General features: G+C 46.8%; 1 protein-coding gene across 1 annotated transcript; it reads right to left on the bottom strand.

Annotated features, from left to right (window-relative positions):
• Positions 1-21,926: 21,926 nt before the first annotated feature.
• On the bottom strand, positions 21,927-45,207 carry LOC144952856 (elastase-1-like). The gene is made up of 8 exons (XM_078883327.1): positions 45,175-45,207; positions 38,428-38,537; positions 32,450-32,578; positions 30,599-30,735; positions 29,385-29,527; positions 28,274-28,450; positions 22,876-22,996; positions 21,927-21,934 (listed from the first exon to the last, which is right to left on the bottom strand). Exons 1-8 carry the CDS (start codon positions 45,205-45,207, stop codon positions 21,927-21,929), a joined length of 858 nt encoding a protein of 285 aa, XP_078739453.1.
• Positions 45,208-72,089: the final 26,882 nt, after the last annotated feature.

The following is a 72,089-nucleotide window of genomic DNA, read 5'->3' as shown; positions in this document are numbered from 1 at the left end:
TTCGCTGTTAAGTCAGTAAGGATCGACAAGGCAGGCCTACACTATCGCCCAAGGGTCTGTACCCGTTTTATCTAATTTGATAGGCTCTAAGCGGATTTGGTTTTTCTATCTCTAATCCCAATACTCCTTCACCTCTTACTCATGGTTAGATGCGCATGGCGTTATGTTGGTCTCGTCCTCGCCGCTCACCTCGACGCGTCGCACGGACGTTGGAGTGGCCGAGCTGGAACCCGTCAAGAGCGCTGACTTTTTGGAGCAAGAGAGCGTTTTACCTCTCTGCGCCCTCTTTTTATCCTCAACCTACATCAAAGAACGCCGACCCGAGCGCCTTCTTGGCCAATCAGGTCGCCACGCCCATTCAGCTGCATTCCCGGTTTCTCTAACAATGGGTCCCCCCGCCGATTGCGGCGCCGGCGGTGATCCACGGGCGCCTTTGTTATGCTAATCAGCCGCGGTTTCCGTAACAAAGGCTCGCCGCGGCTGCTGCGCGGCGGCGGCCCCTGCGCACACCTGCCACGCTAATCAGCCATCCCCCCCCTCCTTGGCTTCCCCTTTGTTCGTGGCTGTGGACCCCTGCTGGCCTTGTCGATACGTGTGTGTGGGGAGTGCGTTTCAACCGTGGTGGCTGGACAGCCCCCGCTGTGACCATGCAATCTCAACCCGGGTCACAGCGCCGCGGTGCGAACCAGCATCGGGGGAGGTCGCCCAATTCCCTGCCCGCAGGAAACCGTGAAGATTATCCCTATGAGGGCTTTCGGGTAAAAACCTGCCGGCCAGGAGACTTCCCCTTGGAGCTCTATGTGGGAAAATGTGTGAGGGTGTGTTTACGTGGGGGGCGGTGAGGGGAAAGCGGAGTCGGCCCCGTCGCTTGGTGGTGGCGAGGCCGTAGATGGGGCGCCCGCCGAGCGGCTTCGCGGCGGCGGCATCACAAGCGCGCCCGCGTTACCATGACGGGAACATCAAACGAGAACTCCTGTAAAGTCTCCAACCATCGCGACAGCTGTCCCGAGGGCTGGTCGACTTTCAAAGAGTATTGCAAGGCCGCATGGTCCGTGCGCACCATGAACTTCCTGCCGTATAGGTAAGGCCGATATTGGCGAACAAAATGAATGATAGCCAATAATTCCCGGCAATAGGGGAGGCAGTCTCATTTCAAGTTCAATCAAGTAAACTCAGGGTCTCTGGAGTGGCATTCACGTGGGGGACCAAGATCTGGGTGAACTCCCCTTCCCTATTCATCAGTTTTAGACTCAGATGTTCTAAAGCTGCTAGGGCGAATAGGGAGTTATATGCAAGAGGGTGAATGATTCTTCCAGGAGCTCTGGATGGTCTTTATAACCAAAATGTAGACCTGATTGGGGAGTAATAGCGGGATATTGTCCCAAACAACTAGGGAGGCTTCAATCTCCAGAAGAACGGGGGGGGGGAGTTTTGTTTGAAGAAGCATAATTTCTGCCTTTGAGATGTTGAGTTTATAGCTTGAGACTGCACCATACTCCGCAATAAGCTTCAGGAGGGCAGGCATTGAGGTGTCCTGTTTTATGATGGTAAGCAGAATATCATCTGCGTAAAAACTTACTTTATCTTCGACTTACCCATAGCGTATACCTAGTATCTCCTGGCTAATTCATATTCTGGCTGCCAGAGGCTCAATTGCAATTGCAAAGAGGAGGGATAGGGAGCATCCCTGTCTCGTGCCTCTAGTGAGGGGGAACCTCTCTGAAACAACCCCATTCATAGTAACTGTCGCAGTCGAATGGGCATGAAGTAGTGCACATTTAGATGAATCGGGAGAGGGTAGGCTAGCCTCGGCATGGTGCCAAAAATAAACCCTCCTCGACCCAATCGACAGCGTTCTCCCAGTCCAGTGCAATGGCGTATGCTTTAATGCTTAACCTGGAGGCAATTTTAAACTGATTTGACCAGGGTTCAGATGTAGTCTGAGGGAACCCTGCCTTTCATGAACCCCATCTTGGCCGGGCCTATGACATATTCAAGAGAGAGATGGACAGGTAGCTCTTGGTTTGGTCTACGAGAGATCCTAGTTTATGTTTGACGGTGATTGTCACCTCTTTCATGGAATCCAGGAGTTCCCCTTATCTAACAGACTCATTTAAAGTGTCAAGGAGGTGTGTTAGAATTGGGGGGCACAAGCGTCTGTAGAACTCCAATGGGAAGCCGTCAGGGACTGGTGCCTTCCCTGTGGGGGAGAAACCCAGGCTCTCCAGGAGTTCGGGGAGATAGATCGGCCCCTCATAGCTTTCCTCCAATCCAGGTGAATATAGGGTAGGGGAGTCTCAAGTAGGAATTTCGCTATGTCGCGGTTCTATGGAAGGTCTGAACGGTACAGGTCCTTGTAGAAGCTGCATAACTTCTCATTAACCTCTGTTGCCCTCGTCACGAGGCGCACACCAGCTTCTTTGATCCCATAAATGTGGTTACGAGTTTGCTTGCGCCTGACCAGCCAGGCTAAGTGCTTGGTCGTGGAGGGGGAGTGGTTGTAAAACATAATCTTTGCCCTCATAAAGAGGAGGGAGGTTTGGTCATTTAATACCTTGTCTAGTTCTAGCTTTAGTTAATTGACCTGCCCTTGGACCGCAAGCGATTGGGTTGTACTGAATAGGCTATGTTTCTCATTCAGTTTCTCCTCCAGCTGTAGGATGGTTCTCGCCCTTTCTTTCTTCCTCCAGGCCCATTCTGGAATTAAAATTCCCCTGAAGATAGCATTAAGGGCATCCAAAACCACCATGGGGGAGGTTCGGGAGGATGGTCTCAAGTTTATTTCCATGAAACTAGTGGCCTCATTTTTGATTATCGTTAATAGGCCCGCATCCTTCACTAATATGGTGTCCAGGGACCATGTGCTATGGGATTCTTGAGTGGGGTCCAGAATAAACTGTGTAAGAATAGGACAGTGGTCAAAACGCTGTTGGTCAAGTATCCTTACGTTTGAGACCGAAGGGAGGAGGGTCTTGAAGATTAATAAGTAACAGATTATAGACGGGGTCCTGTGGGCCCGATATACATGAGCATAGTCCCTTTCCAGGAGATTAAGGGTTCGCACAGGGTCAATGAGGTGGTGGAGAATCGATCATTTCTCTGATAACCAGTTGCGATCATGCTACGCCGTCCCTTGTGGGGGAGTTGGACCTGTCTAGGGCTGGGTCAGACGTAATATTCCAGTTCCCTCCAACAGTTATCTCATGCTCTCTCTGTCCTACCAGTGCTGCTATTGAGAAGAGTGTCCTAGACTTTACCGAGGGGGGAGGGGGGAGTTGTAGATGTTCAGAAAGGTAAGATCCCTCCTTGCAAAGGAGTCAGCTTCCAGGATAAATCTCCCCTGAGGGTATTTTTTTAGAGGAGGGGTGGAAGTTCACTCTCTCATGGATCAGAATGGCTACTCCCATGCTAACCTGGGAATGGGAAGAGTAGAAAACTCAGTAACATGGGTTTCCTGTATGAAGGCGATGTCAGTATTCTGCCTCTGGAGGAAAGACAGGTTCCTCTGTCTTTTTATAGGGTGGTTAAGGCCGTTGACATTAGGGTGATGGGGGCCAATGCGAATTAACCAAACTTACTGAGCTGACCGTTAAGGTTACAATCCCATACCGCAAATACAAAACCCCTTGCATCCCCCTTACAGAGTGCTCCCCCAACACAAGGATCTAATAAAACACTGCTACGAAAATTAATGGAGATGGGTCATGCTCTCTCCCCTGGTCTCTGCGTGGTCCCTGCAGCATGTCCTGGACCTCCCTGTTGCTCATTGCCTCTCTGGGATTGGCAAAGTCTAGGTCCTTCATGTTCAGGTGGAACCAAAGCCACTAGGAAGATGGCTGCGACGTCGAGGTCTCGGGGAAGAGAGGGGGGCCTACATGGCTGAGGTGCATGAGGTGAGGGGACGACGTGCTGTCTACACTGCCTTGCTCTTCGTGTCGTGCCTAGGTGTGTCCCGGCGGGACACAACTCTGGGGTTGGTGACGTCTAGGTGCCTCCCTTTCAGGTCGACCCTTAGCTTGGCAGGGTATAGGAGCTGCGTCCTCACCCTCTCCTCTCTCTTCCCCAGGTCTTTATATAGGGGGGCAACAGTGCCCGCCACTTAAAGTCTAGCTGGGTGAGGTCTGAGGAAATGAAGGCCTGGGAACCCTGGATTTGTATGCCTCGGACTTTCATGTTCTTGGCAGTGGCAAGGATGTTGTTAGCCTCGGTTCTTTGTATCAGGTGAATGAGGAGGGGGTGAGTTTTTGCGGCTTGATTTGTCTCAATGTCGGTCGTGCTTTCCCTGCAATATGGCTCCAGGTGCCGTAAGGGGAGTGTCTTGTAGTTTGATGTTCTTCAGTGCAGATGGGAGATGCTTCCTAACATATATGAGGGCCCAATTCCTTGCTTTGTCCTGAATTTCTTCAATAGACTTTCCCTGTTTTTCGCTTCTAAATTATTGAAAGCCTTTTCCAGAGCCTGGAGTTGGTCTCCCCTCCTAATTGTCCATCGTGACCTGTAAGGTCATGGTATGCGCCTCTTCTCCACCCATTCATTCATCTGATCGAACGTACCATTGAGGGAGATTAGGATGGAAGTATTTTCTCCTAATTTAGAACGTGGTTCTTGGAGGAGCTGAATGACATCTTGGTTTGGACGGAGGTCTTGGTTTGGACGGAGATGAGAGGGGGGAGGAGGCTTTAGCCTTCTTCCACGGGATGCGCTCCGCCATTAGGCTCAAGGAGGAGCGAGTAGACTCAGGCTGCTGACACAGCAATTACCGTGTTGGGCCTGCTCTGGGGGTAGGGATCTTTCCCTCACGTCGGAGGCGCCAGTGGAAGAGAGAGGGAGGAAGAGGAGGGAGGAGGAGGCACCAAATAACTACAGTTTAGGAGTAGAGTGGAGAGTTGGGGTGTAATAAAACGTGACGCTGCAAGGCAGGCCAAAGCCTATCATGTTTCCTGCTCCTTTACCGTCTATGATGTTTAACGGGTAAAGGGAGGGTTTAATTATCTATTTCTTGGAACCCATCCCATGGGTCTGAGGTCGAGAGTAAAATATTTTTTAGTAAAAGTGAAAAGGTGCTTAAAAACACTCTCATTAAGTGGTTGGTGAAGAGGTCGCTCAAGGAAACAGCTCACTCCGGCATGACGTCACCGGAAGTCAGGGTGAGGCTGCAGTTTAAATTGACGATCACGTTGTTCCTCAATGAAAGCACATCGCCAGCGCGGACACTTTGGGCGAGCAAAACACAGATTCATTGTCGTCTGTCACTCGTCTGTTATTCAAGATGGTCATAAGGTTTGCGATCTCGCTGTAGATGTTGATGAATGCAGAACTGCTCTGAGTGCATCCTTTAAATGGACCGGTACAAAAATAAAAAGTACCATACATTGAAAACAAAGCTTTACATTGGTTTTTTTTGGCAGAGGAGGGGGAAAGTGAAGAGAAAGTATTGACGTGGATTTGTGTTTGACACCGGATATGCATTTTCACTCCCATGAAACAAATTATCGTACAGATCGTGGTACTTGCTCAATCTCACTTTCAAGGCTCCCATTGCCGTTCACTTCAAGAATGTCATAACCCTGGCTGTCAAGAGGTTCAGCTACATCAGATTCGCAGCAGCGTCTAGCAAGACTTAGGCATGCATGTGTAATGGGTTCAAATGAGTCGCAGACGTAGACTTTGGAGATAACGCATTTTATTTAGTTCCAACACACAGGGTAACTTCCCCTGAACAAAATAACAACCTAAGTTGGTGACCACCAGGCTAACTACACTAGTTACTATACTAGTAACTACACTACACTAGTTACTACGTAACTGTTACTACGGACCCGTTGAACGGAGATCATAGACGAAAGGTTTCTTTCCCGGGATGAACAACCCTGGTCCCTCTCGAGACTCGGCTTATATTCTCTGTGGCGTGGCCGGCTCCACCCTTGGCCACGTCCACCTTCCAGAACCCTCGGGAAGAATCTGGGTCCCAATCATGTGACCCCCCCTAGCCCCCTCTTGGGGCCTCTCTGTCAACTTAACAGGTCACGTGTCCTTCCGGGTCAATCTGAGTGCCATGTCCAAACACAACCTTACCATTCGGTCGGCACCCACACACCCTGTCCTGTATGGCCGGTACTGCACTTACAGCATGGTACCATCCAGCACTATAATCCAGCGAACACAGTGCCCCTCGAAGGCTGGGACTACACCCACGACATGGTGGTATCCAGCGACGTCGTTACATCGCACACCATGCCCCTCTAGGGCCGGTACTGGACCCACAGCATGGTGACATCCAGCGATGTCATGACACGTGCACACATGGGCACAGCGGCTATCAGACACGACAAGCATTCCAGTACAGATGCACAATGAAGCCTCCGTATTTTACAGCCCACGGACATTCCCATTGCATGAAATGAAGTCTTTTTAAAAACCAAGCTAAGAATACTAATGCCAATATTGTGAGATTTAATTATATAGGAATGCCTAAATGAGTCGCAGGAATATTTTTTTAGGAGGGTCCTGCCAAATATTTTTTAATCATTTATATTAAGTTCACTTGCTTGCTTGCGCGCTTACGACCGTGCAAATCTTTCGGTCGTTTTTTAACCCACTTCCCGTGATCCAATCGAGCTGACATTTTGCACACAGACTCGTTGTGCGTGACAATTTATTTTCATGAAAAAAATTCAAAAAATTTCCACTTTTTATGATTTTTTTTTTCATATTTAATTTAAAATACCAATGTGATAAAAATGAAACTCTTACTCAAGAAAAACAGAAATGAATAATACAATAAAACCGATGCCACGCATATAAAGGATTTATAGTGAAAAACTTTGTTTTTACGGGTTAATTTTTTTGTAGGATAAAATGTTTCTGGTATGTACGATTCCAATTAAGTACATTTCCAGTTTATTTTCCAGCATTGGGATGTTCGGTCAACAGCAGTTACATTTTATGTTTTTTTCGCGTATTATTTTTTCTACTTTTGTAAAAAGTACTTTATAATATGTTTACTTGTAAAGTGCCAACACAACATATTCACTCAAATTTGTTATTGGCCAACATGTTTCAGAAAACCAGAGCGCCTGGAGAAATCCTAGGCGTGACAGAGTGCAACACCATATCCTACACAAACGTAACAGGTGGAGTCCATATTTTGCCGTACAGCCTTCTGCTAGTGAAATAGGGTATGGTACCTCCTCTACGCCCACGGGACAATAGTTTTTAATAATTTGTGCAGTGATCCACAAACCCTCACTGCCTCAACAGTGCTGGATTACAGGCCACACGCATAACCACCACCATCCAGCTAATGCGGAGTGACACATACGAGAAAGAGGCGTTGTCTATTTTTCCTGCTGAGAGGATTTGCGTGACCATAACTTGTTACAGGAGTCCTACCTCTTCGCGGCGCTAGCGTGGACATCTGTAATGTTTCCTGAGACGAAGGTTGATGATATCTTGAGAAAACTTCTGAACATCAGAGCTGCTCCCCTTCTCAGCGAGCGATGAAACATGAGACAAACCTCGGCGCGAATGAGAAATCCGAGAATTATTGCAAAGTGAGATTCTGAACGAAGAAATGGTCCATCTGAACCGTTACAAACCTCACAATTCGTTATTTATAAACGTCATCAGATATTAATGCACACGTACAGACATTTTGTCAATCCACTGCTGAATAAGAACATGCTCACGTTGTTGTAATCCGCGAGGCTTATTTCACCAAGTTCACCAGGCTGTAAAGTGCTGTTTGGTGAAGGTGGGGGAGCATACACACAGGAGCATAGAAGCACAGCCCAACAATGGATATTTTGCTCCACTGCCATTTGCTGCTCACTATGTAATCCCATAGCCTATAACCAATAGGGTTCGATGGTGACAAGATATTTACTACCTTTCCTGGTATACAGGAGGTCACGGGTTCAATCCTGAACCTGACGCTTGTATATTTTGAATTTGCTTGTTTTCGCCGTGGTCGTGTCGACTTTTATGCGGGTCCTCCGTCTTTTCCCTCCACATTTAGAAACATGCGTTTAGTGTTTTTGATGTAAATGTCCACGTGATAAGCAACTTAGTTGAGTTATCTTTGGTGGCCAGGACGCTTCTGAAAAATAGCTATATCGCTCAGTGGGCCTTACCTGGTAACATATAAATAGTTAATAGTTAGTTATAACACCCATGATGCATGGTGTTCACCCATTCAAGCACTATACAGGCTCAAGTCTGCTGAGCTTGCCACATATGGCTGTCGTTACAGACAGGTATTCTCTACAAAAAAAATATTGCTAACAAGTGGAGTAAATTTGCGGATAACCCAGCTGTTTAAAGAATGCACGATGATCGTCCCCCACATAACCGCAGATGACGAGCACTCCATCATGACTGTGGGGCCCCGTGCAACTCAAGGAGCAAATCTGCAATATACAAACGCATGCGTTGCCACCGGATATAACGAAGAAGCCAAACCAACCAAACCAGTCTTGCAACGGCAATCTCCGGGGTATGGTCCTCGAAAGCAACCAAGGGTGTAGAGTCTTGCGGAGGAGAGGGGGGCATGTGTTGCTAAGTGTTGAGTTCGGCGCTGACAGACGGAGTATCACTGAAAGTTTAATTTTACATTCATCCTTATGCTTTGAGTCGCTGGCAGAGTCAAGGACTACGATTAGTTATATTGTACTAAGCTATAAGAGTTGTGAGAAGCTAAGAGGTGTGCACGATGTTCGTCCCCCACATAGAGTCAAGGACTACGAGAAATTGTATTGTACTAAGCCTATAAGAGTTGTGAGAAGCTAAGAGGTGTGCGAATACATTTTATGAGTTTTGGAGAGTGAGTGAGGAGCAACGACGAGCAGCTCATAGCTGGAGCCCTCCTGGGGGAAGGGGAGGGCGCCAAGGGTGCTCGCGTGAAGCAAGCTGCTGAGAGAGGGGGAGCGGCGTGGCCACAGGGATTCTGACTGCTAATCGACCCGAGTGCGCAGATAATCTGTGGACGTGGTGACTCGGAAGCCCCGAGCACACTCCAGCAAAGGTCGAGCTCAAGGCACAATCAACCGTGTCTGGTGCCAAGGGGGGTGATGCACTGCCGCCCAGCGGACGAGCTGCGAGCGCTATCTGGCGACGTGACCATCGTGCTCACCAACACAGACGGAGCCGGACCCATCATCCCTGCCAGCACGGGCACCGCCGCCAGCGTGAGCAGTGTGCCGACTCAACAACCACTCCAGCGGTGGACAGAGCCTGACAGCGCAGCCAAGAACACCGTGTGTTCGACACACACACCCGCCGACCCAGCGCCCCCCGCTGGAGACTTGTGGTATTTTATGTAAAAGGGAACGCTGCACAACAGTGGCGCAATCTGGGCCCCAGAACCATAGTTAGCAGAGATAGTACGTGGACAACTCAAACCATAATGTCCCCTATAATTATTAGACCTCGTGGTGACTGCCCTCCAACACACACACAACGCGCATATCGGTACAAAAAAGATTGTTCCAAGAGGTTTTTTCTTTCCTCCGAAAAGGGTTGCCATTCCAATGTGGTATGTTAACTTCTTGTTCAGCAGTTCTACTGCTGTATCTTTCTACCTGATGACGATTGCTTGTATTGCGATCAAAACGTCGTGATTTATATTTATTTTTATACCTACGTGACTTTACTGAAAGATCCAAAGAGTATGGATTCCTGCAGTCACGTAAACTTCAAATCAAGATTGGTATGTTAACTATTAGCTGATCGTGGGAAAACATTGTTATGTCCCTTGTGTTGCATGAATACGGTCGTTTAGAAGTATTTAAGTCGTCGATTTTCTTTTCATCACATAATCGTACCAATGAATGCATTTAATGTCACACTACAAATTTATAAGCATCTATGTTACGAATCTATACACTCGCATGAATTGTATTGTCATCTGCGTAGACAAATCGGTGTAGGTAAGTTGTTGATGTAAATGTTGGAAAGTGTTGGTGGCAAGAACAGACACCTGAGGCAGTCCATTCTTTGTTATCTTCATGGAGCTGACCTTGTTGTTCATGTGCACTTTCAAGGAGAGATTTCTCAGAAAAAGCTCGATGGTGTTCACTTCTGAGTGTGGTAGGACTCGTGACAGCTTTAGCAGAAGTCCAGCGTGCCAGACTGTGGCATATGCTAATGTGAGGTCCAGGAACACAGCATATGTTCTGAGACGTCGCTGGAAGACATTTTTATCTTACGTTGTCAGTTATTTTGCCTGGTCGCAGGTACTTTGGCCCCAGCAGAAACGAGCCTGGTCGATTCTAAAGATGTTGTTGACATTAGGAAAGATGCATTCTAGCTCCACTCGCTCCAAAAGCTTTAAGCACACACTAGCAGTGACAATTGGGTCCTTCTCTGTCTTTGGGAGTGCAAAGACTTTGGCCCTTCTTTAAATTTTGCGCAGCTGGTATTCTGACATTATTCGGGTGAAGAAACTGGCTAGCCAGTCCTGTTCATGGAATCCAAGATGTTTCAATAGTTCAGGTGATATGTTGTCTAAACCATGACTTTTTCCAGGTTTCAGTTATTGAAGTGCTAAATGCACTTCAGCAGTGAAAGGCTTGTGATGGTGTTTTGTTTCACTATGCAGGTATTTTCGCCACTCATGGCGTACATGACGCTCATGTGCCATGACCTGACTTGATTAGGTGTAATGAGTCGGTGCTTGCATGCTGGAGGTTTCTGGGCTGCACCGAGCTTGCGGACAAGTGTCCAGGCCCTTTTCTTGACTTAGAGAAGTCTGTACTGGTGTAAAGAGAAATGCTAGAGGGTACACGTCGAGATAATTAGGAACACGTTTGCTCATGATTTTGGAAATATTTTTGGTTACCCCTGCTATGTATGGCAGGGTGATGGTTTTGATTGGATCCTCAGATGGCTCCTTCCTCACGGTTGGGGTGATGGTTTTGCGGATTGTGTAGTCAGAATATTCGTTCGGCTTGAGATCTTGGTGTACGTGTTTGAGTTCAATGGTTAGGTGTTCATGGTCGGAAATAGGTTGAGCTCTATGGTGTAGCGTTTTGATGAGGGAATTATTCTGGGATGGATGGTGATGGGAATCAGGTTATAGGTAGGCGTATGTATGGGTTACTTTCCTGCAGACAGAATGGCTCATTGAGCCATCTAGTCTCTTTTTTATTAGGACATCCAAGAAAGGTAGCATGCAATCCTTTTCTACTCCCATAGTTAATTTGATGGCTGGGTGTATGGAATTGATGTGGTTGAGGAATTGGTTTTGAACCGGTCGGCCATGTGGCCAGTTGACAAACGTGTCATCTACGTACCTCTTCCACAGGAACGGGCGCAGAGTGGATGCATGGATGGAGTCCATCTCAAAATTTCCTGTGAAAATATTGCCTACAACCGGAGATAAGGGAGAACCCATTGGGATGCCTTCAGTTTATTTGTAAAATGTTCCATTCCAGGTGAATAATGTGTTGGTGAGGGAGTGTCTCACCAGGGCCAGTACATCAGCATTCAATCCCTGTTGCACCAGGTCTTCAATGATTGCAATGGTATCGGGCTCAGGAACTTTGGTGAACAAAGAAACTACATCAAAAGAAACGAGCAAATCATCTGGCGACACTGAGATGTCTTTAATTTACGATACCAGGTGAGCTGAGTTAAGTACAGAAGAGGTGGTCTTACCAATGAATGGCTGTAATGTCTCAGACAGAAACCGGGCCAGTTTGTAGGTGGGTGAGGCAATGGTGGAGACGATGGTAAGCCATATAACCTGGGTGGTCTAGCAGCAGAAGGTTTTAAGGAAAACCGTTTGGTCTATTCAATTAATGAGGCTGAATCAGTGATGATATAGTTCGTTTATGTAACATGGTTATTGGTGGGATTTCTCTTAATTATTGTGTAGCTACCATCATTAAATGGTCCTGAATTTTGTTATTGTACACGGTTTTGTCCAGGATGACAGTGGCATTGCCCTTGTCGGCTGAGAGGATGACGATATCATCCCTCTTTTTCAATTGAGAACTCAAATCGCTCATCCTTACTGATGTTGCTGCTGGTATCTTAGCGCTGTTGAGGGTAATGATGCGCGAGTGTGCTTCATCTTTTTAGATGGTGCTCGGGATGCAGATGATGTTGCGCTCAACTGCTGCAGTGTAGTCGGTCCACTGTACATTGTCGAAGTTCCAGCGCGGTTTTAAGGAGCTCGTGATGATTGGTAGCTGAAGTCCATTGTGGATTAATTAATGGGCAGTGCTGACTCCTGGGGAAGTTGTTGAGAACACTGCATGGCGCTTGCATTTGATGGCTGTGAGCTGCACTGACCCAACAGAGGTGCGGTGAATAGTCACGTTTCCACCTGGCTGAGTGGAAGGTGCCACGCTGTTTAGGGTCGTGTACCAAGTTAAAATCGCACCGCGCCATTGTCATCACATACTGCATATCCCACTCAGTATGGTGGCTATTAAAATCTCCAACGTATATTGCAGGATGCTGAAACCTGAGTATACTAAATGGTATGCCCCATGAGTCAGCTGGTGGTTTATATACATTGTAGACAGTATAAGCGGCAATGCGCACAGCATCGCAGGCAACAGAGGGTGGCTCGACGTCAACCAGTTCACATTTTAAATACATTGCACGACCTTATTTTGGGTGAGTGAGTAACAGACAAGGTCATATTTAGCTATCTAAAAACGCCCTGCTTGATCGTAAGAAACATATGTCTAGTGTAAGAAAACGACATTGAAATTGTGGGAAGTGGCTATTTTATGAATGACGTAACGTTTAGTCGCAGATAGTCTTTCCACATTAAGCTTAAGAACACAAAGTGCTGGCCCCACAGCCCTAGAGCCTTGAGGCCTGGGCGGGGGGTGTAACTAGTGTGACAATAGTCACGTGTTGGCCGGGATCATAACGATTAGGCCAGCTAGCTGCAGCTTTGGTTTCCTCAGACTTGGCTAACATAACTGTGTTTTTGTACGGGACATGACGAGGACGTAGCTGAATGTGCCTCAAACCTGTTCTTGAGGTTAAGAAATCGGAATACCGTTCTTTCACTAAAGGATGGTTATAGCTGTAGTGCTGAAATAACTTATGGTGCTAAACATGACTTAGTTAACACGTGCTCCTGAAGCAGTCTGCATTGCCTTAGCAACTCGTGAGCACGACTCATATATGCAGCACGGCAGCGGCTCTTAAAACCTCCAAGCGAAGGCTGCCTTAAACTGCTCGTTCTTGGACATTGGATGTGATAATGGGAGTGCGCCTGCTGCTTACTTTCAACTCGCATTAACAACTCCGTTAACCAGGGTTTTGGGGGAGGTTTGAACTGCGTAACCAATGCAACAATCGCAGCTGCATGAGTCGCTGGCTTGAAACTCACCTATTTTCCCTAAGTGTTAGAAGGAGGAGAGAGGATGTCAACCCCATTAGCAGGCAACGTTAACTCGCAGCTTTCATTAGCTAGACTAGACGAGGATATTGTGTGTTTGAGGGGGGCTGCTTGATGGATTATTGCCACCACAGTAAAAGTATCGTAGAGACATCTTACAGATGATAAGCCAATAGATAGCAGGAAGATTAGCTCCACGGAAAGTTCTGATGTCACGGACATAGGCCAGCATTCGCTGTTCTGTAGCTATGTAGTCCAGCAGATGTTCCTGCTTGGATCCACAATGCATCCACTATGTTGTTTGACTGCTCCAATGCCGGAACAGCATGCTGGTGATTAGAAGACCATGGGCTCTACAGACGTTTATGAGCCTCCTACCGTTGATTGTTAGTTGAACTGGTACAGCCTTCAAATCATTACAGCTGTCTGAATCATAACTCACTCGGGCCTTAAAGTCACACAAGAAGATGAATATCCTGATGGGCAACTTTAGCCATCGTTGTCTACATCCCTCCATTGCATTTCATCGTCGTTGGGGGCGTAACCCACAACCACTCCTTGTATATCATTGAAGAGTAGGAGAGCCTACAATATACCATTGAACTCGCGGCTTCTACACTTCACCAACGCGCTCCCACTCCATGTTGTTTCATAGTTTATTGCCCTGAATGGAGTGCTATTCACCCCTGAGGTTGACCCGAACGAGTCCACCAGACCTTCTGCATATAAAACGTGTTCGAGCGTTGCAGGTCCAACCCCGACAGAGGAAGGCAAGTGTCTGCTGCAGAGTGAGCATTCGAACATTCCATGTGGCGACCTCAGTGTTTTCTTGGTGTTAATTGAAAAAAACCCGAGAGAAGGGGTTGAATCTGTAACCGCAAATGGGAATTTGTCCGAAGGTATCATAGATTTCTTTCATGTCCAGATGTATTCGCACATGCGTAATTGGGTGTTTCCATCATGGTTACTGATTTGAAGTAGTGTTGAGATTGAAAGTCAAATGCATTAAAGAAGTGAATGGTTTCCAGATCGGAACATAAATACGATGAGCGGTTCTACAGTAAAACACAATCCTTATGAAAATGGAACGTCATGAATTAAGGAAATGAGGAGCTATAAGGTAAAATGATGGGTTACCATAACGTCGCCTAAACTTTACTCTACATAACGAGTAAGGGAAGACAATCGTGTAATTTTTTTCCCCAAAATGGGTAACATAATTTAATAAAATATATTACTTCACAGTTGTAACAATAGATAACTTGTTGTTTACACTCAGATACTAATTTATCCTATAACTTCCTATAGAGATCTCGCAATCTAGCCAGGGATACATTCTCCCAACTGCTATTCCAATCGAATTTTAATATTCTACACTCCTATCGTTTCAAATTGCCCCAACTGACAGCCACGCGGCTGTCCGTTAACTACCCTACACTCTGCCTCACACCCTACAACTGCAGGAGCGAGGATTCGTCCACTCAGTGGCGCTGATAACACTCACAATCTGTACAACAAGTCGGGAGTCCCATCCCCGTAGCTCCCTGCCGTGGTGCCACCACCCACATCATATAGCCCCTAACTTTTTTATACATAAGGATCGTGCTTCATGACATTACTACAGGAATTATTCTTTGGTTCTTTTCGGTTAAGTCACGTCTAAAAATAAAATAATAAATTAAAATAACATATTACGACGTTTCGATTGCAACACAAGAAATCATCATCAGGCATAAAAGAAATAGCAACAAAAATCTAACTAGAAAACTATAGACAGACATACAAGCAGACAGACATCACAACGGCACACAGAGAGAGGACACAAATCGGCACAAAGAGAGGGGTCGTTTCTGTGACGGTCCCTTAAATATAGAGAGGAGGGGGCGGGGACGGAGAGAGGGAGATGGCAGAGAGAATTAGCATATCAATGAGTGTACGCCAACGTACTACTGTTGTAAGTAAGCTGACAACGTGGAACGGGCACGCAAGCTTGAAAATTAGGAGACAGGCACACGGAAATTAAATAACCTAGTAAAATATCGAAATGTGATGTAATACAACACAGAGTCGGTTAACACACAATTAACGCATAGCCTGGTTGATTACGTGTTTCAAAATTTGCTAAGTTAGAATTTTAAGTGTGAAAATTCCAAAGAGAGGACACAGGCAGAGAGAACAAATAGCCTGAAAGAAAAAAGGATAAGCTTAAAACTTCCCCGTAGAAGATTGACATTACTACAACCAAAAACTACAGGGATGAGACTCCCAATTGATGGTGCTAAATGGGAATCGTAAGATTACCAATGAGTGGATAGAATTCTGCAACCACATCACGTGGGTGTGATATGCGCATGATCAACAGACAAACACGAGGAATGTCAGTTGAGGGTAGTTAAGGGCAGTTAAGGCAGTTTAAATGTATTTAAGATAGTTAACTAATTTAAATGGCAGATGAAAAGGGGTGTAAGGGAGGTCTAAATTCACTTAAGCCTGGCGAGGAATTAAGAGGGACTAGGTTTTTAGAGCTCTACAAGAAGATGTATAATAATAATAAAAGTGTCAGAGTGAAAGCATACATCCTACCGGTTGTTCCAATTGTGGAACAGTGTATTTTTAAATCCTTTACATTAAGTTCGCATGCTTGCTTGCTTGCGTGCTTGCTTGCGTGCTTGCTTGCTTACGACCGTGCAAATCTTTCGGTCGTTTTTTAACCCACTTACCGTGATCCAATCGAGCTGACATTTTCCACACAGACTCGTTGTGTGTGACAATTAATTTTAGTGAAAATTTTTTTCCAAAATTTTACACTGTTTAGGGAAAACAAATTAAATATTTAATTACCAATTGCTTAATACTGGCAGACAATCATCTGACCCATAGATTGCAGCCTTCTCAAGCCAGAGGACGAGAGGACTCTAGCCGCCACGCATATAAAGGATTTAGAGTGAAAAACTTTGTTTTTACGGGTTTACTTGTTAAATCCTTTATATTAAGTTCACTTGCTTGCGTGTTTGCTTGCTTGCTTACGACCGTGCAAATCTTTCGGTCGTTTTTTTACCCACTTCCCGTGATCCAATCGAGCTGACATTTTCCACACAGACTCGTTGTGCGTGACAATTAATGGTGGTGAAATTTTTTTTCCAAAATTTTACACTTTTTAGAACAAAAATATTAAATTAAATTACCAATTGCTTAATGGTGCCATGCAATCATCTGACCCATAGGTGGCAGCCATCTCAAGCCAGAGGACGAGATGACTCTAGCCGCCACGCATATAAAGGATTTAAAGTGAAAAACTTTGTTTTTACGGGTTATACTTTTTTATGAATTGTGTTAACCATTTGGTTTCAAACGTACACGATTATCGGAGTCTTCTATTACTTTTTAGTCATCGTAAAATATGGGCGATATTTACCATTCATGCAAACACACATTTGATTGTGATGTCAGGCCCCGGATGTACACCGTGTGATGCAGAGCACTTCACATTCCTGCCATCCTGGATTGTTACATCATCGCTTCCTGTCAACCAGAGCCACTGCTCAGACGTTCACCAATTCACACATTTACATCCACCATAACTAAAATTACATTGTGATTTCACAGCTGAGATGCACGCCACGTGATACAGTGGGTGTCATGTTTGAGATATCACCTGCGTTTGTGACATCATCACTTCCTGGCAACCAGAACAGGAGCTGAAGCCATTTGAACAGCGAATCCTCAAGAATGTACAACTTTCTGAGATGGCGAGCATGGACCTAACGTGGAGCACGCTGTCTCACTCAGTGAATGGAACATTTTGAGCGAATCCCCTCAAGACATCCTGGTGCTTTACTGGGATCACCTCACGAGCTTCCAGAAAAGGGAAGTCTTCTGTGAGCATGATATCTGCTCTTTCAGCCTCTACAACGAGGCCACCGACACCTGCAACAATGATTATGACAGCGAAAGCGACCATTTTATTAATGTCAAACATGATCACCTCAACTTCAGATAAGAGGTGCTGAAGTGTATTGGCGCTGGAGGTCAAGGCCAAGTCTTCCAGTGCCTGGACCACAAGACCAACACTTTTGTAGCAGTGAAGGTGGCAGAAAATGTATTATGTAATGAGGACGAAACTCTTCAGGATATCGAGATGGATATCCTCCTCAATATTTCAGAATCATGATGATGATGATGATAACTGCAACGTCATCAGAGCCCTTGGACCGGTTCATCTTCTTGAATCACAATTTCATAGTGATGGAGCACATGAGTGGCAGTTTCTGCAATGCTATCGCCAATCTAGCGTGGAGGGGCATGGACATTGGATTTTTTAGAAGAATCACCAAGTTAATTCCGAAAGGACTTCTCAAAGCCAATAATGTAATTCATGCAGACTTAAACCCAGACAACATCTTGAGTAAACACTGTGTATGTCAGCGCTTCTAGCAGACGTTTAAGCTTTGTCAAAGGTTGTGACATTTTTTAAGATGAGCAGCAACTCCCATATACGAGCCCAGAGCTACTTCTGGGATAAAATTCCTCAATCTCAGTGGACGTATGGGTGCTGGGTTGCACAATGGTGGAGCTGACCATCGGAATGCTCCTATTCAGAAGCTTCCACTAAAAATGTAGTGACATCAGGGATGTGACATCAGGGATGTCCCTGTATGGTGCCAGTCCGGGAGGGCCGTGGCGTGCGATGTTCCTACATCGCGGACAGCACCGGGGTGGGTTGCTGTGAGATGTCGGCTTAGCATAGCACGGCGTGTGATGCACCGTCATCGCGTACACCCCGTAGGCGGGTGTAGTACCAGCCCTAGCGGGGCTTGGTGAGCGCTGGGATAGCGCGGGCACCACACGTAGCGTGTAGTGCGTGCTCCCACAAGGGGGAGCGGGAGAGTGTCAGCCAAGGGGCAGGGTTGCCCCGGGCCATGGCACTCTGGGTGATCACGTGTCCAGGGAGAGCTCTCGAGGGGGATCGAGAGGAAGCTAGAACGCTGTCCCTAACCAGGAGGATATAAGGTGGGTCCCTGAGAGGGACCGGGGTCTCTTCGTTCGACAAGATGGAAGCTCTACGTCCTACGAGGCATCAACACGTGGCTGGGGACCCGAGTGAGGGTCCGACCCTTGTTGTTGTAACTTCTACGTATAGTGTAGTGCGCTGGGTGGTCACCACCCCAGGCTGTATCTGGTAAAGGGGTAGTTACTCCTTTGTGTTTAACGTGTTGATGTTAAATACATGTGTTGCCTCTAAAGAACAACGTCTGCGACTCATTTGGACTCACTACACAAAGACCACCTAATATGCCATATGGAGGTGCTGGAACTGCCTCCTCTATCCCTGATTGATGCTGTTCCCAGGAGGAATACATATTTTGACTGCCACGCTATGCCTGTGATGTCGGGCATGATTAGGTTCCCAGAGAGTCTCCCACTAAAAAAGCAGCTTGTTTTCTCGGATGCAGAATTCGTGGATTCTTGGATTCCATCAGCAGCTGCCTACGATGAGATCTGGCTGAGTGCCTGACACCTGAACAGGCGCTGACACACGTCTGGCTGCAAGATAGGGTGGAGCCAGAGATTAGCTGTCTCTGCTTCCACCACCGCTACCACCTCCGCCACCACCGACATTGCCACCACCACTGTTGCCCTCCTCAGTCTACCCGGTTTTAGGCAGGGAGTAGTAAATTATGGAAGTGGTAGAAGATGACGTTTCCTCTCCTATGAAGGAATCTTCTTCTGGAGGCTGTCTCATTCCCGGCCCTTCCAGGAGATCCTCCCGCCCACCCCGACCCCTAAATTGCTGTAAATCGTGGTTATAGGATCCAAGGAACAGGTAGGGCTATTTTAATAAACACAATAGAGAGGAAGAACAAGTTCAAAGAGCTCGTATAATGCACGTGCATAATGTACGTTGCCTCAGTAATCCCCACCCCCACATTATGCAAGAGCGCAGGAGCGTGGTCACCACATCTATGCCTCTATATTAGCAACGAAACAGTAGGAATTCTCCACAAATCTGGCTGTCGCCTGATGAAGCTAGTTGTAATTACTGGAGAAACGTCGTACTCCGTTTGTAAATCGTGTGGCTTGGCTCTCCAACACACCGGTGTGCTGTACTAGTGACGAATTGGCCACGTTCTGTTTACGTGACAACCCTTACTAGTTGGCTGTGTCGGGTGGTGGCGAGTTTTAACGACACTTTTATATATTTACGCGATCTAACCCAATAACCTTTGTTATGAATTAGTTCAAGCTGCCTAAGTGGATACATATCTGCATTTTACTGAGATGGCAACAAGAGGCTGCAAGCATCTGGCAGACGCATTTTGCTATGTCTGTGTAATGTAGTAACTCGGCGGGAGACGACTTCACGGGTAACACACTCTTTATTTTATCAAACTCGTTCACAGGTGACTAACACCTACTTTGTATCTCGGGTGATAAACACCCACTTAGTATCTCGGGTGACAAACACCCACTTAGTATCTCGGGTGACAAACACCCACTTAGCTACTTGGCGACTAACGCCCACTGAGCTACTCGGATGACCAACATCCACTTAGTATCTCGGGTGACAAACACCCACTTAGCTACTCGGCGACTAACGCCACTGAGCTACTCGGATGACCAACATCCACTTAGCTACTCGGCGACTAACGCCACTGAGCTACTCGGGACACTCCCTGCCCGGGGTATCCGTCTCGACTGTGGGTCCCCAGCCCGACCCACGGGGGCGTCGGACCCCGGGTCCCACAGCCTCGCCTCCGAGCCACACAGGGCCCCGGTCCCCACAAGGACGGCGGGACTAGGGGTCTCGTGGCACTAGGTCTTCAGCTCCGTCTTCGGGTCTTCAACTGGGTAACTCTCCCCGAGTGCTCTCGCGCGTCCCCCTTTATACCCCACCTGCGGACGTCGCTGCGAGCACCCACTTATTCGACCAATCGCCGGGCGCTGGCTACGATCCTCTTTTCCCACATCTCATCGTGCCTCACCACTCACGCCGCGCCGCCCCGTCATCTGTCACTCCCGGCGCGCGCGTCCACACCACGCCCACAACGCGTGCCCAACCCCGCACCCCGCGCCGCCCCGTGATCCATCACTGTCACAGTCGGCGCACGTCAATACCACCACTACATCTGCAGCCAATTTATCAAGACAAGAGCGACAAAGTACTCTGTGGAAGCATCTGCTAAGATGTGTGAGGCCTACAAGGCATATTTCGGCATGCCTGTTGGGGATCAAGACAAACCCTGGGCACCCCATTTAACCTGCGAGCAATGCAAAATAGCTCTGGAAGGTAAGATGGACAATTGTTGCTCAGAATTGTACGTTATAAAAGTTGTTTACATTTTTTTTATTGTAAAAAAATTTACTTTTAAAATGTTTCACAATTTTCAATGTTATTGAAAAAATATACCATATATAAAAAAATGTTTGCGAGAATCTCTTACACATTAGTCATGGGTGAAATAAATGTATTTTTGTAGGACGGTACAGAGAAGAAAAGACAGCCATTAAGTTCGCTATCCAAAGAATTTGGCTGGAACCCACTGAACACTCAAGCAACTGCTATTTCTGCATGATGGGCTTAAGGTCCCTGTATTTATACTACTATTTATATTACTGAAAGTTCTAGAATGTTCTAGAAGCTACTCCAATTTTACTCGGCACTGAATAAATCTGAAATATCCTAGAAAACAAAGTTTGTGGGAAATAATAGCCATTTTCTGTACTTTTGAGGCATAAGCAATTAGAAAATAACACTTAATACCCAGGAACAAAAAAATTGTAACAAAGTGTTAATTATGTATTTAGTGTAGTAATAGTCCACCGGCAAGTGCCTTGTAGCCATTGGTTGAGTGTAATAGGCGCACCCTCATCACAGCAATCATGTCCACGTGATGCGAGCACATCCGATGGACTCCCTCACAATCATCATCATCACTCTCATTCAATCTTTAAATCTTTTATTAAAACAGAATTTATATACCATCACTGAACTCAAGCAAATGTTATAAAAGCAATCATAGGACTTACAAAACTCTGGAAATAGTTAATTCCTTCAATAAACAACAACGTAATATGTAGCATCATTGTGGAGAATATATGGAATAAAAACAAGTCTGTATCTGCTTATGAGTCTCTGAACGTCGAAAAGGTCCAGAGTTTTGCTTGTACTGACCCAATGGCAAACATTGACTTTGCTGCTGATGTCACTAAATGTGGAAACTGGTGTGTAATTTGTGGTGAAGAGAGTTGATTTGCTCACAGAGCTCGGCCAATACTTGGTTCTATGTTATTGTAATAGTGACTTTAATGTAAATGAGTGTTTATATATATAAGTATGTTCATATAATAATAGTGTATATTTGTTATTTCTGTTAATGTTTGAATATTGATAATTGTTACACGTTTAACTCCCCAATTCCGAGCTCATTTGAATCAACCTTACTGAATTTCCCAAAACACATGTGTTTAGTAGGTATATCTTTTAATCTGGTACTTGTGTATGAGGTGACTGTATTTGCTGTGTTTAATCCTTGCGTACATTGCAAACACAAGCAGCATCACTTCATATGCCTGCAAAACACAGACAGCAGTTACACAAGGCTCATCGAGAGCCACAGCCTCGCACAAAAACACACAGACTCACTGACACATGCACTCGCAGGGAGAGAATGAAATTAACAGAGACATGCAGATTCACAGAGAGACGCACAAACTCACAACAAGACGCAATTACTCACAAAGACACATATTCCCATACATAAACACACAAACTCCCACAAATACATATTGACTCACACAGGGACTCATATATCCCCACAGTGACACAATTACAATCCTCATTAGAGTGTCTCCATTGTATGGTCCAAATTTCCAGAAATAGAAAATTATGACGTAATTTACTCCATTGCGATTAAAACAACATCAATCATTGCCCATTACTGGCAGCAGACAAATACACGAGGACAGCTGCCACTGGGGGCGCTATAAGCTGAACCACATTAGAGGATTTTGGGTTAGAGCGCATGAATATAAATGCGTCGTTAAAGCTGCAACCACCTGACACAGCCATTTAGTAAAGTTTATCACGTTAACAGAATGTGTCAATTCGTTACGAGTATAGCACAATGGTGTGTTGGAGAGTAAATTCACAACATTTACAATTCAAACACGACGTTTTGCCAGTAATTACAACTAGCATCATCAGGCGACAGCCAGGTTTGTGGAGAAATCCCCCCGTTTAGTTTTTAATCACGCAACAACATTTAGCGCCCCGTACTGTCAAACTAATGCATAGACACAGCTGCCACTTGGGGTGCCATACGCTGACCCCACAGCTTGCAATCATCGCCCCCTACTGACAACAGACGAATGCCCCAGGTCACTTTTGCAAATTCGACTATATCATGATCTCTCACGTTGAGCTCTGACCTGGTCACACATTCAACTTGACACTTAAACCCTCAGCATTACTATGATGGTTGTAGTGATGCGTGTGGTTGTTTACCACTCACAGAACATCAGTGCGATACTGATGAGGATTGATGCGGTGAACTCCCACATCATCACACTGCGAGGAGGGGAGGACGAATTCTTGGTCGTGGGGGACGATTTACTGGTCGTTGTTGGTGATACCTGTACATCATCAACAGCATTATTAATATCATCATTAACATCATGAGCAAGATTGATATTATCATCAACATCATTCTGATCATCAGCAAAAGAAGAACATCATCAAGAAAATCATCATCACCAACATGAATAATATCATCATCCGCAACATTAATAAAACATGTATTATCAATATCACCTGCAACTTGAAGAACATGACCATCGCGCATGCGTTTTGTGAGTTTGCGTTCGGGTGCTTCTTAAATAACAAAGTATTTGCGTGTTTACGTGTCTATATTAGTGTATATTTTGGATCTGTGCGTCTGTTTGCATGTTGATATGCGCATGCTATTATATTTAATGTGGGAGCACTGTACACTGCAGGAATATATAGCAGGATGTAGATGGGTAAAGTGGTGGAAAATTCAATATTATGTACAGTAGTGTAAGAGAGATGGTATAGTCTGTGTGATATAGTGTGTGCATAGTGTAGTATATAGGGTAGTATGTGGTGTAAATTGGCATGTATGAGTGTGAGGCATGGTGTGAAGGTGAATGCCGTGAGGTTGACCTGAGTAATGGTGAATAGTGAATAAGAGGTGTGTGGTAAGGCTGAGTTGAAGTAAGTGTGAGCAGGGACTGTGTGTGTCTATATATGTGTATTTAGCGGTCCTGCTCCTCTCCTAAGTCGACTCAGCCTCAAATGAGTGCATGGTGTGGTATGTTAAAACATCGCCACTGGAGAGAAGAATGCGATCGGGCGTGGTGTTGATCACCCACCCCTCTTGTGCCATGCCGGCCTTCATAGGTGCTGCTAACTGCACTTGCCCTGATGTCTGTTTAGGCTATACGGGGGATCAGTATTTGTGAGGGGTGGTAACTGCTCCATCTGGAACTATTTCTTACCATTACCCACGGTGGGAATTAAGCTTGTGCTGAAGGCCCCAGGGATATAGGCGCCTTCGGGCCAAACCCCATTTGGCAAAGCTAGATTCTACCCCTCCCTTCGGATATAAAAAATAATAATGAAGTTGTCAATGTGGAATGTCCGAGCGCTCACTGTGGAGGTGAAGCTTCTATTCATCTCTCGCGAGCTGTAACCTCTGTATACAGGAGGTAGACTGGTTCTAATTCCAGTCACCATGACAGGTGGACAATTCTCCACTTGGGGATGAAAACTTTAAACAACATTGAGTGGTTTTGCTTCATAACCAATAAATGAAGTGGGCATAGGAGTGTGGAGACGATGTGTGGGAAGCTGTAAGTTCCCAACTGTTGTGGACTCGCCTCTCCATTAAAAGGAGGTGAGAAATGGTATTGGTGGTAGCTTACACACCCAAAGAAGATGACCATCAGTGGAGGTGTACAAGGAAGGCGTATAAGTCCGATGTCTTCGATGGCCTCCTTTCCCAGGAGCTGGATAAAGTGGCCCCTCGGGATAGAGTTATCTTGATAGGTGACTTTAATTCCCGAATGAGTCACGTCACATGCACTTAGACCAAAGGGATTCGAAACATGGTCCAGTTTAGCACAATCACAACGGTATGAGGCTGTGCGACTTATGTGTAACCCATGGCCTCGTAATCAGCAACACACTGTTCCAGCATTAGAATATCCACACGACACCATATATCCATGCTAGGCCCAAACAAGAATATTTACTGGACTACATCGTGACAGATCAGAGAATGCATTCCCATGTTCTTGACACTAGGACCTACCGTGGTCTCTCCAATGACCATTGGCTTGTTATCTGTAAAATATGCCCGCCTTACTTTAACTGGGGTGGCAAGCATCCATCTAGGATCCCACTCACACCCACAATACCCTGGTACACCGAACTAAGAAAAATTGCAAGCGAGAATTGCATCATTGCTTGCAACTAGGATTGGGATCATGCCCCCCTCTTCCTAATCACACCTCACTCTTTCACTCTATAAAAAAGTTGTTTGCAGCACAATACCTATCACCGTCCTTAAGATAAACAATGGTAATCTGGCAGCATAATTTTAGTGTATGACAGCACGAAGGGCCTGGGTTTATTTACCAACTCAGACGCCCTTTTTATGGATGTGTTTATATGTAGAGCTTTACTGTGAGTGTGTGTAAGTCTGTCTGGTTCACGGAACAGGTTCCAAAGGATTGGGAGGATGCCCTGGTGGTCCCCATCTTTAAAAAAAGGTGGGGGGGGGGATCTCCTTCCTAAGTGTGCCAGGAAAGATCCTGGAAAGGATTATTCAACAACACCTTGTCAGACATACATACTAATGAGAGCGTTGTGGAGCCTCAGTGTGGTTTTCGACCGTGGTCGTCCTGCTCAGATGCCGTTTTCTCTGTCTGTCTACTACAGTAGAGGTTTACGGAAGTTCAACAGCACCTATATCTCTGCTTTATTGACCTGGTCAAGGCCGATTATATCATCAATATGCCAGGACTCCAGATTATTTTTCCTGATTTTGCAGTCCCAGACCCTCTGCTCAAAATCATTAAACATTTGCATGATGGTGACAAGGAGTTAGAGCCAGTGTTCACTATTTCACTATTTAATATCTTCATTGACCACGTAGTTCGAGAAACTTTCCATGGTAGTACTGGTATATATATATATATACATTTGGGGGTTGATAGATGCTCAGGTATGGTCAAGAGATGGCTCCCTATTGGTAAACCATGTTAGGTAATTGCTGCCCACTCTGAGGTGTTGGACATGCCGCTGCACCTGAAGAATCCTACTAAGAGATGGGGCCTTACCATCAGCCCCACAAAAAAGGCACCTACCTGAGTATTTTATGTCATTGAATGTTCCCTCCCCCCTTTCACTCTCTATGAGGGAAGGGGCAGTTGTAGAATGAGTGGAGAAGAGTTCGTACCTGGGTAGTGTGCTTATGACCAGCTCTGGTGTGGCAGGGGAGGTCTCACACTAAATCCGTCAAGTGTAAGTATCTTTTCATCAGCTGAATAATGCTGTGTGGAAGCTACCTGGTCTATTTCTCCATATGATGCTGCGAGTGTTCTTGGTCACAGTGATGCCTTCACTTCTCTGAGCTTACAAAACATGGAGCCCTCCAAGGGAATGGCTGCACTGTCTTTAAACATGCAGGCTTGCCTGCCTATGATCTTTCTTGGATTTGTATCAAAGTGCATTGTGTGACAGAGCTAAACAGGGCTAAACAGACGCGACCAGGGCTAGAGAAGAGATGGATTGACGTGTTACAGAAGGATATGGAGCTGATTGGACTTACCAATGACTGGTACTAGCGATGTCCAGATTGGCCTCTGTGGAGGAGGTTCATGAAGGACGCTACTGGCCAGCTGGAGGCAGTCGCCATCCAGCAATAAAGGAGAATGCAGGAGCGACGCTCGTAACAATAAGCTGGTGCCTTGGCAGTTAACGTCATATGTCAGTCAAACCATGGCATCTGGGTCTGTCCTGTGACCTGCCAATAAGCCTTCGATACGCCACGTGGCCACAAAGTGGACCTAGCATATTCTTAGGTTTTTTCGGTAAAGTCACGTAGGTGAAACATCAAAATTTATAAAAATAAAATAAAAAATCACGACGTTTCGGAGGCAACACAAGTCTCCGTCATCAGGTGGGACCGTCACAGCCGGATTAGCTGCATCAAGTGAGGCAATGATTCAAGATGTAATCCCTTAAAAGCAAGTTGAGGGGGGGAGGAGAGGGGGGGGGGGGAGCTCATCAGAATGTGGTAGCCAATGAATGGAACGTATCGGGAGGGAGGGGGGCGGGGCTCAAAGACGGCACGGAGTGCCAACGTACAACGCATCGGGAGGGGGAGGGGGGCGGGGCCAAAAGGATGGACGTCGGCCCCGCCCCCCTCCCCCTCCCGATGCGTTGTACGTTGGCACTCCATGCCGTCTTTGAGCCCCGCCCCCCTTCCTCCCGATACGTTCCATTCATTGGCTACCACATTCTGATGAGCTCCCCCCCCCCCTCTCCTCCCCCCCTCAACTTGCTTTTAAGGGATTACATCTTGAATCATTGCCTCACTTGATGCAGCTAATCCGGCTGTGATGGTCCCACCTGATGACGGAGACTTGTGTTGCCTCCGAAACGTCGTGATTTTTTATTTTATTTTATTTTTATTAATTTTGATGTTTCACCTACGTGACTTTACCGAAAAAACCTAAGAATATGATTCCTTGCAGTCACGAAAGCTTCAAATCTAGAATGGACCTAGCATGGCACAAGCGCCGTGGTGACATCACTGCCATGTAGTGGTGAATGGTGGCTGTTGTTGTTGGTTCCACTTTCTGTGTGGCTCTCTCTATCTATGAGCGCTGTGGACAATTATACATTGCGCTTTGTGCTCAAATCGTACGTCCGGCTTGAGGAGTTTGCTATCTTCTTCCACCTCCATTGGCATGTCTCCTCCATGGGCTGGGCCACGTTTCTTCCATGGACTGGGTCACGTCATCTGCTTGGGCTGGGCCAGGGCTCCTCCATAGAATGGGCCACATATCCTCTATGAGTTAAGCCATGTATTATCCAAGTACTAGAGCAGTGCTTCACAATTTTCTTCATTCCATGGCACTCACGTTCGAGCTCACTCAATTTTCACGGCGCACAAAAACTCACTTTGGGCCCAGATGAGTGCGTGGGGATGCATTGTAGCTGAGAAATCTACATACCCTTCTTCTACTGACCTCACCAAAAGCAAGAAAATCAAGTGGCGCTGCAAAAATTCCCCAACTGGGTAAGGACATTTCCTGCCTGTGTGATTCTCTTTGACTGTGTGTGCCTCTGTGCGTGTCTGCCTTGTGCTTCCACTTCTCTGGGTATAGCTGTGTGTATCTCCACGTCTCTTTGTGTGTATTCATGTTTGTGTGACTATCTATGTCGGTGTGTCTTTATCTTGTATATGTTTACATGTGTCTCCGTGTCTTTGTGTGTCTCACCAATCCTCTTTTGTCTGTTTCTCTGTTTGTCTCCGTGTGTGTGGATGTCTCTGCATGTATCTCCATGTCTGCGTGTCTACCGTATGTCTCAGTGTTTGTTTGCCCAACTGTGCATGCGCGTCTGAAGGAGTTGAGAGGGCTGGGGTGGGGGCTGACGGCTTTCCGTTGTACATCGCCGCCACTAATGCAGAGGGGAGTGCGGGAGATGGAGAGTGGGGGCTAGAGTTGAGTGAGTGAGTCACTCTTCGTATGAATCAGCGGGTGAGTGATAATTATCTGTGTGAGTGATTTTCTGTATGCGTGAGTGAGCAGGAGAGTGAGACAAAAGAGATGCACAGACTCGTACGGAGACGTGCATGCTCGTTATGAGTTACACACCGTCGTGGAGAACTGCATCCCCGTGATGGAGGTGATCCAGGGATTGTAGTCGGACACGCGGGTGAAGACGCTCGGCTTTGTGTGAAAGTTACAGCCTAAAGAAGACACGAAGCTCGCGATGCCGTGCACCTCCCACCCTCTGTCCGTCTTACAGTTCAGGGGGCCCCCCGAGTCTCCCTGCATATAAGGACAATTGTAATAATAGTAACAATGACTTCGTTTTATACAGCATCATTCATGACGATTGGCATCTTGTAGCGCATAGCAATATACAAGGTGCGGAGGCACGAGAAGGATCCGCAGACATGGCAATTAAACGAGTGATTCCATGTGGGAGGAAACGAGAACACCGACAAAAACAAAGCGTGTGCGAGGTGGCAACACTATCCGATACATCACAGCCGGATGGAACAGATGGGGATTAGCAGCCTACATCACGCGCCAAGGAAACTGTACAGCATTATAGGAAGCAACTGCACAGCATTTGTGAGTAGCACTCACGGGGCTCCGAAAATAGGGGCCTGAGCACAGCGTGAAGCCAGGGAGACAGGCCGGGCTTAGATGCCCTCGTGCCGAGCCACCAGAGCCCCAATGAGTTGGGCGAGTCTCATTACCCAACACGCCTAACATTACAAAAACATATCAAATGCATTGTCATGCATACCAAACGCATTCTACCGTAAACACTGTGAAATGTTGTCAAAGAAAGTCATGCAACCTACGGTGATATACTGTGTTGTGTTTATTTTGTACTGTGTGACATAGTGTGGTTATGCACAGTAATCACCATTTAAGTGTGTTGCCCTGCAAGTCATGAATCTCACAGTGCAAACATATGGAGCTTGACATTCTAAGACGATCACAAACAGGGAGCTGCAATTCACTGGACACACGTAGCAAGCATAGTGTCAGATAGGGATGGCTTCCTCGTATGGAGACTGTGTGGAATTATAATATAATTTAGCCAACCTGGTGCAGATAAATGCGATATCCGACTTGCAAGTGTTTTGCTGCATTGGAATTGCAATGGCCTCTGATGACTGACACAAAGTCAGCTTTCTCTTGTTAATAATGTATTTGCATGAAAGGTGTGTATAACAATTACACTCACGTTGCAAACAGAGTGAAGTTTGTCCCCTGCACAGACCATGCTGGGCTTCACTGTGGTTCCCCAATACTCGCTGCTGCTGCATTTGGCGTAGCTGATAAAGGGAAGCTTCACTTGTTGAAGAGTGGAGGGTGATGGGCCATTGGCTGATGAAATGCAATCAATGTGACAAATACAAAATAATAATTAGTGTTGTTGTGGTGTATACATTAAAAGAAGTAGGGGCGGTGACATGGCCCAGCCGTAGCATGCTAGCATCTTATTGAAGAGGTTTGTGGTCCGACATCATCAGTACCCCTTGGTTATGACTGCAGGTGTATTTACCATACCATTCTAGGTATGGTAAATACACACCTGTGGCACAGTGCACATTAACCATCCCATGGCATAATTTGAAAACAGTAGGCCAGTATGTGCCAGCGTCATGGTCCCTTATTAAAAGAAAAATTGCTGAAAATTGCTCAATTGGGATTACACATAGCACTGTGGCCCCTACTGTGAAACTACTGCAGACTTTCTTAAAACAACACCTTCATGATATCCTCGTCTCATAATAATAACGTGAATATCAAATGTACTTAAACAATATTTTAGATCAGCAGACAATATGCCTCCCTCCACACATATAAAATGTATTCGTGGTATTTTTATACATCTCATCAGCCACATATCCTTCTTGCAATCTATAATTTGACCAGCATTGGTTTAAGCAAGCATGACTGCTGATAAGACACTGAATATCGACAATGTTCCAGAGTTTTGATTGTGTGGAACTAATGCTGATGAAATTATGCACTCTCAGAGTTTTTGTTTTCACGAATGTGAAAACCACATTTTACGTGGGAATCAAGTCAGATACAGAGGTATTTATAAGGATGAACAACATTTGTAATTGACGAACTGCAAAGAGTTAATAAAGTGTGCTTGATGATTTTGGAAATTTAGGCATTTCATGTAAGTTGCCTTTAATAATAAGAGTATTAATGCCATTAGGTTATGTAGGATAATAATGAAATAATATTGCAGTTTCCTTTGTAAATTGAGGACGGAAGATTCAGGATAATATACGGTGATATCACAAGCATAGAAATGTATTTATGAACGCAATTGCTTTGTGCTGGCATTATTTACACAAAAAGAGAACCACGATGGACCTTTGTTTATCCTGGAAAAGACAGACGTTACCAAATATAATGTTTTGTTTGTTTGGTCCTTACTTGACAGACTTCCCCAGCCGGTCGCAACACACTCGGGGTTGTTGGACAGGATGTGTCCCGGGTAGGGCAGGGTCGCAGGTTGGGTCGTGTTGGTGATCGGCACAGATTCATTGAGCTCAATGAGTGCAAGGTCAAACCTGGCATGGGGTGGTGGGGGCACGGTGAGTGGACAATGGACGAAGAGGAAGTGGAGTTTACGGTAACAGTGCATGAGGAATTATACACGGGTCATCGCTTTCAGAATCATTTAAGTCTGCATGGTGCATACGACTCCAGCCACGGCAAGGCACCAATCTAAGCCACCTCGTGATATATTTTCCCTTTATTTCCAAATTAAGGGTTTGCCCTAAAAGGTCTTGCTCACGCCACTACTTGTGGAAGGGTCGCCATTAGAAGGAACTCTATAGGATATTTGGTTCACTTTACTACGCTGAACAGATATATAAGGTGGAAAGAGGTGGATATACCCATATTTAATGTCATCACATAGGACCTGCCGATCGATTGCGCTGTTTTCATTTTTGCTGCGAGGTGGGTAGAGGTGAGAACATTAAGCAATATGTCAATTTCTACAACTGCCGCGCCAGGAGATCGAATACAACTGCGGTTTTCTGGATTGCATGTCGAATGCGTAGCGATTCGCGCGCTGCGTTACAAACCCGGCCACCCGAGTTCGATTCCCGCTCACGGCCACCACCGGTGACGATTATTTTAACCGGTCCTGGGCCTCCCCTAGGTCGATGCAGCCTCGAACGAGTAACTAATGTGGTGTGTGAACATCGCCATTGGGGAGAAAAAGGCGGCCGGGCGTGGTGAATCCAAGTGCCGGGCGAAGCCGGGTAGTACAGCTAGTTAGTTAATAAAATATAAAACATGTGATTATTGCTCTATACAATCCTATACGTTTGGCAAACGTGTAACTTCTTCTGCTTCTTTCGTATGGATTCATAGCAGCAGATTCAAGATGTACTTTTATATTTATTATCCACTCAATTGTTTGTTCAGATACAGACTGGATATTGTCCGCTCGACCTTCAAAGGAGTGAAGACAGCAGCTATTTACAATGTGGTCGATCATTTGGGAGTTGGTGGCCAAACTCGCAGGCCGCCGAATCTTTAATGCACCATTTGTGCATCAGATGTCCGCATCGGGCATGCCTGGTCCTGATTCGATTCATGGTCGACTATTGGCGACGTGGAAGGTTGAAACCGGGAGGTTCGATGGTAGGGTCCTGTATGTGATGTCTATTTTTGACACCGGCCACAGTCCATACTTGCTTCCATCTCTTTCCTTCATTGGTATGTGTGGAGTGGAGTGAGGCTGCTCGTGATCCAGAAGGGGTGGCATGACTTTTGGCACTGGGTTTATGTCCCTATGTGTTCGAAGATGTTTCACGACAGATTTGCAATGGAGCAATGTGGGTAAGCACTGGGAGCGACTGGGTCGGCGTCGACCTCAGCATACCTAAGATGGCACGCATTGCAATGTTCAGTTGCGTGTCGATAACTCGAGTGTGAGCGCTGCGTCCCCACACAGGTGAGCAATACTCTCCCAGTCGATTACACAAGGGCGAGTGTGGCAGTCCGTAGTGTTTGCGCATCACTGCGCCAACTAGTTCCCGGTAGTTGTAACTGATTATTTTTTTTCGTGTTGTTGCACATGGGTACCAGTAACACAAAATAAACTATTTTAAAACTTAAAAAGTGGAAGAAAATATGTTCCTCACCTCCACGGACCCACGCTGGACAGCGTGGTAGTGTATGCCCATATCACCTGCACATACCGCAGAGGTGTGAGAAGCCCTCATACAACAGTGAATTGACCAATGGGCTATACATGTATATACGTACCCATATGCTGCATCGTCTGCATTCCATTTCGGATGGACGTGTATATTCTTGATTTGCAGATGAAATTGTCCCTCTTCAAACATTTGCAAATTGTGTTTTCCAAGAAGCACGGACTGAGAATAATTAGTGCTGTGGGAGATAAAGGGCAGCAAGAGATTAGAAGGATTAATGAGGTACAATGATCGGACGCTCACTTAATAACAGTTCTTGGTTTTGAACAAAAAACACATTCACTCCGGCCCTACCATGTGGCCGAAATGTCTGATGCGTGACAGTCAACCCATTTGTTTTCATTATGAGAGCTGGAATTCATCGAAATTAAGTAAAAATCCAAAATGTATTTCATGATTTTTTTCGTACAGTTGATCGCATTGAGACCATGAATTCATCACACTTGAGAACTGCGTTTAATCACGCCTCTGTGTAAGTTCATGGGTCTCTAGGTAAGACATGGGGTGACCAGGTGGCTAAGTGTCCACACGCCTGCCTTTGTATGTATGTATGTTGAACTTATTTCTGACTGTGCGTAGTCAACCATTCTAATCGGAGGAGCGGGGGAAGGACACAAACTAATCACTCAAAGCAGTGATGAATAAATGGGTTTCCAATCTACAGGGAGTTTTAAAACAGATGGAGCCGATTTGAAATCGCAATATCTCTGCAACCACGAACCGCCCATGAATGAAACTCTTATCACTTGAAAGGGCGGGGCATAGAGTTTCAAATGATTACTGCTAGATGCCTCTCCCAGCGCACAAACAACCCCTAGCCTCAGTCATTCGCAAGATGGTGACCCCGCAGAACAAGGCGTTTTGCGTTCTGAAGTTCAGCAAGACTGAATCCGTAATTGCGGTGCAGCGTGCGTTTCAACGGCGTTTTGGCATTGATCCACCAATGTCAAAGAACATTCGTTGTTGGTACCGACAATTTGAGGAAACAGGCTGTTTATGTAAGGGGAAGAGCACACGGGGTGATATTGAGTTGCTGGGGAGATTGATCCTGCCTTAGCAGCAAGCAATCAAGAATCGCTCATTAATTCTAGAAATCATAACTGACAGTACCACATCCAATAAAATAATTCAAGGAAAAAAGTGATGATCTGATCTTTAATCCACAGAAACAGGTTTGCAGGTTTGCAAAGCATTTTTTAAGTCTTGAAGGGAGCTCAGATAAAATCATGGGGTAAGATGTACTTTACCCTGCTGGGACTATGTTACCTCAAATATTGGAGTAAAGAACCACACCCTCTATGAGTGGTTAGCTGATGTGTCGTCTGTTGAGGAAGAGCCAATAGCAATCTGAAGTCTGAGACCAAGTAAAGCACTGTGCAATGATGACATCGCAAGAAATCTCTGAAGTAGGGTGGCAATTGTGGGCACGGTGCCACATGACATTCTTACAATCGTCTGATTCACAGTATGAGTTTAATAGGATTGAAAGGATGTGATGTAGGTTCAAGAAAGAGAACCTCACTAATTGCAACCACAACTGGGGCATCTCCCTTATTAGTGTGAGCCTAGAATTGGCCTCACCAAGCATGATAAGGAGAGGCTTGAATAGCTCCAAAGTAGTTTCAGACTGGGTAGGTCCTGCACATATACCAAATTCTCTATTCATCTGCTACAGCAGAGGCGTAATGAATTTTATCAAGACCTATATTTCATCATGGGACCTACTTTGCCAGTCCCAAAATATGAGAATAGGTTTTCCCCTTTTTTTCTGGCAACAAAACAGGTGTTGAGATGTTAAAACTCCAAATTAAACCTTTTACGAGGAATTATTTCCGCATTAACCACAATACTTGTGGTGAGAATGCAAACAAAAAACATACTCTGAAAATATATGCATTGTCTTTGAAATTGATCGGTCCACACCAGACCTATATTCCTGCTTTAATGACCTGGTCTTGGCCTGTGATGCCACTAAAAGGACAGAACTGAGTAAATCTGAATGTTTTCTGGATCTTTAACCCTTTGCTCATATTAATAAAGGACCGTTTTAATGGTGGGCATGCCGAGGAAAAACTGAGTGGCTCGGAGTCAGAACCATTTTATGTTCACCTTGTTGTGCGACAGAGATGTCCTTTGGCCCCTGCACAATTTAACATGTTATTTTCCTATGTGTTTTAAGACGATTTCTATCTCTATACCAGAGGAAGCTCCATCTGGTACAAATACAATGAGAGGCTGATTGTTATGCATACTGATGTTTGCGTAATTGCTGCTCACTGAAAATGAGTTTGAGATTCTACTGCTGAACATGGATCATGCCACAAATAAATAGAGCCTTTCTATCATCACCACCAAAAAAAATGCACCAACTTGGGTATTTTATGTCAGCTAATCCACCCCTCCTTTCTTCATGAGAGATGGGGCAGATTGTGGAGATAATCGTGGAGTTACTATACTTGCACAGTGTGCTATTAACCAGTTAAATTGGCATCAGTGGCCTCCCCCTGAATCAGTCAAACGGCATTACATTTTCATCAGCTATATAATGATTTGTGGTAGCTATATTATCGTATGTTATATATATAGTACCTTCAACCAAGGTGCTTTACGACAGTTATAAATAGTACGCAAGATGATTGAGGTTAAAATAAGGAGTGGAGTTATTAAAAGTGGTGGTGTAGTTATGGTGACAGGTGTACAGATGGGAGTGGTAAAGGAGGGTTTTCGGTAGCATTAGGGGTAATGATAGTGTTGGTGTCGACCTGGTGGGAGTTGGGGGGCGAGGGCCGGGCGTTGCAGTGGGATGGGCAAAGAAAAAGAGATGGATATTATTGGAGGAATGGAAGCAAGTGGTGAATATGATTATTTTATGTGCAGTTGCTTCCAGTGAAGGGCAGAAAGAAGGGAAAGGTATGAGAGCGTAACTGGGAGCAGGGTGAGAGAAACAGAGGGACAGTCGAGATTAGGAGCAGATAGGGAGGGATAGGACATCATAAGATATGAGGAAAGCAAGATAACGTTGTTTTGCTGTTTTTTCCTGGATTTTTTTGTTTGCGCATAGTCGCTTTGAGATGTTCATGTTTTTGTTTTTTTGTTTGTTGCGGTTGCACCCGATTCAAGAGCCGAATGGCTCACAGGGCTATACCAAATAAATGAAATGAAACTGAAAACTGAAACGTGGGAACAAGACAATGGAGGGGTTTATAAACTACAGTCGACCCTTCCACGTCGCGGGGGTTAGGGGCGCAGGCCCCCCGCGATCTGGAAGAACCATATAAAATGTTGTGGTCCCCTTGGTTCCCTTGGCGAGCGAAGCGAGGGGGGAGGGGGCGCTGTGAGCCTTTGCGTGTCGTCTGCTGGCTTTCGCGTTATTCTTCCCAAACTTTAACTTTTAACAAAATGCAACATTAAAGGAAATGTGTATATTTTTGGTATTAAAAGATACAAGACATTAATATAATACATTACTGTACATATATTTATGCATTTATGAGTTACTAAACTTGTTGCGTGTCGTCTGCTGGCCTTCGCGTGTTGTCTGCAGCTTTCGCAAAACTCCCAAAAATTCATATTTCATTTCTTATGCCGACCCCGCGATATATCGAAACCGTGATGCAAAAGGGTCCATTGTAGAATGAGAAATTTAAAAAGACGGTGACAGTAGACAGGGAAAAAAAACCTATTATGGATGATATTGGTCGCAAAAGCCTACGTGTTCAAAAGCCTACGTGTTCAAAAATAGACAGATAGCCAGTTGAGTTGGAAAAGTAGAGCAGAAATGTGAGAATTGTCGGGGAGGTAAAAAATTATACAGGATGCGGCATTTTGTAACTGTTGGAGAGGAGTGAAGGCGGATGCATGAAGGCCGAGGAGAAGAGAATTGCAATAGTCAAGGTGAGCGAAAACGAGGGAGTAAATCAGAATCTTGATTCATCCTTGATAAGTCCGATGAGCTATGAATCTCTTTTTCACGGATGTTCAGTAGGAGTTTAGCAGCAGAGAGCGAGATGAGGAGATGGATTTTACGAATATTGAACAGATGAAAGTGGCAAGTGGGGGTAGTGGCATAGATGCGGACTATTGCTCGATACAGGGCACCGAGTCATCTCAGCCATAGTTATGCCCTCCCTTCTCTATGCTTATGAAATTTGGATCCCTTCTAAGGAACATCTACACTAGTTCTATACATTGAGGCTATAATGAGACTAGATTGTTTGAGAAGCTCACATATACTTGAGAGATATGTGCACAGTTCCATCAGTGAGCTCCTCCAGAAGACGAGGCTGCATTGGCTGGGCCATGTAGCTCACATGCCCAGCCACCACATGCCCAAGCTGCTTCTGTTTGGCCGGGCAGAGGGGGATAAATGGGCACCACACGGGATGGAGTGGAGATTCACTGATTTGGTACTGGAGGATATGAAGCTGAGTGGACTTGCCGACAACTGGTGCCAGCGATATCAAGATCGGCCTCTATGGGGGAGACACACAGAAGATGCTAACAAGACTTTTAGGCAGTCACCCAGCAACAACAATGCAGGCAGACAATACTACTGGTTGGCACAGTCGGGAGCACAGGCAGTGCATCTGTCAGTCATCTCAGGCAGTCATTTATCACACCTACTGTAGGTTTGACCCGTGACCTTCCAGTAAGAGTGCAACTACCCTGGCACAAGCACCGTGGTGTCATTACCACCATATAGTGATGAATGGCGACTAGTGTTCTTTTTTAGGGTCTGTCTGCATAGTTTTCTCCAGGTTCTCCGGTTTCATTCCATGGTTAAATGCATACACTGTCATTGATGCTAGCCAGACATTCCGATGTATCAGGACCCTCTTGGAAGTGTGTATTTAGACACAGTGTGTCACGGGTACGCTTGAACCATATTCACTGTTGTGATAAACTGTCGGGTGGTGAATTCTCTCTGTGTGAGCTGGAGGATGAAGGGAGTTCCCTGATGCTTAGAGAATTCTTGCTCGACTGGTTGGCCAATCACCTTTCGACGCCCGACTGAAGCAGCAGCTCGTTTCAACTACATCTGGCTCAATTGATATAAACATGAGAGAAAACGGGACTGGATGAGAGGCATGGCAGAGGCTTGGTGAATAAAAGGCAGCGGATAGGAGAAAAGATCCAGCCTAGGCCTCTCATCCCTGCTCATAGAGATTGCCGGCATGAAGCCAGTGTTGTTCTCCAAACTTAATTGGTGTGAGGAGAATGCACTCTGAAGTTTACCTGAGTCTGTGTTGATTGTATGTGTAATCTGAGACAGCTTAACTGCACTGAGCATTTGAATGACCAGGAGTGTGAAAGGTTAAACTGAACTAAACATTTGTTTATTTTACCAGGTAAAACCAACTTAGCCATATTGCTCTGTTTTCAGAAGCGACATGGCCACAAATGATATATCAATAAAGTGGCTTATTGTGTGGACATTTATAGCAGCCAAATACTCTCTGGGCATGTTTCTAAATGTAGAGGGAAAACCGGAGACCCTGGAGAAAAATCCACGTGACCACGGGGAGAACACGATACTCCAAATAAACAGGGTTCAGGGTCAGGATCGAACCCACGACCTTTGTATACCCAGAGAGGGATGTAACATCAGGCCACCCTTAAGCTGTCTTGTGTATTAATAGACTGGTGTTGAGAAGATATACTCTTCAATGCCATGGTATAACTGAGTTTATAGTTTTAAGCAGAGCTATTCAAGCATAAAGTAAAACTGCTTAAAACCACAACGAAGCTTTCACATTGCTTTATCGTGCTCATACGTGTCATCACGTGTGCCATGCTGCCAATTTCCCTGCACCGTACTTTGCCGTTGTGGAAGAAATCAGTGAATGATGCTGGAAACGGACCGGCCACCATGCAGTCCATCTTTCTTGGATAAGTAATTTATATTGGTCACTGGGTTGAGATTTTGCCAGGTGGTAGACGTAACGTCTTAGCATTCCAGGGTCACTCGTGAAAAAACATGGACGGAAATGTGTGGTGTCTGCTATAGGCATTGAATGGGTCACTCACTCTATGCAATGGGCAGCAGTCAGCACCCAATCACTGTTGAGGAGGACGCCTCCGCACGTGTGGTAGAGAGCATCAGGACGTTCGAGATCCCATGCGGTCACGAGTGAGATCTGCAATGACATCACAATATACGTGAGAAGCTGTTTCATATCACAAAACAACAGCAAGCATTTATTTGTCTGTCATAATGATGTTCAGTATGATACAGTATAGATTGATTTTCACCCTTGCTGTGTTCAGCCACCAGACTGCTGGGTGGAGCAGCAAGGGCCCAGGGAAACCACGTGGAGCATCTCTCGTGTTCCAGAGAGATACATTTTAGATCTGATTATCTATGCAGCTTGATGAATTACTGAGATGATCCCGTTTAGCGAGTTAATTGGTAAATTTCCCTTAGAGATTTATATATATATGTAGAAATTAATATGGATACATAGAGGCTCATAAATACATTGAGACACATAAAGATACCTAGAGGCACATAGAGATATATAAAGACTCACATAAATACAACGAGACTTAAATATGCATAGAGACCCACAAAGACTAATAGAGATACATACAGATTAAGTGTTGCATTGATTTAATTGTTTATATGGGTGGTCCTGTTTAGCCAGTTTCCTGGCAATTTTACACGGGAGATACGTGGTGCGTGAGTACATCAACAACAACTAAACAAAGAAAAATACATCAATAATCCTTACGAATTATTTCTCAATATACTAGAAATGTAACGGTCATCAACAAAAACATGTCAACAAAAACGAGTGAAAATATAATGGCAGCAAGAGGCGACAAAAAAGTGAGGTATAGGTGCAATAAAGCTCTGCGTTTTGGATTTATCAACAAGTAAAGAGGGGGGGGGGGTGAAGGGAGGGGTCCCGAGCTGTACATTAGCGGCAAGGCAATTCCAGAATTGTGGAGCAGCAATGCGAAAAAACTCTTTCACCAAACAAAGTGTTAACAAATAAAATGTTTAGTCGGGATGAGGAGGCACATCTGAGGTTGCGGGGAGTTAGAGGAACTAAGCGATCCATTTGGTAATCTATGGATTTGTTTAAGAAGATCTTGAGGATGAAGACAGCCCAGTTGGTTGTCTCCACAGATTTCCAGGGTAGACAGATTTTAATTAATGTCGAGCGTTGCAATGTTGAGTTCTATAGGCTGTGTCAAGGGTCGAAAATGAAGAGCTGAGTGGTTTATGTATTTCCAGTCAGTGATCGCATCAATCTTGGAGCGTTACACGTAATATTATTAACGTCGGAGAATTTGACGTTGTAAGAGTGAATGTGACAATACTGGAGAAAATCAAGCCACTGGACGCGCTACTCGGTAGTCTGTCGTCTTTAACTGCTTGAGTGTCTTTCGACACAAGCAGTGTACCAATCATGCAATTACCACATCAGTTCACATTCGCAATTTTATCAAATTTAATGTTGGACTGACACTAGCATGTGGCACAAAAGGATCACAGGTATCCGACTGCAATACTATCCTCTACAGAACATCAAGTAAAACTTTCCTTTTGGTGACTGCGTAACTGCGTAACAGTCACCAAAGTGATTATCGCATTAACATATCTCACGTAATTTATGATAATGTAATATTGCCATGACGCACAGCCAATTGTACTTGTTTCATCACGTTATACTTCCATATCTAACATGAGATATTGTAAAATAACATAGTTCATGCAATTACATTAACCTCTCAGCATCAATTCCTGCCACTCCATGCTCCCTTTTGGCCGCACATTAATGACTCCACACTGTCTGTTGAAGGTTCAAGATTGGAGGACTTTTTCACAGTTCTGGCTTCATGACATTTAGTCCATGGGCCCAGACTAAATAAAAAACAATTATTGGTACCACCAGAGGAGGCAGTATAGTAATGATTTTTGTAATCCTCCATGTGTGTGGGACATATTCTGATGATAACCTTCGTGGAAACTTGATGAGACTGGTCTTGTTGGAGAGACAGCACAGGAATTTTCTCCACTGCTGGACGTGGTGTCCCCTTGCAAGGTTATTGTACCAGAGAGTGGTGTCTGCACCCCGGTTCAGTCGTTCAGCATCTTTGATCGAAGTATGTCGATAGACATCAAAACAGCATCAATCCTCTCACTCTGTGCCCCCTCGTGGAGGACCTGGGTCAAGGCTGACTTTGCCACCTGTGCGAAGGTTTTGTTGTTGACATTCATTTTTTGGACCAGGCTCATCCCATCAATGATGGAAGTAGATGAGGTTGGGATGTCTTCTGCAGGAGACACATTCTTTTCAACCTCTCTGGAATGTGCAGCCTTCTTTGTTTTTCGTAGGGACCCATCAGCATTTACCAGTCCCCATGGCAGTGGGCCCAGTGGGTGGGCAAGGACAACCTTCATATTCATCTTCCTGTTTTCAGCCACCAGGATCGTGTGGTTGAACAGGTTTCTATCTGCCTCCAGAACCACATCCTGTGCTTTCTTTCCACGTGCTGCTTTTGTGCTGATATGGGAGAATGTCTTGAGACTTTGCTTGGTCATCTTGTTGTGGAATTTCACAGATGGTGGGTCCTCAGCTAACCTTGTTTGCTTGAATACCTAGTAGGCATCTTCTCCTATCTCAAGAGCTTCTTTTGACATGACAGCAAAGCATATAGCCATATATGACTAACCTAGTCATCTGTTCCAGAGAATACGCTTTTCAATGATATGCAATTCAACTAGATTATTTCTTAAAATGCGGAGACAAATTGCGATGAGAATGCAAAAAAAACCGCTAATTTAAAGCTTTGTTTAGTTGGCATAACTATCTCTAAAATATAAATATCATGGGACCTCCTTTGCTCGTACAAAAATATGAGAATATGTTTTCCCCTTTTTTCTGGCAACAAAACAGGTGTTAAGATATTAAAACACCAAACTGAAACCTTTTACAAGGAATCATGTCTGCATTAACCACAATACTTGTAGTCAGAATGCAAACAAAATACATACTCTCATAATATATGCATTGTCTTTGAAACTGATTGGTCCACACCAGAGACAGCTTTCATTCTGACCACAAGTATTGTGGTTAATACAAAAATGATTCATTGTTAAAGGTTTCAGTTTGGTGTTTTAACATTTTAACACCTGTTTTGTTACCAGAAAAAATGGAAAACCCTATTCTCAAAATATAAATGGTTAGTTTTTTATGATGTTAATTATCAATAATTGTGTGCATGTTATGAAAGTTTACAATTTATAGAATCAAAACATAAAAAATAAAAAAATTGAATAACTAAACAAAAATCATTATTTGTGCCTGTAGTACTAATAATCTTAACAGGTACATTAACAATACAATGAGGGTAAAGTTAGAACTCTAGATATCTTTACTGAACAGAAATACTACAGAACCACCAGTACTTGCCTCACCTGCCATTAAATGATCATGAGCAAACAAGCTGCTAGAAACCGAAGGAAGACAGATCGCGACAATCTATTCCAGACGTAACCATGTCACTGAAATTGAAGAACAAGCGTGAAATAATTCAAGAATATGTAGGAAATGCATGCCTTGGGAACAAACATCCATCTTGTAAATTATTTATTGTCTTAATTAACAGCAGAAGTGTTGGAATGTTTTATTTGTAACGTCCGGGCAAATAGGTGTGATTGCGATAGGTGCAAAAACAGGTTTTCTGCGAGAAAAATTAAACAGCTGTTCATTTGGAAAGGTTATTGTGTATTATTTTACTTCTGTTGGTGTAACAAATAAAATGACACAATTGAAGCTTCGCCACCTTGAGTGGTACCGATATCTGGTCTGGTCCAAGGACTAATTGTTGTAACAAGCAGTAATAAAAATACACGACTGTTCACGTGATAACCTTATTTGCTGTCTGTGTTCGGTGGAGGAGGGTTTATGACACACGTAATTATGAATCACAGCACTGCTCATGAAAGCCTACGTGTTACATTTATACAGATGATCTTATTATAACAAAAACACTTTCACTCACTAGCTCACCCACCACCCTCTAACTCACCCAACTTTCCACTGACCCACTCCCTCACGACACTTTTTTCTTTTTCGCTCGCGCTCCTTGTTGGAACTCCCTCCCATTATTGTCTATTTTCCAAAGCGCTTATAATAACAACCTTGCTCAATAGAAAAAACACATTAACGCTGCTGTTTGTTGCTGGCCCCTTGACATGTTGGGACGTTGAGCCTGTGCTCAGCAGCTGTGTTAACAAAAAGAGGAAGTACTGCATCTGCATGATGTGTACACGTGTACAACACAAGCGGCTGTGAGACGCAGCTTAAACCATGCATTGCGTTTGGTGCACAAATAATCATAACTAGCTTTAATTACGATTCAATGAAGTGTGAACTTATTAGCTCTGTCCGTCTGTCTGTAACGGGAGGATCCGATACATCTCTAAACAATAAACAAAAATTGAGCATGAATTTAAAATTGCTACGAAGAATTTATCCAAGAAAAATTAGGTCACTTTGATCACAGCTTTATTTACGCAAAGCTTGGCGACGAGAAACCATCACTAAAAGTATTCACCTTGTAAACGTTAGCACACAGAATCTGTCATTCACGGGCCATCAATTCGATTCCATCTCCGAGCGTGGCAATTTAAACAATGTTGTCACTTACCATCAGCGAATCTATTACCAAAATTCCACTGGCATCGGTGATGGGTTCCTTATATTGGGAAACGGTGAATAATTTTGAAAACGGTAACTGATTTACACTGGTTATTGGTTAATAACTCTGTACAGCACTCAGGCCCCTGGATTCAAACAAAGTATGGCTTTTTTAAATACATTTATAACAGACACAAGGCATAGTTATCAACATCATAGTAATCAACAAAATATTATTTAAGAGTAACTTCGTATGTTTATTATGGCCGATTTTATTTTTATAGTGCAAGGTTTTCATCGCGAAGGAAGGCGTTGCTGTGTTCCACAGACACAGTCTGAAATAGCTTCACAGTAGGGGTCGATGTTGCTGCATGTGATTACATTTGAGTAATTTGCATTGTATTTATTCTAACTTGAACCGTGCCACTGGCATACCATTTTTCACGTACACTGTGATGCGGACGGTGCATGGAATTCAACGTGTAAAACATACGACAGCATTTAACTCAGGTGGCCTGTCGGATTTGGAGCGCCCGAAGGAAACCAGTGCGTGCAGGAAGGGTAACACTCAATGTCCAACAATTACCCAAGCTCTGTGGTCCTATATTGAGACGTTTGGCCAACGTCACGTTTCATGAGTGTTTATGCATTTGGGGGTAACCATTGTGTACGTACGTCTCGTGGGGGGTGGTAGCGCAGTTGTTAACGCGCTGCGCTATGAACCCGGCGAACCGAGTTCGATTCCACCTCAAGGCCTACACCAGTTACGATTATTTTAATCGGTCCTCGGCCTCCCCTAGGTCGACTCAGCCTCAAATGAGTACATGGTGCGGTATGTAAACCTCGCCACTAGGGAAACAAAGGCGGTCGTGCGTGGTGCTGGTCACCCACCCCCTCGTGTGCCATGACGGCCTTCATAGGGGCTGCTACTAGCTAACAGCACTAGCCGCAACAATCTGTTGGAGGCTATATGGGTGTTTGTTTGTCTGCGTGTAAGTTCGTTTGAGTCTTTCTGTGAGTGTAGTTTGTATATATGAGTTGGAGAGTTTGAGTGAAGGTGTCTTAGTGTCTGTGAGTGTATGTTGCAAGTCACTTGGTATCTGTGCATATAAGTAACTACCTGATTTGTTTTGCCTATCACTTTTGTAAGATTATATAAAAACACAAACTCTAAATGATAGAACATTCTTTAATTAATGGAGATTCGATAAAATTATGTATGAACCCCAGAACCTACAATTTTGTTTTTTGACGAAGCCACTTACTAAGGTGAAAATGAGCTTCATCTAACATAATTAAATTCGTAATGAAAGCATCGTCTTCACTGAAAGCACCCGGATACTCTAGGAGGCTTAGATGGACTGCAATTTTTTAGCTGAATCTAACCTGAAAAAGATGTAAATCCTGTACCAAGATTCGTCGCAGTGACCGTCACGCGATCCCCAATTGAGCTGAGCAGCATCTCCTCCTCTTAGAAGTTTCGGGGTTCTCATTGACGCTCTCCCTTAACTTGCTCAATCGAAGTCGAAGATCGACTGGATTGAGGTCTGACAACACCTTTTGCATCCACTGTTGTTCCTGATTCCCGAAATTGGGAAATCAACTCCCGAATGAATACAGTGCGGAGTTGGGGCCGTTCGGGTCTCAAAATATCTTGCGATAGTCTGTCTGTGTTGAAATAATTGAACAATTGTTTCTGAAATTAATTTCAACTATTGTGACACGCTGCTGAGGTGTATACCGGGACATCATAAACTCCCAGGCTTCTACTTTATTTCCGCGTTATTTTTTTTTACAAAAGACTGCTATTTCAACGCAGGTAGTTACTTATGGCCCACCCTGTATATGCGGCAGTGTATGTGTGTGATAGCGTCTGAATCTGTCTGTGTGTGTCTTTGTGTGTGTCTCTTTGTGGGAGTCTGTGTGTCAGTAAGTGTCTGTGTATGTGTGTGTGTGTCTGCGGGGAGTGATAGATGAGCGGTTAGCACTCTGCGCTCAGAACCAGACGACCGGAGTTTGATTCCCACTCACGGGCAACACCAGTAAGGCTATAGGAGGACCGTTGTCTTTGTCAGTGTGTGTGTGAGTCTGCGAGTGACTCACCCTCACTGAGCAGCAGCACCAGCAGGAAGCTGAGGATGTTCACCGTACTCATCTTTGCCTCTGAAGGTGTCGAGTTTTCGTGTCTGTGCGCTACCACCGAATGCGCCGCTATTTAAACCCCTGGTTTCCTTCTCCTCTCACCTCTTCTAATCTTACTCAATACCCCCCGTCGCGACGCTCTCCGACCCCTATCTCCCATGCTGCCAACACCCTTTTTATCGCAGGTGTTTATGAATGAATTTGCATACAGCCTATGCACATTACTTTAATCAGTGTTCAGCCATACATGATGTGCGTTTCTTCGTGTTTTACAATAGTGGGATGATTCCCTTCGTGATTCTGCCTATTTTGGGTTATTTAACATGACGTGTGGTGGCCATCGCAACCGACCCTGATTGTACTGACCTCGACAAATGCAACCGGGGCTGAATCATGGTTACCCATGCACGTCAAAGCAAGTTCATTTATTGAACGTACGATGCAACATGTTACACGTTTACTTGTAGGTCAATGAGTTGTATAGATTCACACTCTTGCAGGGTGTATCTATCTTTTGAGGTCACCAATGTGGACTGTCAGGTGTAGTAGTGGCTTTGCAGGGCAAGGCCATTCCATGCTCGGCGCCTTTACACATTTAAAAACTGTCGTGTTACTGATGCATTTTGAGGTCGTCCTTGGCATAAGTAGCGAGCCCATACTTGGGCTTCATATTTTTCAGTGTTGGGAATGTATTCATTGAGCTTGAAACAGTCACCCTCATCCTCCATGGGTTTTTATTATCAGAGCACGATCGCTTCAATATTAATCGATTTTCAGCGCCTTTGTGAGGTAGTCACTTATTTCATGGGATATTCCTTCAATGTTTAGCTGCATGATGCTCAGTGATGACCCGATTGACATATTGGCTTGGATCATGTAACGGTTGTTTCTGACATTGCTGCTGCTATTCTGACCGGGAGGATACTTAGCACTGTTCTGTTGCCAATTTTATGACATTTTTATGTTTTCGTACTTAACAGGGAAGACCACTAGAAGCAAACGTGTCTGTTGCGTTTCCACATCACCGCTCCATTAAACACCTTGGTGGAAATTCGAATAGTATCTACAGCCATCTTAGCTTGGGTCATTTAGTGGCCAGTGTCCACTCACCACAGCATCAGGAGGGGAATTTAGTTTGGAAAGTTAAGATAACAGATGTGACCACGAAATATGAAAGGTCCACCAGGTCATGTCAGAAAGGGTGTACACACCGATACATCTATATTGGTCATAGTACATCTCCTTACAATTCTTTGGATGCTATGTAGGTACAGTATATGGATTATTTTCAATTTGAGCAGCATTCAAAACATCCAGATATGAACTTTCTTGGGTCAAAAATGAAATCTTCGAAATAATTTCAAATTTTGGTGGCCCAAAATATAAAATTTTGCTTCTGGAATGATTCCAGTGAAAAGAACGACTTGACTATATTTGTGTCAAGTTTGTACCCTTCTTGAACGCTATTACAAATTACATTACTCACATTCGCCTGTGACTAAATCAACCAGCGTTCGACAGATATTATCATCTCTCGTAAGTTAAAGAAGAGTATAGGCAGGAATGGTGATTGAATGGGCGATCATCATGCATTACAGGCGTACAGCGGAGGGAAATGGAGAACACCCATGTTAGTAATGTGCTTATATACTGCCACGTCTGTGACCCCTGTCTTCACCAAACCGCACTTACGAGTGGGGTGAAGTGTGTGATCTGAAAGCTGCGAATAAAGTCTCATTCGGCAGTGGAGATCGAAGGGCTGTGCATAACACACTCTCTCATGCCCGTCTAAACACGGTGATTTTATGTAACGAGGTGAGAACCTTGGAGACTAGGATATTTTCCTCTGTAAGATGGCAGCAGTTATACTCGCCTTGAAATGCAAAAAATACCCCTGAAGACCCCCGCTAATCTGATCTGGCCACTCACGTATTTCAACACATTCGTTTCCATAGCCTTTCGCAATTGCTCATAAATGTGTGGCGGCTTGTAATGTGAGTGCAAAGGTGCATATCAGCCTGTTACCTTGCAACGATGAACTTATCATCATCATAAATCATGAATTGTCAATCCACTGATGGATGCCGGCCTCCCCAAGCGAATGCCACCTCTCACGGTCATGATTTGTTTAAAACATTATTTATTTTCTTTATCAATGACTTGTCATCTTCTTCTCTCAATATGATTCAACGTTTTGCAGATCAAAGTACACCGCATGCCTTCTACTCATTGAAACCACTAAATATAAATATAGCTGCATTTCCCCAGGTAAGACCCACTGAGCTAAGTAGCTCTTTTCAGATGGTGCTGGGGTACCCTGAATAACCTCATACTGGCCAGTACAGTGAAGTTTATGATCACTCAATATGCCTGTCTCAACATGCTCAGTGTCCCCTATCTCCCACACCATTTGTATTACAGGTGTTTACTGTGTAAGCACATTACCTCGTTCAGGGTTTTAATGTGGAGAAAACTGAATTAATATCCATGCCGTCATAACTGTTGTGCGTGTCCTCGTGTTTAACAAGAATAAGTAAGTAAAACTCGGTTTTATATAGCACTAGCGGTAAGTACCCGGCGTTGACAGGGCGAAAAAGTCAGACACACACGTGGACTTACACACAGAGAAGGACCCACACACATAGAAACACATGGACTTACATGCACACACACGCAAATCGACTCACACACACATAGAGTTACACACACATATCAACTGCCATTCGCCACTAAGTGGTGGTGACGTAACCACAACGCTCGTGCCATGCTATGTTCACCTTTAGGTCACGTGAACTGTTGAACGCCCGCTGGCAGGAGGTGAAGGGGCAGACCCAGATGGTACAGGTCGACTGACTGAGACGACTGGCTGATGCACTACCTGTGCCCCCTACTGTGGCAACTTGCTATGCTTTAGCCACCCGGTGCTCCGCTCGTTGTTGTGAACGTCGCTCCTCCGCCCTCCGTTGTTGTTGGAGGGCGACTGCCTCCAACTGCCTAGTAGCGTCCTTCAGGAGCCTCTTCCACAGAGGCCGATCTTGACACCGCTGGTACCAGTCATCGGCAAGTCCACTCAGCTCCACATCCTCCTGTACCACATCACTCCATCCCTGCTCTAGCCCGTGCCACGCCCGTTTAGCCTCTTCGATCCGGCCGAAGAAAAGCTGTTTAAGCATGCGGTGGCTGGGCATGCGGTCTACATGACTCATGCAAAGCAGCCTTGCCTGCTGGAGGAGCTCACCGATGGGACTTGGTCCACATCTTTCAACGAATTGTGAGCTCCTCACACAATGCAGGCTGGTTAAACCAAGGATGGATCGAAGGCAGGCCATCCTAAATGTTTCTAACCAGCGAATATGTTCCGTTAGGAGGTCCAAGTTTCGCAAGTGTAGAGAAGGGAGGGAATGACCGTGGCCGAGAAGACCTGAAGCTTCGTGCAGAGTGATAGACCAGGTAGCTTCCACACAGCAACCGATGAAAACATGTGGCTCGAGATTCGGAGTGGGACCTGTGCTGTTAAACCGGAGCTGGTCATTAGCACACAGCCAAGGTATGGGCAACTCTCCACTCTCTCCACAACTGCCCCATGCCCAATTGGGAGTTATGGGGGTGTAGTGTCTGATGGTACAAAACACCCAGGCAGGTGCTTAGTTTTGGTGGGACTGATGGTAAGGCCCCATCTCTTGGTGGCAAGCTCCAGGTTCAGCAGCAGCAGCTCGAACTCTTCCTCCGAATGAGCAGCAATTAGCAGACCATCGGCATACATAATGTGGTTGACCAATAGAGAGCCATCCTTGACCACACCCGGGCATCGATCAGCATCCCATTGTATCTGTACCAGGTGGTAATTCCTCCGAAATACGCTGTAAAAATATACGTCAAATAATGTGGGAGGCAGACATCCCTGTTGCACCCGAAGTGTGAAGGGAATGGCTCTGACTCACGGCCACGTAGTTTGACGCGAGGCCGCTCACCATCGTGAAGGTCCTTAAGGATCATGAGCAGAGGGTCATGGACTCCGAAAGCACGAAGAACACCCCAGAGGCCAGGCCTATTGATGGTATCAAAGGCCTTGACCAGGTCAATAAAGCACACACATGGACAATGACACACACAGGGACCAACAGACATGCAAATAAATGGACTTACACTAACTAACACACACGCACATGGACTGACACACACACACATATCGACTCACACACACAAACACATCGACTTACACACACACATATGGATTCACACACACATAGACATCCACAGACATGGAGTTACACACACATATATCGACGTACACACATACAGCGACTCACACACACACACACATAGACTCACACACACATACATAGACTGACACACACATTGCCATACACACACATTGCCGTACACACACATACACATATGGACTCTGATACACAGACATATATTTTAGATACATGCACATGGAGTTACACACAAATGAAGTCACACACACGCATTAACTTACAGACACACATCGAGTGACACGCACACATGTGTAGGGCTTGAGAAACACGCGTCACGCGCTGGGTCGGTATGCGTGCACGTGGCGGACAGTGAGGGCGAACGAGGACACAGGGCACTGATTGACTTACTGTTGTTATTGTACTTATTAAGGTGGTGTGATAGTTAAGGGTGCTGCAGGTGGCCGGGGGGTAATTGAGGACGCAGGCCGGTGATTAGACGAGAGGTATTGGTGTCTGGAATTGGCGCCGGCGCGTCTGCAACAACAACGCCTCGTGGCACCAGGGGCTGGGGGCGAGTGGCGTCGCGGGGGATGACCCAATTAATTAAGGGTAATTGGTTCAGGGATAAAGGTGGAGAGCGTGGAGTCAAACGGGGAGTTGGTGCCTGGGACGAGATACGAACGGATGGAGAGACGGAGCAGCGGATAGAGTGAGTATAGCATAGGGTAGCATTTGATAGAAAGAGTGCAGTATAAGGTAGCAGTGGATAGAGAGAATACAGTATAGAGTAGCAGTGGATGGAGTGAGTACAGCGTAGGATAGCAGCGGAGTAACGGACCTTGGGGGAGAGAGAGACGACGGAGAGTTACGACCAAGTGGGACGACAGAGTTAACAAAGAGCAGCCGTGCTAGAGAGAGCAGAGAGGAAAATCGCTGGAGGAGCAAAAGCGAGTGAGCGGAGGGATATTGAGTGATGTTGACGGGGAGTTGCGAGTCGAAGTGTACGGAGGAACGTTGAGTGATGTCGATGGAAGAGATGTGGAACTATATAAGTTAACTAGCGGTTAGTACCCGGCGTTGCCCGGGCGAAAAAGGCAGACACATGTAGTTACACACGCAAATCCATTGATACACAAAAATAGAGTTACACACACAAATGGACTCGCACATACATACATAGACTGAACAACAACTGCCATTCGCCACTAAGTTGCGGTTACGTCACAACAACGCTTGTGCCAGGCTATGTGCACCTTGAGGACATGTGAAGTGTCGAACGCCCGTTGGTAAGAGGTCACGGGGCAAACCCAGATGGCACAGGTCGACTGACTGATACGACTGGCTGATGCAGCACCTGTGGCCCCTACTGTGGCAACTTTCTGTGCTTTAGCCACCCGGCGCTCCGCTCGTTGTTGTGAGCATCGCTCCTCCGCCCTCCGTTGTTGTTGGAGGGTGACTGCCTCCAACTGGCCAGTAGCGTCTTTCAGGAGCCTCCTCCACAGTGGCCGATCTTGACACGGCTGGTACCAGTCATCCGCAAGTGGACTCAGCTCCAAGTCTTCCTGTAGCACATAACTCCATGTCTTCTCCAGCCCCTGCCACACCCATTTAGCCCCCTCGATCCGGCGGAACAAAAGCTGTTTAGGCATGCGGTGGCTGGCCATGCAGGCTACATGACGAAGGCAACGCAGCCTTACCTGCCGGAGGTCACCGATGGGACTTTGTCCACATCTTTCAAGGATTTGTGAACTCCTCACACAATGCAGCCTGGTTAAAGCCAGGATGGATCGTAGGCAGGCCAGCCTAAATGTTTCTAACCGGCGAAGATGTTCCATTAGGGGGGTCCAAGTTTCGCAAGCGTAGAGAAGGGAGGGAATGACCATGGCCGAGAACACCTGAAGCTTCATACGGAGTGATAGACCAGGTAGCTTCCACACAGCGTTACGCAGCCATTGAAAAGATACTGCAGCTCGACTGATTCGGAGTGAGACCTCTGCTGTTAAACCAGAGCCGGCCATTAGCACACTGCCCAGGGAAACTCTCCACTGTCTCCACAACTGGCCCATCACCAATTGGGAGTTGTGGGGGTGGAGTGTCCGATGGTACAAAATAGCCAGGCAGGTGCTTAGCTTTGGTTGGGCTGATGGTAAGGCCCCACCTGTTGGTGGCAAGCTCCAGGTTCAGCAGCAGCACCTGGAACTCCTCCTCCGAGTGAGCAGCCATTAGCAGATCATCGGCATACATAACGTGGTTGAGCAATAGGGAGCCATCCCTTGACCGCACCCGGGCATCGATCAGCCTCCCATTGTATCTGTAGCAGATGGGAATTGTTCCGGTACAGGCATTGAAGGCTTGACGAACTACGTAGTCCAAATATATGTAAAATAATGTGGGAGCCAAAGGACATCCTTGTTGCACCCCAAGGTGTAAAGGGAATGGCTCTGACTCACGGCCACGTAGTTAGACGCGGGGCCGCTCACCATCATGAACGGCCTTAAGGATGGTGATGAGTGTGTCAGGGACTCGGAAAGCACTAAGAGCAACCCAGAGGCCAGGCCTACTGATGGTATCATAGGCCTTGAGCAGGTCAATAAAGCACATGCATGTGTAGTGTAGTAACTCGGCGGGAGACGACTTCACGGGTAACACACTCTTTATTTTATCAAACTTGGTTACAGGTGACTAACACCTACTTTGTATCTCGGGTGACAATCACCCACTTAGCTACTTGGCGACTAACGCCCACTGAGCTACTCGGATGACCCACATCCACTTAGTACCCGGGTGACAAACACCCACTTAGCTACTTGGCGACTAACGCCCACTGAGCTACTCGGATGACCCACATCCACTTAGTACCCGGGTGACAAACACCCACTTAGCTACTCGGCGACTAACGCCACTGGGCTACTCGGATGACCAACATCCACTTAGTACTCGGGTGACAAACACCCACTTAGCTACTTGGCGACTAACGCCACTGAGCTACTCGGATGACCAACATCCACTTAGCTACTCGGCGACTAACGCCACTGGCTAAGTCTTCAGCTCCGTCTTCGGGTCTTCAACTGGGTAACTCTCCCCCGAGTGCTCTCGCGCGTCCCCCTTTATACCCCACCTGCGGACGTCGCTGCGAGCACCCACTTATTCGACCAATCGCCGGGCGCTGGCTACGATCCTCTTTTCCCACATCTCATCGTGCCTCACTACTCACGCCGCGCCGCCCCGTCATCTGTCACTCCCGGCGCGCGCGTCCACACCACGCCCACAACGCGTGCCCAACCCCGCACCCCGCGCCGCCCCGTGATCCATCACTGTCACAGTCGGCGCACGTCAATACCACCACTACATCACCCCCTACCACATAGCTCGCAGCCGCCCCGGCTGCTACAAAAATATACAAACCCTCCCTGTGTGCCCCGTAACACAACACAACAACAAGAACAACAACTAAGCTAACAACACAACACGACGCGAACACTACCATCAGCAACCATCAACCAATGCCACCGCGACAATAGAACAATATATACAAACCGGCGAGTGACAATAGCAATGTGTATGCAGAAAGGAAAATAAATAGACAAAAATTTTTTTTTTTTCTTTCGACTCGTGCGGTGTCCCCTTTTCTTCCGAGCGTCCCTACAACGGGACATTACCCCGGCAGAGGGGAACACCGGGCGAGCTCGGTGTAGAGCAAAAAAACGTCTTCATGAAAATTGTTGAGACCTAGCCCGAGTCCGCCTTGCCGGTCTGTCGTACGGCACCAGACGCGGTTGAACGTCCGGTGGTGCCGGCGGTTCAGAAAGACATCGGCCAGGCACCGAGGACCCGTGCGTGCCGCGGGGTTCAGGCTCCCGACGGTCAGCAGCCGTCAAGCCCGAGGCACCTGGGGGTGGGTCAGGTGGAAACACGTGAGGAGCAGCCTGCGACACCTCCCTCCCCGAGTCGACGGTCACATCACACGCCCGGTCGTTACGGCACAGAACGGGGTCACACGGTGCCGCATAGAGCTTCAGTCGGGAGGGGTGCACATACCAACGGCGTTTCCCCCATTTTATCTGTATACTCTGGGGTCGTGCAACCCGCACAATTTCCACCGGTCCCCTCCAAGGTCTCAACAACTTGGGGGACGTAGCCAACGGTGCATGTGGACAATGCAGCCAGGCCTTATCGCCTGGTTTCCAATCATGCGTATGCACCCTCCGCTCATGCAATCTCTCGTTCGCAATTTGCCGCGACCGCGAATTCAACCTCGCCGCCTCCCGTGCTTCAGTCAATTTTGCGATATTAAATTTGATGTGGTCTGCCAATTTAGATTTTGCACGTGGCTGGGAAATCCCCAGTTGGACGTCCATGGCCGGATCGGCCTCCCGCCCATACATAAGAAAAAATGGGGAAAACCCCGTCGCCGCATGAGGGGCCATTCGATAGGCCGCGAGTACCCCCGGCACCTGTAAGTCCCAATCAACCTGATCGTCGCAGACCTGTTGGCACAACATAGACGTAATCGTCCTGTTCAGACGCTCAACCATCCCGTCAGTCTGCGGGTGGTAGGGGGAAGTACGCACTTTCATTGTACCCAACAGGTCGCACACCTCGCGCAACAAACCGCTCGAAAAATTATTTCCTTGATCCGTCAGCAAGCGTTCGGGGGCGCCCTTGTCCAAAACATAACCCTGGACGAAGGCGTCCGCCACCGCTGCAGCCGACTGGTTGGCGAGTGGCCATGCCATGGGCCATCGGGTGAAGTATTCTACGCCAACCAGCAGGAACCTATTTCCCCTCGGTGTAGCAGGAAAGGGCCCCAAGATGTCCAACGCAACCAATTCGTTTGTGCGCGAAACTTGAATGGATTTCAGCAGTGGATTAGCTGCCAATGGTGGCGGTTTTCTTTTGGCGCACCCTACGCATCCCTTAAGAATGTTCGCCACGTCGTTACCCATCCCCGGCCAATAATAGTCTCGCTGGATTAGGGCGAGCGTTTTTTGAAAACCCAGATGCATGAGCCGTTCATGAGCTGCCAGAACGACCTTACCCCGCATAGCAACAGGCACAACGAGCACGTGACCCCGGGACATGTTGTCCCACTTCATCAAAAGGCCCTGTCTGCACACCCAGGAACCGACCCGCGCATCCCCTACCTCGGGAGCGCCAACTTTTCGACGTAGCGTAAGTAGGGAGCTGTCGGACATTTGGAGACGGCCCCACTCAATGAGGGGCAATGACAACAGCGAATCCCTCCCCGTGGGAGCGTCGACTCCCAATTGCACTTTGGACAAGTTAGCAGAACCGGCACACAACGAGTCCAACCACTCTGTCCCCTCATCACTTGGAGGATGCGACTCGACAGTGAAATCCGCTTGAGACACGAGCCGTTCCTCAACGGGTAGCGGCGCGGCGTGAGCCAGCACCGTTCCCTGCACAATTTCGGCCGGCCGCGACCCCGTATTCAGGACCCTTACGAACGGCTCACTGTCCCCTCTCACCATGGTTTTAGCAACCGCTAAGTCGAGGCCCCTTCTGGCCCTGTTAGACGGCCCCAACGGCCCCCCCTGTGCCACCGCGCCCACCTCGAGTGGCTTCCTCAACCGACGGGGTACCAACATTTTTGATCCCGGGGGCACCCTTACAGTCTGAGTTGCCAGCGCCTGCACCGTCGCACAAACCGTGCGTATTTTGGTAGGGCTCGTCAAGAACGCAAGCCGCCGACCTGACGGAAGCTCAATGCAGGCCTGATCTATGAGAATTTTGATGGGCATTCTGGCCAAAAAGTCCGTACCTAGCAAACAGGGAACGGCCAGCGATGATGATACAAAAATAGGGCCCGCCAATTTGATGTCACCAATGCAAATAGTCGCCCGAATCTGGCCGATGATCCCCAGGGATCCCCCATTCGCCGCATTAAATGGCACGTCTACTGGCAGAAGGGGTCTACTTTGAACGGGAAGAATGTTATAAATAAGGTCCGAGATGATGGTGGCCGATGCACCCGTGTCAACAAGCACCCGGACCTCAACCCCGTCAATGAACCCCGTTACCACGGACGACCCGGCCGACGCAGCCACGATCCTGTGGGCCAATTCGGACCACTCGACTGCTTGCGGGCCGCGTACGGACCCCCCTTTCCGAATTGAACCCCCGGCACCCAGCCGCGAACCCCCCACCGCGGAGCGGCGACCCGAATGTGCCGTGTTTGTGGACCGAACGTGTGAGGTGCCGCGACTTGCCGGGTTTTGTTGGGATGACTTGTGGCCCTGGTCGTCGTCCCGACGTGGTCCTGTGGCGCGCTGACGCGGGGCCCGGCACCCGGCTGCGACGTGACCCCGAAGGCCGCAGTTGTAGCAGACGACGGACGTCGTAGGTTTCGGTTGCTCCAGCTTGCGGAGCGAACGTGTGGGCGAACGACCTCCCGTTCTCCACTCCCCCGGACGCGATGCAGCGAAGGCCTGCTCCTGCACCGCAGCTGGCTGAGGTTGGGCGATCGTGGCTGCCAGTACCGCGTTCCCCGCCAAATTGCAGACGACCCCCGGCCTGCGTTTGAGGACCTCGTACGCGTGAATGCTCGTGGCGATCGCCAGGGAGCAGATCTCCATCTCGTCTGCCACGTTGATGGGGACCCCCAACTCGTGGGCCAACACCAGCAGCTGCTCCGTCACCATGGCGTCCTTCCCCTCCTTATCCATGCGGGGAAAAGCTGCGTCCGCCAAGGCGAGTAGTGCCGTGCGGTAGGCTAGCGTCGTTTCTCCAGCCACCTTCCGCCGATCGTAGAACTGGTGGCGACACGTGGAGGGCGGCCCGAACACCTTCGCCATCAGGTGTAGTGCGGCCTGGAGCGTAGAGCGGGACGACCTTGCAGCAGATGTGAAGGCTGCAAGCGCGTCGTCGTCAAGCATCGCTGGCAACGCACGCAGGGCAGTGGTGTCGGACCACCCCGACATCTCCTGATGAGCGAGGAACCTTCGTTGGAAGGCTCCCCAGTCGCCCCCATCCGCCTTGAACGCCGACAGCGCGGGCAATCTTTGCTGGAGGACCCGATCGTCGTCGACGTCGGAGAGATTTTCCCGCGCTCCGCTGTAGTTGTCTAAAATGTCGGCTCGGTTGTCAGGCGCAAAATGGAGAGCTCCGGCGCGCGCTGATGACGTGGGCTGCGCTGCGCGGAGGTGTCCGGCCACGTGGCGTCCGTGTTTCCCGCCAATCAATGGCGGCCCCTCAAAAACGGCGGGAACTTCCAGACTTTTGGCGCGAAGCGCCTTTTGGCGGGATCCCGCCAGCCTCGCTCCTTCCTCCAACCCCGCAGCCGTTTTCCCGCCCGCTGGAACGGAGATCTCGGCCAAGATTGCAGCGGCGGCGAGCAGCAACTCCGCCAACCGGGAGTGTGCGTCTTGGAGGCTGGTGTCGGAGGCAAGCAGAGCGTCGGCCATCACCGCGAGGTGCTGCATCGGCGGCCACTCCTCGTCCTCTCCTCCCGAGGTTGGTGTCCCCGGTACGCCGTCGTCATCCCGACCTCGCTCGTGGGTACGGGTAGTCTTCCTTGTGTCCATACTTCTTGAAGACAGGTTTACTTCTGACGCCAGTTGTAGTGTAGTAACTCGGCGGGAGACGACTTCACGGGTAACACACTCTTTATTTTATCAAACTTGGTTACAGGTGACTAACACCTACTTTGTATCTCGGGTGACAAACACCCACTTAGCTACTTGGCGACTAACGCCCACTGAGCTACTCGGATGACCCACATCCACTTAGTACCCGGGTGACAAACACCCACTTAGCTACTTGGCGACTAACGCCCACTGAGCTACTCGGATGACCCACATCCACTTAGTACCCGGGTGACAAACACCCACTTAGCTACTCGGCGACTAACGCCACTGGGCTACTCGGATGACCAACATCCACTTAGTACTCGGGTGACAAACACCCACTTAGCTACTTGGCGACTAACGCCACTGAGCTACTCGGATGACCAACATCCACTTAGCTACTCGGCGACTAACGCCACTGGCTAAGTCTTCAGCTCCGTCTTCGGGTCTTCAACTGGGTAACTCTCCCCCGAGTGCTATCGCGCGTCCCCCTTTATACCCCACCTGCGGACGTCGCTGCGAGCACCCACTTATTCGACCAATCGCCGGGCGCTGGCTACGATCCTCTTTTCCCACATCTCATCGTGCCTCACTACTCACGCCGCGCCGCCCCGTCATCTGTCACTCCCGGCGCGCGCGTCCACACCACGCCCACAACGCGTGCCCAACCCCGCACCCCGCGCCGCCCCGTGATCCATCACTGTCACAGTCGGCGCACGTCAATACCACCACTACACATGGACTAAGATGCACACATGGACCTACAGACACGCAAAGAAATGGAGTTACACTGACTAACATGGAGGCATGCACACACATCGACTAACACGCACATGGGCTGAGACACACACACATATCGAGTCACACACACAAACACATCGACTTACAGACACACACACATATATGGACTCACACACACATAGACATGCACTTGAGATACACACACATGGAGTTACACACACATATCGACGTACACATACAGGGACTTACACACATACATACATAGAGTGACACACACATTGCCGTACACACACATACACATGTGGCCTATGACACATCGACTCGAGATATACACACATGGAGTTACACACACACATATGGACTAAGACACACATACATGGACTTACACACACACACACAGCGACTGATAGGCACACAAATGGACTGACACGCACACTTGGACTGACACACACACATAAACACTTTACGTACACACACATGGGGCATTGTCCCTTCGAAAAAGACAGACACACACATGGAGTTAAAAACACGCATGGCTGTACACGCACACACATATGGCCTCAAAGACACACACATCGACGGGCACAGCAATCCCCGATGATGGCACAGCTATCAGTATGGCAGTACTACGTATGAGGAAATAGCGTGACGTGAGCAATGGAAACAATAGAAATGTATTGAAGAAATAATCAGAAATCACAGACTGGCAGTAGACCGTGGCAGCGTCATGAAAGCGCAGCAAAAAAAGGGAAAATTGAGCAACGTAAAAATCCAAAAGACTTTTGTGCACACAAAACAATCATTGTAACATCTGTCAACTTGTTTCATAATGGTAAACAATGAACCTGAGTTGATATCTGCACACAATATCTGGCAACGTATTTGTTTTGTAATAATAATAAGCAATGAACGTGATTAATGATCTGCACACAAACATTATTATTGTAATGTTTGTGTACTAATGTGTTTAAACAATAGTAAACAATGGACTTGAGTTGTTAGCGTAAGAAGCAAGGAACTTTGTACTTACCATAGGCATGTTGAGGCCTTGTGCCATGCGTAGCCCCCGTCCTGGCCTACATTGGCGAGGCGGCGGAGTTGGCACGTTGCCAGGTTGCCAGGCTAGGGGCTGGGCCGCTACCCCCCCCCCCCAGCATCCCATGCCCGTGCAAGAATAATGGTATGTAAGCAGTAAAATATTATTATCTAGGGAGTCTGTAGTATAAACTGGACACATCGTGTTGGGGGGGGGGGCGGCGAAGAGGACATGGCACTGTTAAGAAATATCCGCAGCGTCATGTATGTGTTGGCTTTAAACGCGTAAAAGAGAATGTCCCCGTGAGCTTGAGTGAACGCGCAACTTGGTAGGGTCCGTCCCCCCCACGCAATTGTCGTCAGTTGGTACGGTCGATGTTGCGCAATAAGTAAATAATGAATAATAGAAACGACACAAATGTGTTAATTAAAGTACTTTAAAGTTTACGGATGGGAAAACGGAATAGCCTATTCCCACCACGGGGCTTAGGGCGTGCCGGCTGGCAAATTATTTCGGTCTTAAACCCCCCCGTCCGAGAGCCAAATCCCCCGCAAACGCGAGCGCACGGAGACTTTTATATATAAGAAAATAAATAAAGAACCAAGGAAAGACGAAAGCTGTCGCGTCAGTACGAGTCCTACACATGTATGGATTTACACACATGTGGACTAACACACGCATACACATGGACGTACACACACACATTGACTGACACACGTAGACACACAAACGCACATTGACTTACACACTGACATGGAGCCATGCACACACATTGACTAACACACACACAGCGACTGATACACACACATGGACCGAGACGCACACTTGGACTGACACACACACAAAAATATCGACGTAAACACACAGACACATCGGGCGTTGTCCGTTCGAAAAAGACAGACACACATGGACTTCCACACAGATGCATGGACCTACACGCACACGTATATTGACTCAAACACACACATCGACTCGTACACACGCATTGTGTTAGGGGGGGGGGGACGAAGAGAACCTGACTGTGAAGAAAAATCAGCAGCGTTATGTGTATATGTATTGCATGTTAAACACGTAAAATAAAATGTCCCTTTGAGCTCGATCGAACGCGCATCACTTGGCAGGGTCCGCCCCCCCAGGCAATTGTCGTCAGTCGGTACGGTCGATGTCGCGCAATAAGTAAATAATTTAAATAAGAATGCCACTAAATCGTTAATTTAACAACAGTAAAGTATACGGACGTGAAAACGGAATGGCCTATTCCCACCGCGGTGCTTAGGGCGTGCCGGCTGGCAACATTTTTCGGATTTACACCCCACCGTCCGAGAGCCAAAATTCCCGCAAGCGCGCGCGCGGAGACTTTTATATATAAGAAGAAAAGAAAAGAAGAAAGAAAGACGATCATTCACACAAGGCATCACAGAGGTATAAAACACAATCTGATGAAAAATCCTAATAATAAAACCAAGAGTAATACAACCCTACACCGACGGATATGCAAAAGAACATAAATGTGTTTTCAGACGAGTCTTAAAACATCGACTGATGGAGCGTCTCTAATGGACTAGGGCAAGACATTCCACAATCGAGGCACCTGCCTACTGAAAGCTCTATCCACTCATTGAATGCAGATTTGTCAGGTACCCGGACTTGGTGCATCGAAGTTGCCGTACAGCAGTTCTCTGAGATATAATAGAGCCATCTCCTTCAGGGCATTGAAGGCCAATGCAAATACTCTAAATTTTATCCTCTACTTTACCGGAAGCCAATGCAGAGAACATATAAAGTGACATCGAGGATGTCACTGTATGGTGCTGGCCTGGAAGGGTTGTGCTGTTCGATGTTCCTACATCGTGGACAGCACCGTGTGGGTGGCTGTGTGTAATACCAGCCCTAGCGGGGCTTGGTGAGCACTGGGATAGTGCGGGCACCACGCACAGCACGTGGTGGGGGCTCCCCAAATGGGGAGGGCATGAGTGTCAGCCCAGGGGCAGGGTTTCCCCGGGCCACGGAACTCTGGTTGACCCCGTAGACATGCAATCCGGAATGTCCATACAGGGAGCCCCAGGTGGAAAGACTTGGGGGTGATCACATGTCTGGAGAGAGCGTTTGAGAAGGATCGAGAGGGAACGAGAATGTTCGGGAAGGAGGGTGGGGCCGATAGCGGAGTTGCCCCAACCGAAAAGGGATATAAGGCGGGTCCCTGAGAGGAATTGGGGTTGCTGCATTTTACAAGCAGGAAGCTCAACATCTACAAGCAGGAAGCTCTACGTCTCAAGCTGAAGCTCTTCGTTTTACGAGGCAACCACGTTGTCAGAGACCCGAGTGAGGGATCGACCCTTCGTAGCAGTAACTCGCTGTAGTCTGGCAAAGGGGCAGTTACCCCTTTGTGTTATGGTGTTACAAATAAAAGTGTTGCCTCTAAAAGGAACAAGGTCTGCGACTCGTTTGGACCCACTACACATACAATAGATTTCGTGTGCTCATATATCCGCACTCCACACACTCCAATCAATCCACACCCGGGCAGCAGAGTTCTGAAGAAGTTGTAAGAGATTAAAACAATTCCGTGTTGCACCACTAAACAGGGCACTACCATATTCTAGTTTTGATCAAATAAAATACGTACCAGTCTCTCACCATCAGGCCTTGAGATAATTGATCGCATGCGTGAAATATTCGCAAGTGAAAGAAGAAGACCTTAGTCAGATACTTTGTATGGCACTCAAAAGTCAAGGCAGGATAAAAAAAATTGCCCAAGGTTCCAGACCTTAGATGATGATATGATTTGAAGATCATCAATCATCCTACTGAAACTATTTAATTGATGAAGCAGGTTAGGGGAACCCAGAAATATGACATCAGTTGTCACAGACAAGCTTCAGGAAATTTGTATTCATCCACACCCTGACCTCAGAGAGACAATGAGACAAGACTGAAACAGCAGCATCAGCACCAGGCTTAGTCTGCAGATATATTTGGGTGTCGCAAGAATGAAAATGATCATTGAGACCATGACGATGGAAAATGCTTCCAAGTGGCAACCTATAGATTAAAAATAACAAAGACACTAAACTCGACCCCTGGAAGACACCAGTGACAACTGGGCGAGTTTCATATGATTGGCTCCCCAACGTAACAAGCTAAGCCAGGAAAGAGCTGCACCACTTATGTAATGGGTTCTGGAGACACTTGTAGAGGTAACTTCTTTATTACAATACAACACTCCAACAGTCCTGATACTCTGTTACAGCCTAGGGACACAGCCTAGGAATACGGCCTAGGAACACGGCCAAGTCTGGCTACGCTCTCGGGTCCTCCGGCTACAATTTCCCTAGGGGAGGCTACCTGACCCGACCCAGCCAAGGTGCGGGTCTAGACTCTGGCTTCCTCGGAACTCGCCCTTACAAGGACGTAGAGCCGGGAGTCCCAGAGTCCCACCACTGGCCCGCACAGCGTCCCGGCCCTTAGAAGGACAAAGCGGGACGAGGGGGTCCAGGGTCCTAGCTGGCTGGTCTTGGGTCTTGAGCTGTGACTGGCCCCGATCGGCCAGGGAGCGGCACTTTTATGCCTCTTGCCCATCGAGGGGTGGGGTTCTGTGTGCCCCCAGATACCCCACAGAGCACACACAGCCCCCCGTTAGTGGCGCCAAGGAGCTTAGCTGTCTGGGTTGCCTGGGATCCTAGGGCCTGGCGCCGAGGGCTTAGCTGTCTAGGATCCTAGAGCCCCCAGCAGCCCCTCCCCTCTTGGGCTGGCACAATGGCCCCTCCCCTGGGGGTCCGAGGTACCTGCAGATGGGCCCTGTCCACCACTGCTGGTCAGTGTGGCCCACCTATGGCACTACACTTATACCAACCAGGGTCTCGAGGCACTTGAGGAGAATGATTCTCAACGGTATCGAAACACTGCACTAAGATCTAACAGCACCAGGATCGAAAGTTATCCTAAATCAGTGGTAATGAAAATATTATTTACCAACTTAACAAGTGCTATCTCGGTACTGTCCAGTTGCCTAAATGTAGACTGAAATGGATCAGAGGTTGTGGTTTTTAATATGATTCTGTAAATACTGAGCTACCACACATTCTATGATTTTTGTCAGAAATGGGAGGTGTGAAATCGACCTGAAGTTTAACATGACATTGGAGTCAAGACCTGGCTTCTTTAATAATGGTGGCTGTTGAGGTCCCTAATGTTGTCTATCAGGTGCAGTGATGGTGGCAGTGCAGAGTAAGTCCATTCCATGCTCGGCGCCTTTACACATTCACCACTGTCGTGTATTTTGAGGTCGTCCTTGACATAAGTAGCGAGTCCATACTTGGGCTTCATATTTTTCAGTGTTGGGAATGTATTCATTGAGCTTGAAACAGTCACCCTCATCCTCCATGGGGTTTTATTATCAGAGCACGATCGCTTCAATACTATCGATTTTTAGCGCCTTTGTGAGGTAGTCACTTTTTTCATGGGATATCCCTTCAATAGTTAGCTGCATGATGCTCAGTGATGATCCGATTGAGATTTTGGCTTGGATCAGATGTAGCGGCATTGTTACGCGCAACATGTGTACTTACTTTGCGTAGCAGTATTGTATGGGTCACGTACACTCCCCTCTAGTGGCGCCCTCAGTGTGTAGGGGGCGCAGAACAGCCAAGGGGGTTGTTGAGTGACAGGTGTACGACCCACGACTACAATAACCGTTGACCAGGGGTGAGGGGGCCAGAGCCCACTGAGGGAGGGGGCTGGGGAGGACAACGGTCAGACCCAGACCCTCTCGAGAGAAGACGGTTGGGAGGAGTATAAAAAGGGCAGCTCTCCCAGCGTGAGTCAGTCCGCACTCACCTCAAGACCTGAAGACATGTAGATAGCACCCTGGGATTTCCGACCCCCGGCCCTGGTCAGGGCCAGGTACGAACGGCCCAGTGGCGACACCCGTTACCCTAGCAAGGTCGGGTGAGCATAGCCTCCCCGAGGTCCCTTAGCGGAGGAATTCCCGATAGCAGAGTATAGTGTGAAGGCACACTAAGTGTGAGGACGTATCCTCTAGGCCAGGGGTCGGCAACCAAAATAACAAGAAGAGCCATTTCTTTCCAATTCGGTACAAAATTCAGTATTTCAAGAGCCGCAATGCATCTATGTACATACGTACATATCGTCAAGAAGCAGCCCGTAAAGAGCCGCATGCGGCTCCGGAGCCGTAGGTTGCCGACCCCTGCTCTAGGCTATCGGGTGGAAGAGGTCGTTACTTATCCGTGTTAGGGACGCTCTTAGTCGTTAGAGCAAATAAACGGTGTTGCCTACAAAGGGAAGTCTCTGCCTACTTTGTCAACACTACACATTTAACGGTTGTTTATGCCATTGCTGCTGATATTCTGATCGGGACGATACTTATCACTGTTCTGTTGCCAATAATTTTTATGACATTTTTATGTTTTCCTACTTAACAGGGATGACCACTAGAAGCAAACGTGTCTCTTGCTCTTCCACATCACCGCTCCATTAAACACCTTAGTGGAAATTCGAATCGTATCTACAGCCATCTTGGCTTGGGTCATTTATTGGCCGGTGTTCACTCACCGCAGCATAAGGAGCGGAATTTAATTTGGAAAGTTAAGATAACAGATGTGACCACGAAAGATGAAAAGTCCACCAGGTCATGTCAGAAAGGGTGTACACACAGTTACACATATATTGGTTATAGTACATCTCCATAAAATTCTGTGGATGCCATGTAGGTACAGTATATAGATTACTTTCAATTTGAGCAGCATTCAAAACATCCAGATATGAACGTTTATGGGTCAAAAATGAAATATAATTTCAAATTTGCGTGGCCAAAATATAAAATTCTGCTTCTGGAATGTTTCCAGCGAAAAAAACGACTAGACTAAATTTTTGTCAAGTTTGTAGCCCTTCTTGAACGCTATTACAAATTACATTAGGAATGGTACTTGAATGGGCGATCATAATGCATTACATGCGTTATAGGCTACGTGGTTATGCGCCGAGCAGTGGAGGGAAATGGAGAACATACATGTTAGTAATGTGCTTATATACTGCCACGTCTGTGATCCCTGTCTTCACAAAACCGCACTGACGACTGGGGTGAAGTGTGTGATCTGACAGCTGTGAGGAGTCTCATCCGGCAGTGGAGATAAAAGGGCTGTGCATAACACTTTCTCATGCCAGTCTAAACACGGTGATTTTGTTTAACCAGGTGAGAACCTTAGAGACCAGAATATTCTCCTCTGTAAGATGCCAGAAATTACACTCGCTTTGTATTGCAAGGCGAGTGTAAGCCATTAAATATATATTATTTTATTTTCCCAGATAAAGCCACAAATCATAGTTCAACGAAGTGGCTTATCATGTGGGAATTCGTAGGAGCCAAATACTATAAACGCATGTTTCTAAATGGGAAAACCCAGAGGACCTAGAGATACATCCACGCGACCACCGGGAGAACATGCAACCTCCAAATATTGAACCCACGACCTCATGTATAGCAGTAGCTCCAAGCACACAGATACTTCGATCTCAATCACCATCGACATGAATACAATTATTGATTGGGGTGACAACTTGGTCACGTTCAACTAAATCAAACCAAGTGAATGATATTATCATGAAAGACTGGCGATTTCACAATTCCTCCCATTACGTTTTACAAGACATTCATATTCACAGTGTAGTGACTGAATCGGAGACACTAAGAGTTGGAAGCACTCTGTTTATTAACACGCACCAACGGGTTAACAAGCACAAACGGGTTAACACTTCCAATAATCCATCTGTAGTCGACTACGGTTACGAGATGGTGAAGATGGAGGCGACGGTGAAGACTCCAGCAGCATGATGGGGAGATCCCACTCCAAACGACAGCCGACGGCCACACCCCCATTCCCCTTTCTAGAACCTACCTGCGGGTTCCTGGTGTGCGTCCCTTCCGTGACCTTTCCCTTAGGTCCCCCTCTGGTGTATGACCTGGCCTGTTTCGGTCAGGGCTGCTGTAAGCTACAGATCCGTTTCCCCGCCAGAAGCCAGCGCTATGCTGCTACATGGCGAATTATATGAAACTACAATAGGAAAAGTTATAATCTCCTGAGCACAACAATGCCATCTGAGCTGTCATCTCATACCTATGTTAGTAATCTGCCTAACAGGCCATCGAGTGAGCTTGGTTTTCTGTTTCGTGCCAAAGCTTTTGTCTTTAACTCTGATCACTTCAAGTGATCAGAATGTGTGAGTTTGTACAGCAGCCGTGATGATATCACTGCTGCTGTACAAAGCACACATTCTGCTGAAGCTGTAAACATTGCTTAACACGTAGGCTTACGCGACCTGTGGCCAATGCTATAAGATAAAAATAAAATAAATATTCATTACTCAAACACATCTGTCAGAAGATGCACAATATGTGTACCAATAATGTTGATGTTTTGTATAAAACTATTATGTTTGGGCCAAGACAAATTAGAAAATGTATTGATATTGAGAGCAATAAAAAATAATTGTAACCGTTCTGATAGCTACATGCTTCGTGCTACTTGTAAGCGTATTATTATTCATAATCAACGTTTTTATTATTATTATAAACTGTGACTAATCCAACCGGTAATATGTACTGCATATTCTCAGATTAACATTACGTATGTATATTGAACTTTTTTCCCACTGTGCTTGGCCAACCGTGCTAATCGCAGGTGCGGGGAAGGACAAACTAAACATGAAAACGTTCCACTGTGTGTTGATGAACTGTGACTAACACAACCAATAATAAAGGCTGTTCATAAATGATGTCACGCGATTTTGGACGCTTTTTGACCCCCCCCCCCCTTCGTCACACGGCGTCACAAAAAGTCGAACCCCCACTCAAATATGACGTCACAAAGCTCTGCCCCCCCCCCCCCACAAAAAAATGCTTGAAATCGATTTAAACTATTGTCATTGGAGTGCGTATTTAATGTGGTGCTGCACTTTGATGTTTTAGGAAAATACATTTATTAAAAAGTCTATTTAATTAAGTAGAACGTGTTGTCTATATTTATTTAAAGTTACGCATTTTGATGTGACGTAACATTTCTCAAACCCCCCCCCCCCCCCATCGTCACACATCGTCACAAATGTCTGACCCCACCCCCGCCCCCCCCTAGGTACGTGACGTCATTTATGGACGGCCCCTAAGTTCCGCACATTCTCACATTAACATAATAAATTGTAATTAATGTAAGCCTATCGCACCTGGTAGGCTCAGTGATAAAATCAGTTTACTTTAATTAAGAACAAAACAGTAAGACTTCACAATGCTGGCATATCGCCTGATGAAACTGGTTGTATTCCCCATCGAAACGTCGTACTGCAATTATTAATGTTGTGGGTTTAATCTCCACACACCAGTGTGCTGAAGTAGTCACTGATTGTCAAGTTTTGTTCACGTGACAACCCTTACTTATTTGCTATGTTGGGTGGCGGCGGGTTAATTACACATTTATATTTACACGATCTCATCCAAAAAACGTATTATGGAATACTGCTATTATATCTGTGGAAGAGCACCCAGTGCCAACCTCACTGCAATCGATTGAGTTCAACATAAGCAGCAGTCAGGATTATAGATGATCAAGTACAGACGAATTCACTCCTGTAACTCACTCACTGGAGGTAAAGGGCCTCCTTATTACTATATTGCTGATAGCATGGTGACCTTCACTCATTTATTGCTTATTGAGAACTCGTTCTATGGGACTGACTGGTCAGTCGCATCCGTTATGTATTATAACATATTACTGCTGGTTGCACAAAGTGCACTCACAAGTCATCTATCTACTCATTCACTCACTTACTCAGCTATCATCTACTCAAATACACTCACACAACCACTTACTTATCCAATCAGCCGCTCACTCAATCCATACTTTGTTGAACGACCACATCATAGGTCCAACAACACATTCTATGCCCCACTCACTCAGTAAGTCACAAACTCACTCACTCACCAACCATTCTGCATGTCACAACACTCCTCTTTCTGCTTCTTCCCTCCCATGGTCTCTTTTCCCAAATTCTTATAACCTTGCTCAATTTAAGAAACGAATTAACGTTCATGTATTACATATTCAATACTATCTAAGGGGCATCTTTTTGCCAATATCAAGATTATTACAGCAATAATACAATTATTATTATTGAGTCTCACAGATCGTTCCATGCTCTGAAAATGAATGAGTAGCTGGCTCGCAACTGCCGTTCTCTGTGGCGCATCGTGAAGGGTCTGCTGTATTCCAACCATCCATCGAGCCAACCAGGTGTGTACAGTCCTTGCGACGTTCTTCGCCAAATATAAAATGGTGACAATCAAGACAGCAGTTTCGAACATGGAGGCAACGCCATCAGAGTTTGATAAACCTGGAAGCAATGACAAACTCGAGACCCTGGCATCAACGTCGGTGGTAGAGGTGTCGATGGTCATCGCACGGCTGCCAAATAAGACATCGCCGCTCAACTAAATCAACATTCGATTCTCAAATCATGCTCGGACGTGATTGCACTGCTGATTGTCAACCTGGAACATATTTTGTTCAGCAAGGGCCGTTTCCCCAGACCAGTTCAAAATGGCGCAGGTAACACCGCTCCTGATAAAAAGTTGCCTTGAGCCAGTGACCCCGCAAAACTATCGCCTAATCTCAAACCTAAGTACAATTTCAAAGGTTATAGAGAGCATGTGTCTGAAGCGGTCACTTCCCCACAACGCTGCGACAGGCAAATCCAACCTGTTTGTTGATACAAACTTGATTTGAAGCTTTCGTGACTGCAGGAATTACCCTTTAGTTCTTTCGGTAAAGTCACGTAGAAAGAAAATAAATTAAATAATAGAGTGCACAAAAACGTGACTCGTGCACTCATCTGAATCACAGCCCCTCGGGCATTTAGGGGTGTAGGCCATATGGTGGGAATACATAAACTTCCTGCATGCCAACCTGTCCAAGGCCGCCAGCCAAGATATGTCTCTTTGCCTTTTAATTAGGGCCCCAGATGTCACATTCTCCTATATTTGTTGGTGTATGGCACTTCGTGCGCCTGGTACCTCTGCACAGGTTTCCCTCTTGCCAATCTCGGCAAGAACACCTCGTGGGTGCCACGACTCTCCTACCAGGGCCGGCTCATATTCTGTGATGTATTTGTTAACCGTGGCACACAGCCTGTATCCAAGCGAGGGGCTTGCAGCGAGGTAATGGAGCCATCCATAGTCTACGCAGGAGCCATGCCAACCTATTTTGTAAAAATATGAGCCCTTTGCCTGAGACCCATCTGAAAAAACAAGCGAAGCGCATTACAAACAAAGATCGTAGTGAGGGTACGCGCGGCATTCGGGGCTCACCTCCCACCGTTCGCAGAGTCTTTGCACATAGTCTCCTTTTTTACCTGGTCCATCCCTCCTCCCCAGATGAACTTGAAGAACAGTGCTTCCATATTATGCATCATTTGCACCCCCGCCAGGAAGATATACGCCAGATAATTGTGTGTGGGTAGCATTTCCCCCTTTAAAACCAAGACTCTCCCTTCCATAGTAAGGCTTCTGGCCCCCCACCTGGCCAGTTTGCCCTTCACCTCCTTTTCTTTGCAGTATTTTTTTTTCTCCCGATAGAAGGCGACTCCCAAGGATCTTAATCCCTTCTGTCTGCACTCTTAGTTCTGTTAGGCGACCTTCAAAAAGCCTGGGGTCCCCAAAAATCATTATCGAGCTCTTAATCAAGTGCATCCTGGATTCTGAAGCCAAATACAAAAGCATTGAGAGTTCCAGCACCTCCCACACAAAGGATACTTCTCTGCAGGAAACCACGATGTCATCCATGTACATGGCTTTTGTTTGCCTGTTCGCTACACCCCTGGATGTGCACCCCTCGGATCCTCTGGTTAGCTCTGACCACCTGGGCAAAGGGTTTCATGCTTTTGACAAATAAGACCGGCGACATGGGGCATCCTGGTCTCACACCTGACCTAACTGGGACTGCCTCCAAAAAAATCCCATTTATCAAAAGTCTGCTAGAGAGTTTATAATATAGTTTTCTTACCCAACCTACTAAAAGCTCTCCTACCCCCATGAATGCCAGCACTGAACACAACTAATCATGAAAAATGCGGTCAAAAGCCTTTCCTGGTCTAAACTAAGGGGCCACAGGGCCCCCTTTCCCTTCTTTCGTGGATTCTAGGACATCCCACAGTCGGATAAGATTCTCTGAAATGCACCTGCCTGCCTGGGACCGCACATGTCAGGTCTGTTTGTATTACCTCCCATACCACTTTTCCTATACGTGCTGCGATGGATTTGGCCAAGATCTTATAACCCGTATTTAACAGGGTGATTGGACGCCAACTCCCAAGGTCGCTGCGGGCCCCCTTCCCCTTATATATAAGGGATATTACCCCTCCCCTCATGGGCTCTGGCACTGGACCTTCTGCCAAGACTTCTCTATACAAATGCAACAAGTCGTGCTTGATGGTGTCCCAGAATTTGTCGTAGAATCCGTCCTGCCCTGGCGTCTTGTGCCGACGTAGACGTCTTACTGCCTTGTCCAGCTCCTACATCTGAAAATTGCTTATTAATCTCCTCAGGAGCCTTGATCTTCTGCTTAACCTCCCCAAGGAGGAAGTCCCAGACTCCTGCCTCCGACGTCTTACTTCCAGACAGTTCCACATAGTATTCCCGTGCAGCCTCAACAATGCCCGATGTCTGCGTCAGTCTGCCCAGGCTTGGGCTGACTAGCTCCTGGATTGTGCTTTCAGTCTTCCTGCACTTTTCAAAAAAGCAGCGCGTGCACTTTCTCCCCTCCTCCACTGCCCTAACCCGTGCCCTAAAAACGAGCTGTGCAACACATTTTTCCAGCGACAAGGATATTGTCCTTTAGCTGCCTTGCCTCGTTCATCACTGGGAAACCTAATTCCAGCAACCTATATGCTTTATCTCACTGATCATTCAGACCCCTCAAACTCATTCATGACACTTTATTTTACTGTGTGCCTGGATAAAACTCTTGATCCGGCTCTTAACCATTTCCCACTACTCTTCCATGGTGCCAAAACAGCACTGAAAGGCTTCTCCATTCCTCATACCGTTTGATAAAAACCCTCGTCACCTTCTCATCCGCTAAGAGACTCGTGTTCATCCTCCAAATCCCCTTTCCCCAACCTCAGTCCACCTGGAATTCGAAACCTCGTGGTAATCAGCTTGTGGTCCGAAAAAGAAAACGGTTCAATCTCCACATACTCCGCTTTAACTTTAGCAAAGACAAAAAGAAAATATATTCTTGAATGCAAAGATCCCGAACTGCTGGTCCAAATAAAACCCAGGCGTGTTAGGTGCAGCAACTGAAAAGTGTCAATTAAATCAAAGTCCTTAACCAAACCACTGAGTTTCCTAGAAGAGGGGTCTATCTTCCGACTCCCGGATGCAGGTGTAGGGCTGTTACAGAGAGCCCGTTATGCATGGCAGCCTATGGTAAACAAGCACAGTGGGCGGGGCTACGTCAGTGCACGGGCAGGTGCCCTCTACGACGTCCGCGCTTCGGACGTTACGATCCCCCGGGGCCCCACCCCTCAGGGAGGGGGGTGTATAAAAGGGGAATGTATCGGGGGGCTCGAGAGTGTTGTGTTAGCTAAGAAGAGGAGACGGAAGACGTCCTAGATAGAGCCCTGGTCTCCCCCTGGCACGCCGTCCTTATCAGGACCGCGCAGGCTCGAGCCAGTGGCGTGGTACCAGAGCCAGAGCCAGTGCTGGTCTGGACTCTGGGTACCGGGCCCGACTGACCAGTGTCGGGCCAAGATAGCCTCCCCTAGCCCATTAGAGGAGGACTCAGAGGCAGGCTAGGGTTAGCCTAGAGGTGTGTCCTCAGATAGACGGGTGAGGGGGCCGATACCCCCTCAGTGTGTATGTCACAACGTGTGGTGTTAAATAAACAAGTGTGCCTCCAACTCCGGCGTGAACGAGTCATAAGCGTTACTACATCTGGCGTCAGAAGTGAAACAAAGTACGAACATGGATACACGCCGGACGACTCGAGTCGGGGTACCAGAGGCAGAAGACACCACTGCAGTCGGAGGGCCCGAGACGGCTGAAGATGCCATCGACCAGCCGGGGCTGGGCGCATCCACGCCACAGCAGCTGGAGGAAGGGGAGCCGTCGATGGAGGGGCTGAGGGAGGCGCACGCGAAGCTGACCGAGCTGCTGTACGCCGCAGCCGCCATGCTCGACACCATCACGCAGCTGGGGGCTGCGGGACCGCCACGGGGCAACGGCAGCCGACGATCACAGCGCCTTCCCGCCATTTCCACGGAGCAA

Source organism: Lampetra fluviatilis, chromosome 70 (assembly GCF_964198595.1).
Source record: "Lampetra fluviatilis chromosome 70, kcLamFluv1.1, whole genome shotgun sequence".
Taxonomy (NCBI): domain Eukaryota; kingdom Metazoa; phylum Chordata; class Hyperoartia; order Petromyzontiformes; family Petromyzontidae; genus Lampetra; species Lampetra fluviatilis.
The sequence above is the reverse complement of the archived record's forward strand: the minus strand, read 5'-3'. Positions and strand labels throughout refer to the sequence as shown.

Bases quoted from the DNA above. Each gene is read 5' to 3' on its own strand.
- LOC144952856 (XM_078883327.1), bottom strand. From the start codon at position 45,207: ATGAGTACGGTGAACATCCTCAGCTTCCTGCTG. The intron at 38,538-45,174 runs GTGCTGCTGCTC...ATGTCATTGCAG, and splicing joins ACATCCTCAGCTTCCTGCTG to ATCTCACTCGTGACCGCATG. The intron at 29,528-30,598 runs GTAAGGACCAAA...GCATTTCATCAG, and splicing joins CGGCTGGGGAAGTCTGTCAA to CCAATGGCCCATCACCCTCC.